The sequence below is a fragment of the Diadema antillarum genome, unplaced genomic scaffold (genome assembly GCF_040938485.1).
Source record: "Diadema antillarum isolate AM-2024a unplaced genomic scaffold, OU_Dant_1.0 seq00001423_RagTag, whole genome shotgun sequence".
Lineage (NCBI taxonomy): Eukaryota > Metazoa > Echinodermata > Echinoidea > Diadematoida > Diadematidae > Diadema > Diadema antillarum.
The window spans coordinates 20,714-92,802 of NW_027272175.1; the positions used below are offsets into that span (position 1 = coordinate 20,714).

Below are 72,089 nucleotides of genomic sequence, written 5' to 3' on the forward strand. Positions count from 1 at the left end.
TCATTTAAGAGCACATTATATATCTATTGTTGTGTGAAAATAATTTGCTTCATAACGGTCTCATATTCAAGTAATGTGCAGCTTAATGCCCCGTCACTGACCAGGCATGCTAACCTGGAAACATTAAACTGCACATTACTTGAATATGAGACCATTCTGAAGCAAATAATTTTCACACAACAATAGATATATAATGTACTCGAATGAATCCAATAAGGATTGGAACAATCATCTCCCAGCATTTCCATTGATTCCCACTGATCAGTTACTAGCCTTCCCCTTTAAAAATCACCTTTTTTATAACAAGAGACTTGTTACTGTATACAGGCAACTCCCATTATAACAAAGGCCTCGGGACTGGCAAATTTCTTTCATTATACTGAAATTTGCTGAACAAAAGAGGTATACAGAAATATGTAGATGATAATTTTGGGACCTGAATTTTTACTTTGTTGTAACGAAATTTCACTACAACCGTGTAAGTTAAAACAGGAGTGCACCGCAGCGGCATCCAACCTCTTCATATTGACGATCCATGCTATTTCACTCAGACACGCAAGATTTACTCGCATAACATTCGTCTTCATCTCATCTCGTCTTCCCTTTCACATTAATTTTACCTCTACGTCATGTGGGACAGAAACACATTTTCAAACAGTGACAAATTTTCATGTAATGCTTAAAAATATAGCACATTTAATAGTCATCTATATATACATGTATACAGGTTTCATAGGCAGGTATCCCGAGACAATAACATGCATTTCTTGACAAGTTTAAAAACAGAAAAGTCAGGATTTGCCCCCGTTTTTTTGTTAAATGTCAGTATATCACAAAATGACATGTACATAAAAAAAAAAAAGCGCATGTACACAACACACTGTACGGTGCACATAGTGTGTGTAAACTATATAATACCAGTGTACATGCTACAAATGTAGAAAAAAAAAAAAAGGAACAAAAGAAATTTGGCATAGGTTATCAACATAATAATACCTGCAGTAAATGAAATGAAAATGTACAAACTGGCAAATCTACATCACAGAGGTTTGGAGAAGAACGTCATAACTTACTGACAAAACGACAGCGTCATCGAAGCAAATTTGAACAGAGCAAAATAGACAGGAAGGTAGTAGTAGGAGGATTTTTTTAAAAAAAAAAGTCCCAGGGAGAGGTAGAGGCAGTATGATTTTGAAGAAAAAGAAAAAAGCGGGATGCCAAATGTAAATTCATGTTTGCATCTTAATGCACAGGCTCCTGGACACAAATACTTATCAGAAGTACCACACATTAACAGTACTGGTAGAAATCTGCAGGACATTTTACTTTTATCTGACACTTCAGCAATGCATGTTTAGTTTGTTCTTTTCTGGGGGGGGGGGGGGGGGGGGGGAGAGGGAGGGAGTGGTCGAGTTGAATGAAGATGTCAGAAAGGAAGGGGAGACATAAGCTTATCAAGATGTCATGCTTAGAATGTATATTCTGGCAAACATAACAATCGGGGAAAAAGACACAAAGACACAAAAAAAAGTCTGTAGTTCTCAAATGTTAATGACAAAATTCAAAGAGGACTTGTTTGTGTGCTGTTGGTTTTTTTTTTTTCCAAAATCCAGACAAGGGACAGAGAAAACTCTTTACAGCTTATTGACCATTTTGATATTTGCAGCACAAAAATACACAATTGGTTCTAAACATTATACTACATGTAGTCACTTGGATGAAGAAAAAAAAAAATTCCCTAAACAAAAACAAAAACAATTGCAAAAGAAAACAGCAATTCTTCACCAAAGTTCGTTTCAAAAAAATTGTTTGGCCTTCTGACATTTAACAAGCTTTCCCAGCTCAGATTGCTTTTTGTCATAGCTTATTCTGACATAATCTTCTCTCCCCCGCTTTGACTGATCAAACATAACATATATTGCATTGCTCAGGGATCCTGATCTTAAAAAGCGCTTTTTTTGTGTGTGTGTTTAATAAATACATGCACAAACAATCAAGCAGTTCTACCCGTCCTTGTTCTAGCTTTTAATCACATCTCTTGCATACTGACTTGTTTGTAAAACGTAGAAGAATGGCATTAAAAAAGATGTTAAAAATACTCTTTCTTTGCATGGAGCTTTGGGTCTCATTTTCCTTTTATCACATATTGTCCATAGGAGAGAGCCTTAAAATGCTAAATCACTTCATTAAAAAAAAAAGTATGTGGACAAAAATGCTTGGATAAGGGGGTTAAATTAACTTGGATATTGGACACCAATATATCATTTGCTAAAAATGCCCATTATTCCTAGATCTTAATAAACATATGGAATCTATGGAGATGCTATGTAGACTTTTGAGTGAAACAATGCTGATGCAGGATTAACATTTGGGCTATGGATACTGATCAAGTTTAGTGATGAGGAAAAATTTACGTAGAGTTTGCAGGGTTTGTGACTTTAACAAACAAAAAATAAGTGATGCAACTCCCAGACGCATTGCACCATGGCACACTGCTGAAGTTAGGATGTGCCTGCAACGATAACATCCAAGTGGAAAAGTGTCTCCCTCCATATACCTCACAATCATATCAAGGCAATTACCCCCCGAGGGCAATTACCCACTGGCTAAATTACTGGTTAGTGATAAGGTTAGAGTAAAGATTACGGTTAGGGTTAGGTTAAGGGTTCAGAATTTGGGTAAGGGTTAGGACTAGGTTCAGGATTAGGGTATGGGGAAGGGTTTAGGGTAATTGCCCAAGGGTAACTGCCCTAGACCCCCCTCACAATTACAAGCCTCAAGATAAAACTCTTTTCTTTGGCACAACATGGAAAAGTAGGTGTCTTCAATTACACACATACACACACCAATGTGCAGATGCACTTGATGTGTTTTGAATTCCATCTCTCATTGTGTTGGCAAATCAAATCAAAAAAACAAAAACAAGAACAAAAACATGCAAGGCTAGCTACGTTATGAAAACATCTAAACAGAGTTAGAGAATACAGGCTTAACAAATACACATCGGGGGAGAATTTGAAGACATTAGGGTAAACAAAATAGTCCTCTTCTAAGATTTTGAATACTAGGAGAAGGTGATTATGCGACAGCTGTCATGAGGCCAGTATCTGGACTTCCCCTCATAGATACAGGTATATAAAATACAGTTATATAAATAGGAAACCATTCTTAATTTACAAAGTGATGTCCTCTGTCTGAATACAAATTAGTAGAAAACAGAACTATTGTGTCTGATGTGTGCGAGTTCTCTGTCTTAACTACAACAGCATAAATAATGGACGCAGGTAGTGGCAACATTTCATAGAAATGAGCAGTAATGGAGGCAGGTTGTTGCTGTATTCCAATGTCACAGCAATGAAGAAAAGATGATGGAAAAAAAAAAGTGATGCATCTGATCATGTCCTTTAATGGTATACTCGTTTGTTAATACAGGAGAGGACTTAGTTACAATGCTTGCTCTGACTTGACTTTAAGAATAATGAGCCCACATAGGACGTAGCAAATTAGTTTCTGCCTGACAGAAAAATAAGGTTGGATCTAAGCTTGATCATTAAAGCACAAGCACATTCTTGCTGATTATGGACAATAGTGGAGTACTTTTTCACACAAAAAAAGTATAAAACAAAATGTTTTTCATGCTGACATATTCATGGTTTACTTAAAAAAAAACAAAACAAAACAAAACCCTAGGTTGTATCCAATATCAGGTGTGAAAACCAAAATGCCTTTGTAATTTTTGTTTGAAATAAGACCAAATTGAGCACAAATGGAAGCTCTAGGTAGAAGTTTGAAACCATTAATCAATGTTATTTCTTCCATAGAGCCTTCACGTTTGCTTATTTTGATTATGTCACGAACTACTAGAGTATCATTCTAGGGCAGAGCTTCCACATCTTTTTATCTTCAGCACTAATAACAAAAAATGCCCACTCGCATCACAGAGATTTAAAACAGATAGGATTAGGAAGGGGGTAACATGGTAAGTGGGTATGAATTTCGGTGTAAATGTACTTTCCCTACATGATTAATGACATAAAAACAGGCACAAATATTCTTTTTTTTTTCTAAAGAGCAGCATCCTAAATGTTCACTGGTGCATAACGTAACTTCTTTTGAGGACATATTTTCATTTCTTTTCTTTCTTTTTTTAAACAATGATAACAAAAGTTCTGAGGTAGGCTGTTCTGAGATGATTTTTCTTTTCCTTTTTTTTTTCCCCAAACAGGAATTCAGGTGGTCAGTCTTGATACAAGTATTAATACATACAACACATGATCGGTCAAAATACCACCAGTACAGTTTCATACACCCTATAGCCATAACTTAAATAACAGCTTTTACTGTCTTATTATAAGAGAGATAGATGAAAGAATACACGATCTTTACACTCTTTCTTAACTGTACCAGTCGGTGTTCTTCCCCAGACAAACGCAGAATTCTTACGTAACACTGTACTTTCCTGCGTCAAAATACTTTGTCATACATCTCTTCTTATTTGGCATTGCTATTCCACACTGTCATGAGAAGGAAGAATCTGTCATAAGAATACACATCAGTTCGATCAATGACAGTGGCACGCCTCCTCTTCAACTTTTCACCAGCAGCTGACATCCTGCATTAAACAGAGTTGGCTTCTATCGCAACCGGTGCGAGAATGGCTATACATACCCTGACACTAGCACGTTGCGGAAAAAACAAAAAACAGAATGGGGTGAGATTGAGCAGTGAATGATGAGAAGCGAAACACGTTTGAGAGGTTCTTAGCAAGCATTTAACGGCAAATGATATCCCAGCATGCTCTTGTGTGGGGGTTCAACCGCGTACACTCATTCAAAAACCATCAGTAAGTCAGTCGTCAGCATAAAAAGTGGCATCCCTTTATTTATTATTATTAGGCATTTGCTGGCTTCCCCATCCCCCCCCACCCCACATCCAATAAAATATGGCCATGTCCCCATCACTTTGAATGTAACTGGTGGAATTTTATCCTCTCCTACTTGGGCAATCTCTGCGCCATTGCCATGGTGATGCAAACTCCGCCTACAGAAGATGCTCCAGCGTTGGTACCTTTCTCCCATGGATTGGACGTTTGCATTTCGCCCTATCGAGTCTAGGGGAAAGCACGAGAGAGAGAGTGCTAGAGCGCCGTAAAGTCGGGATGATTCTGCCAGGAGCGCTACGCCCTTGTCTTATCTGGTGGTGTTTTCGGAAGGGGGGAGGGGTATCCATGGCAACAGGCATGATGGCGAGCAGCTTTCTCGGGGTGCCCATGTCTCCCTCTGAAAACCTGTCCCGGTGTGGTACGAGATGACATAACAATTTTGGCGATGTCCATCGGCGAACCCCAGCGCTCCCCGAGAGATGATGATGAGAGGAAGAGACGGGACAGGTCTGTCCCGTGGCTGGCTGCATGTCATGGCGATAGAGAGCTTCCCAGTGGCTAGCTAGTGGTCCTCAATGGACTCCACCTTACCAACTACCTTGCCTTGGTAGAGGGGGAGGACTGCGTCGTCATCGTTGATGATCTGGTGGACGACGCCTGACTCGAACTCGAGGCTTGGCATCTTGAATGTGTACCTGCAGAAGATACAAGAGACGGAGAAACCGTGATTAGGCATTATCCCAAACTGCTTTGTATGTTAACAAGATTGATGTCCATGCACATTACAAGAGGAAAACAAGAATGCTAATTTACATCTATACCACTGAAAAGGTATCTGCGAGCAATTGCAACACAACAACCAACAGTAAACGCATTACATTCTGCAAGCCATGAGACCTAACCCCCCCCCTCCCCACCCCCTTTTTTTTTGTTTCATAAGATAATTGACACAAACAGGACTGGGACGGAGTGAGGTGCCGATGTGTGGCCGTGACGTCAGGCACCAAAATCTAATAACACGGCGGATCAACCCCCTCCTGAGCCGACAATTTAAACGGGGCAATCTGGCCCCGCCAGAGTTGGCCAGAGGGTGGATCTCCGGTCGCCACCCACGGGGGAGAAGATGGGAGAACTCGTCAGAAATCTTGGTTGGAGATAGCAGAGGGAGCACCGCTGGAAATAGATGACAGGAAAGGTACAGAGCAAAACAAGAGAGAGGAAGAAGACATCGGAAGGAACAAAAACAGAAGATTCCTCTTTGAAGAGGAAGAGTGTAATGAAAGAGAGAGGGGAAGGAACATGGGACAGGGAAAGAAGTGGGGAAGAAAAAGGGAGTAAGAAATAGGATTGCAGATGGGAAAAGGGGGAAACAAAAGATTGGGATATGAACCGAAGAGCAGATGAGCTCAAAGATCACAAATACTGGCAGCAAAAGCACGCAAGTGCCTTCACTGTTCAGTACATTTTTGTGCAACTCCACCTTAACTTAGCTTGAAGGAAAATTGTCAAGACCTTAGAGTATATCGGCAATCTCTATGAGCCACGGCTGACAGGGTTGACAGCTGGTGTAGATCTTCTGACATTACTGAAAATAGAACCTCCTGTATGGACACAATGTAGGCCTCTAAATACTGAAAAGAAGTTATCCACACCAATCAAAAAATTGTTGTCATGATAGGATACGTCAAAAACTGAGACAGGTACGAAGCACAACTACTCTTGCTGATCTCATAGGGAAAACGAAAGTCATGTGGTTTGAAGATCCTACAGACACAGGGCAGGGGTGGGGTGGGGAAGGGGGGGGGGGGGGGGGGCACAAGAGGAGGAAGATAGAGCAAGAGGCACAGCCCAGGGGTAAGGCAGAACATCAAACGCTTGCCCGCCAGCACGTTGGCAGGTGCTAATACACCAGTGCACAACGGCAACTGTATCTCACCCATGGCGGGACAACGGCTCGGGTCAAGAGGGTTTTTGACTCAGAGGCAAAAAACAGAATGATGGAGAGACTCATGAGACTCCGAGGGCAAATGCTAATAAAACAAAAACAAAAAACTAAACATGAGGTTTCCACGGTAACAGCACATCCTTGGAATTGTAACTACTCTGTACAAGTAGTACAGCTATAGAGGGCATATTGAAAAGGAGTCTTCGTAACAACATGGCAGACGCGTTTCTAAGAAGTCAATAGTATGAAGAGACTGTGGGGTAATGAAATGACTTCATACATTCTGAAGTTGAAAGAAAGTATGGGACTATTGTAATATGAGGAATATGACAATGAGAGTACAACGTAGACATAGAAGAGGCTGGAAACTTATCTTGGGAAATACCACACACACACATAACATACACACACACACACACACACACACACACACAAAGAACAAAGTACTATCAGCGAACAGCAGGAAACATCGTGACTGCCATTTTCATTTGTCCCTTTGTTCCATATGGAGTGGCCCGCTGAGACGAAGCCACACAGTACAGTCTGCCATTGTCACCGGCCAATTAGGGTGTGGGTGTTGGGTTTCCAGAGGTGAAAATTAGCTACAATTTCCTGAAGCCAGAGTGGGCTTTGGCGGAGGGCTGGCGGCGGGGCATCAAAGGGACCCCTGGCGAGCCGAGTGAATTAGGGGGACATCATCGTCTGATTTACCAGGGAGAGCCGGTTGTCACAACAACTTACGACTCATTCCCCGCGACAGGTTGGTCAGATGGGAAAACCAGTTGCCCCCCTCTCACCAAAAACTCACTCACACACACACACACACACACACACACACACACACACACACACACAAAGTCTATACTAGTCCTCCTGGCCACTTTTCTGCTACCTCAAACTAGCCTTACCTTACAGTCTTCACATTGAAATTAATCACTTTAAATAGCAATAACTTCATGTCTGCCTACCTTACCAATAAACGTGCCACAATAAATCAGTGTGTTCATCAACACAATACTTGTTAGCTAAAGCTACCCAGACTATTGTCAAATATAGGAGTGCACAAAATGTGTAAATGGGGCTCAAAGGCAAATATTTTTGACCTCTTAAATCTGAAAAGACTGGAATAAATTTGGATCTTCTAACTGCAGTGGACTAATCATTGGGACAGTTTTTTTTTTTTTTTTTTTTTTGGAAGGATTTCAGATGGGGCAAGTCAAGCACAATGCTTGCAAGATGTCTCGCATGCCGGTAGACACTATCTCCTACGAGCGATGTTTGGCGGGTGTGAACACACACACACACAAATAAATAAAAATCTGCTCCCTCCAGATCCCTAGCGACTCGGTTGAGAGCACTTCCCCGCCTTTCATCGGAGGGATTTCCACTCCAGCCCCTTGTCATTCTCAAGCTGCAGTGTCTGAGGATATTGATCGCGTGCTGGAGGAGGAGGTCAATTTCCCCGGTTCTGGAGTGCAGCGGGGTGTCGGCCTAACTCCACACCCCCAGCGTGGGGAGGTGACCATCCGTGTGTGAGCAATGCAATCTCTGACCAGCCGTGCCAATGAAAGAGCAGTGACCCCTCTGGCAACTGTAGCCACCGTATCACTTCCAGGCTGCTTAAAGGACAACTGTGCAACATCACGTGCCAATTTCTATTATGGTCAAGGGCTTGATGAGATTATTCGACTTATTTTGTCATCTTGATAGTCGTGCATATCAATTCTTAAGAGGTGTTCAGTTTCACCATTCCTGCTACAGAATTATGTCGTTTTCTTTCTTTGCAAAATATATCAGACAACTTAAATTCTGCATATATACATCTCCACAAATCTATAAGATTTGTCCTTGGCATCAAAGGATTTACACTTTTACATAATCCATGAAGACAGCCCAGAAATAGAGAATAAGATAAAGAGATTTAGAGGGATGCATAGCTCCAAGCACAGATTAAGCGCAACTTCTCTAAAACACTTACAATATATACCCCCTTACACATGCACACATTCACACACATTGCTCTTAACCGCATATCAAACGTAACAAGGAGAGAGTACAAGAAATAAAGATGAGACGATAGAAGATGGCGTGTCAGATTAGAAGATGGACATATGCAAAAACGAGAATAATGGAATGCAAAAACGAGAAATCTTGGGGTAACGTTGGAGCAAAGACAGGGAGAAGAGAAGTTACGATGTTTAATTCCAGTGACAGCTGACTCGAGGGGATGAATCGGGAGATGGACCGTGGGTAGATGCTGGCCAAGTGATACAGGCAAGGAGGACAGAATCACCAAAGCGAAATGCATTAATCCTCTCTGCCTTATAGCTCCTCCTGGGATGAAGGAGCTTGCGAAAACAGCAAATCCTCAATCTCTCCTCCACGAGGAATGATGGGGGGGGGGGGGGGGGGGGGAGGGGGAGGAGTTTGTCACCGCTGAGCACCACTCGTGACACAAACTGTCATCATTTCACATCACCTACTGCATAAAACCAGGAAAATAACAGGGACGGAATTTTCGCCCCGATCTTGCCAGGGGGGCTTGCCCCAGCAGTTGCGTCGGTCTTGACCACCGGAGCGGAAACGGGCAGTGGATCCTGCAAACACGACACACTTCACGCAAATCCACACGGACTCCCTGAGGTTAAAGAGGAAATACAGGTGATTGGTGTAATAAGGGTTTTCGTGCCCCTCGTGGGGATGGTAACCCATGGATGAGAGGAGAGGAAATGATGAGACTATTGCACTTGGCTGAGCACAAGTGACATGTCCACATGAACCACCACTGCTTCATGCCTCTCTGGGAATCGCATGCACACTCCAGTGACAACAAAGATTGCACAGCCCGTGCTTGGAATTCATTTCGCATCACAGAGCTGGACACTTTCTTCTTTTTTTTTCGACAACATGCTATACATATATAGCAATAGGAGGCGCTGGAGTAAGAGTAATACGGTAATCCTGTGATACAGTAACACTACAAGGAGTAATTGCCAAGCGATCTAAAAAAATCCAACACATGGCGTCAACGCCACTCTTGCACATAGCAATGTCTCAATGGGGTTCCACGGCTGGCAACTACAGCTCCGGAAAAAAATTGCAGTTCAGGGTTTGGACATGGGAAATGCAAACTTTAAACATCTCCAACAGAATTCTGAATACCTCCAACAGAATTAAGATTGATTGATGCGGTAATGGACTTTTTCTACACAGAAGTTGAAACACCATAGCCACAAAATAGTTTTTGTAAAACAAATTATTCTAATACTAACTAATTCTCACACTTTCAAAGGGTAATAGCCTTGCACTGGAGTCTCAATGGTTCCAACACAAAAGCCAATTCAAACTGCATGATCAATTTAACAACACATCAGTTAATGGGTAGTTATTAATGGTGATATTTTCTCCCAAGCTTTATGGAACAGCATTAAGAATCTAGACTGTAGAAGCCTCTATCTATCTACAAGCCCTCCAATTATCAACCAAAAACTGATTGCACATGACATGATGCATCTGGTATACTATGGGTTAAATTTCTATTCATTAAAAAATCTGCCACATACAATTTGTAGCTGTCAAAATGGAAAAGAAAGAAAATAAAAACAACTTCTAATTATACCTCTTGTTTGAAGTTTCATGATCAACTCTCACAAGTTATCACTTGATTTTGTTCAATAAAATGAACCAAAAACACACAATCAAACTTTCTATCTGTAAAAAGTTCATGTGAACTTGTGTACATGTATATGATATATATGCACTGACAATAACACTTGGTGCTAGCAGAGTAGATTTTGACTTTTGAAGGCAGGTAAAATTGAGAAGAAAAGGACAAAAAAAAAATTGAAGTCAGAGCCACTTGTCGAATAGAAGTAAAATAATAAAAGGCCCCCGAGCTGCTCATTTTGACAAAACTAGGTTACATTCTGCTCTGAGTGCACGATCATGACAGACATTGGTTGTTGGAATGCTTGGCATACTATCAAGCAAAGGGGATAGGCGGACGACATTATAGGTCCTCTTGTAGGGCACACAGAATCAGAGTTGCATTCTCTCTCGCTCTCCTCTCCTCCCCCTCTCCCCCCCCCCACCCCTTTTTTCCTTCACAGTTTTTGTTTGCAGCTGAGCTTCCTCCCTCGCCCAGTGGTGCGTGGTAGAAGACCCAGTTCCTGGAGAGAAAAGCCAAGCCAGGGACGACGTGCCCCGGGGCATTGTTGACGTTGTATTTCTCGGGCTGACCTCAAAACAACACCTGAAAAGTGCGAGGATAAGTGGTTCGGAGGTGCAAATTGAGGCCCGGCCTGGGTCCTAGTCCCTCTGTATTGAATCGGGGAGTGGACCTACGCAGAACGATCGTCTCTGACCCCAGCCGGAGTCAAAGTGTTTGACAGCGAGAACGCGCGAGGACATGTACTAGTATTCAGGCCATATAAACATGGCGGAACATGTTGCCAATTGAAAGATCTGCTTTGCGATGGGATTTTAAGCCCGCCACAGTGCATGTGAAAATATTGAAAGAATAACAGAGGCTGAAGACAGCAGGGTGTCTGACTAATGGCATGCTGTTTAACCCCCCCCCCCCCCCCTTTCCTCTTGTCATGAGAACAAGAAAGGCAGGACAGAAATGCAGAAGTCACAGCTTAGTAGCATGGAGCAAAAACAAAATATGACATAAATGGTATCCCGGGGTACCAAATAAAAATCAGCCATTTTGTTGAATTATTTATTTTTTTAAAAAGGTTGTACACCGAGTTGCCAAAAAGTGGAAATTATTTTGGTGCTGGAGCTAGCGCGCGCTAGCCACTGCACTGCACTGCACTGCACTGAAGCACACGCTATTGCTAGCACAGCGTGCCATGCATGCATATGGCGTGGCATGGGAATGACTATGTACACGCACACACAGTGCATGCATTTCTCTGCGGCTGTCCTCGAGTGGACATGAGGTGGCGCTACACAACGTGGTACCCAGGGGTACTACGGTACCCCAGGGTAACGCGTGATGCATCATATACTTTTCTAAAGATCTGTGACCAGACAAGTCTTCAAACTGCATATTGTTTTATATTCAAACGTAGCATGTCTAAATCTAATGTCGTCCGGTGTACCTTTCTATACAATATTTTTCATACAATGGCATCCATACATTCTTTGGTGGGTTTGAAATATTTCCAATGTCAATGCGTGCGAAATTCATTCTTGACTATCTCAGAACACAACTTCCTATCACCACTGATGTTTATCATCCAATATCTATTCTGGGTCATATGGTAAAATAGGTTCCATGACATTTGCAGCTTGGACAATTGCTCCCATGAAATGTCTGCACACTAAACCAAACATAAATTCTACCCACAAGCACAACCCTAATCCTAATCCTGACATCAAACTAAATCTAAAACCCTATCACAACCCTACCCCTAAGTCCTTGGAAAAAATAAGACTGGAGGACTTGTCACAGGAGCAAATGTTGCATCACAGATATTAAGACAGCCACCATTTCAAGATTGCTCGAGACTCAATCCTCAAGCCCTTCCCTGTTTTAGAGTGGGAAAATAAACTGTGGTGGGGAAAAGAAGGAGCAGTTGTCCAAGCTTAAAGGGATGGTATAGTTTTGGTTGAGGTGGGGATTTCGGTTTCAACTTTTTACGAGATGATAAAAAAACAAACAACTTCTGAAATACGAAAGAACATTCAATTCTGAGAGGAATTCAAACTTTATTTGATGAAAATTGGCTTTGAAATGGCTGAGATATCCAAAAACACAGTAAAACAAAGTGGTCCTTATAAAAGGTGGGTCACACCTTTCATTAGGTTCCACTTTGTATTTGGATATCATTGCCATTACAAAACCAACTTTCATCAAATAAACTTTGAATTCTTAGAATTATATGGTCTTCAATATTTCAAAAGAAGTTTTTCATTATCTCACAAAAAAGTAAGAAACCTGTAGTTCCACCTAAACTAAAACTATATCATCCCTTTAAGCACTCCTGTCACAAGCTATAACAGTTCTTTTTTAATAGTTGTCGAGCTTTGAAATAATCACTATCAATGCATTGATTTCTTCAATATACTGGAAAAAAAAAATGGAAGTCCTGATGACATAATATGGTTGTTCACATACAACACCCGTAGGTGTGTTCTCAACTGCGGTATCTTACAAATAGGCCCTACTGTGATGAATGATCATATTTTGCACATACACACACACACACACACACAGAGCAAAACAACAACAGAGCATTCACAATCTGTATTGCCTTCCCCGAGTGGCCTCTCTTCTTCTTGCTATTTTTGGTAACCATTCACATCCCTTGGTCATTGATCCCTAATTTCAAGACTTCCACTTTTCCCCGAGCGTCCACTAACCTGTCCCGCCGCCAAGAAAGAAGAGAAGAGAAAAAAGCGGTGAATGAAATGTCCGATCCCTGACTTGTCACTACATATCATCTCTTCCATTTTTTTAATGCGTTCTCCATTTCCTGCATCTCTCCATCGTTGGGGGGGGGGGGGGGGGGGGGGGGGGGGGACAGGACAGGGAAAAGAGGTAAGAGAAAGGGACACCACGACGGAAATAAACGAAGACTCGGAGAAATCTTTCTTAGCACTTTTTTTTCCCCCACCTCTTTTCTTCAACACCGGCCTACTTCTGCCATCTCCACTTTTTTCTTCTTTTTCCGTTTTTTTTAGGGGAATCCGATGGATGAATTGAATGCACTCGGGCATGCTGGAGGTAACACAAAATTTGCATCCGGTCATCGGCGGTCAGTGACCATCTTCTTGCCCCAATTACCTCCGATTCATGAATAATTCATTCATAGAGAATAGTAGAATTCAAATGTGAGAAAGGATTGGGATGGGGGGGGGGGGGGGGAGTGGGGATGGGATGGGTGTGGCGAGAGGGATTAAGATTATTAAGATGCCAGTCTGCAACCCACCAAGGATAGCTTGATGTATTGCATTCCATTTCCATTTTGGCATTTTATTAATCTTTCAATTGTGCTGCTGTCAAGCAAACTAATGCCTTTCTTTTCTCTTTTTAAATGCATGTCCTTACTAACTTCAGTCCATAAAAGTAACAAATTGAGCAAGGAGACTTGATAATTAATGATTCCACCATGCCATTCGGAATTGGGTGTGAAGCTAAAATATTTTGAGAAATTTGTGATATTGAGAAGGATTTCTAAAAGTATTTCCAAGCATCTGGAGATGTATGGTCTATTCACATCTTTCATCTGATAAAGATACAAATCCAACATACAAAAATATGGAGGGTGGATAAAAAATTCTCCCAATATTTTTCTCTGTAATAAATGATGCACAAGTCAAATAGCAGTGGTGGTGGTAAGGGGGGGGGGGGGTGGTGTGGAATCCTTCATCCCAAACATTACTTCAGAAGGCAGAATTCTTTGAAACAGGATTAAGGCAGTGACTAAGACATGGGTTACGGCATAACTGGGTTGCATGTCGTGTATATAATACATTGATGGATTGTTCGCCACTTTGAGTTTTCCTTTTTGCTCCAGGCTTTTTACTAAGACTTCAAATACCACAAAAATATAAAAGGTGTTGGGGGGGGGGGGGAGGGTAAAACTGTCATAATGGATTTCCCAGCAAGCACAGGTAAAAGGAAAACAACCTCCCCACTCATTTCTCATTTGAGAGCTTACTGCCTCAGACAAATATGGGGGTGGGGTGCAGCTGTACTTTGATCATCTCTCAGATCCCCCTACCCCACCCCACCCTAACTTTTTCTCTTCTGGTCAATTACCACAGACTCGCTACTTTTCTTGCACAGTGGGTACACATTGTAACTCCTCGGGGCTACTTTCCCCGCTGCACCTTTACACAACCTGGTTCCACATGCCATTCTAACCAGACACGTAGGGGTAATGACCTCTCAGTCACTGACCTATCGATGGAAAAACGGAACAGCCCAGCTTCTTGGAGAACTCCCAAATGTGTGTGTGTGTGTGTATGTGTGTGTGTGTGCGTATGTGTGTGTGTGCCTGTGTGTGTGTGTGCGTACGTGAAGGGAAGCTGATATGTATGCCATTCAACCTGTTATCATAACATTGGACTATGCTTGCCAACACACGTACACACAAAATATCACTCCCCCCAGTCCCGTGGACATCCACTGTACATCCATTGTCGATCACCTCGCCCTCCGCAGAGGTAACGACGATACACAATTACAGGGCTGACTGTCTAACCACCTTCCGAGCGTTCTCAGGAATTTGCTCAGATTCAAAACTGATTCACTGTCTGACAAACCACACATACATGCACACACATACATGTCTATGGTGGAAACCCGGAAACTGAGGACCTGTTTTACCCACAAGAACTTTACCACATAACCGAGGACCTGTGTTTAAGTAGGACTCTTGTCAACCGAGGACTCATTCGTATATTACCATCCAACCAAGGACTTATTACAATAATGCTATCAAGGACCTACAGACATGTACCCCTACATGCAAAAGCAGACCGTTTGCAATGGTCTGCCAAGCGAGGACGTCATACCTGCCAACCCTGAGACTTAATAAATCTGAACAAACAAATAAAAATTATCTAAAAATCTGAACTTTTATAAATTTCACATACTTAACTATCAACAGATATTTTCAAGAAATCAGAACACACTGAATGCATTTTCTTTCAGTGAAAAATCTGAATATTGAGATTAAATCTGAACAGTTGGCAGGTATGGGACGTCCTCGGTTCTCTGTGTGTCCTCGGTTTAAATGTAAAGTTCGTGTGTGTGTCCTCATTTTCCATCATGGGTAAGTGCGCATGCACGCACAAGCACACACACACAGGTCAGACACACACATCAGCCTAGCAGAACTGAGTAATGATACGTTTACACCATGTTCCCGGCTGCCACTTGACCGAAATGCAGTTTGTCATGGGTAAGGAGGGATATTCCCTCCCCCCCCCCCCCCCATATTCTAGTCTTGTTCGCTCCAGTCCTTGCTCCACTGAACATGTACTGTAGCTATAAGACACCATTCTCACGGCACCTGATCAGGCTAGATTACACATATTTTTCGTCGCATCCTCTCACATGCTCCCATGTTCTGTGCATTCACCCCCTTTTATTACGGTGTACTAGGTTTCTCATCAGACTGCCGTGGCAAATGTTTTGACAGTTTAAAAAAAAAATCTGACACATAATCCACAGGAATCACGACCCGTCATGTCTGCCCATCCCGTTCCTCCGTGTTGTCTCAGGTCCATTCTATTTTGTCCACCGTGGCCTGAAACATGATTGCCCTAGCCGCCAGGAAAATGGTGCCAGTGTAGCATTAGCCTCATCACTGCACTTTCATCTATACACCTGCACCGAACAAGTGCTCAGTATATGAGCAGATATCTGTCTCTACACATGCATGCACAAATGTGCAAACTTGTCAAATGCTTATTTATTGGAATACATCAATATGAATAACCAAGGTCAGTTTTCTTTCGCAAGGCTCATTTATTCTTCCAATGCTCACCGGTAAAGCCCAGCCAAAAAGAACAGAGACCGGAGATAAGCTCCCCAATAGGGAAGGCATTAACACGGATAGCATTCCGATGGTGTTTTCATTCTGATCTTACAGGGAAAGGTCGCACATCCAGTCCCACCTCCGACACACTTTCACAAGGCCTCAACTTGTGCACTCATGGTGATCAGTTATTCATTGAGGTAAGCTCATCCTTCCTCTCAACCCCCCCCCCCCCCCCCGACCTGGGCACATCCAAGGTTAAACATCTCATCAGAACTTTAATCTCTTGCGTATTACGAAATGTCCCCTCCACAAGCAAATCAAGTACGAGAGACATTAAAAAGAGCTCAGTGGCAAAATTACGTAAATAAAATTGGGATTTTTTATCTCTCTTTTCCAATTGTAGCATATCATCATTCATTGCGTGTGTCATTAAAACTGATCTCTCGCTCATGCAAGAATTAGCTCCTCAAGTGACCAATAACTATTTCTATTCAATCACTGGTTTCCCAATTTTTCAGTGCTGGTTTCCCAATTTTCCAGCACTGAATATTTCAAAATATCTTGTTTTTGTCATCATCGATCTGCAAACTATAACTATTGGCAGACAGCAGCAGATCGCAGCCCCATCTAACAAATGCCTTCTACTGCACACCACGATACAAGAGCAACATGTCAGACTCCGCACACAGCTCAGTAAAAAAAGGGTATCCACGGGCAAACCAAACTGGCAAAACACACAAACATGCATAAACCAAGGATAAAACGTCATTGAAAACTAAGCTATCACAGTTCCTCTGTCAAATATTCATGCAAACATTCACGATCATCCTTGCTCATCAGGATTTTTTTCTCCAACAAAAAAGATGAGTTTTTTCTCACTAAAATAACAAACAAGACTAACCTGTATGTTCCTTTCTTTGATATGAGCGCCTTGAACTGCCGGAGGGTGATTTCAGAGCCGGGGAGAGTGGTCCTGTAGGGGATGGGGTCTCCACACAGGTAGTAGGCGATGGTCGTCGACGGCTGCGTCTTCTTTTCCGACGTCCCGCTGGAAGAGGTGGGCCGACTTTTGCTCGACGAGGAAGACGAACCTGGTCGCTTTCTGCGGGAGAGGAGCAGGCAGAGGCAGGAATATGGTTAAAGTGCAGGGCGACAGACGAAGACATTACACCAGAGAACTGCCCTTTGGATCGGTCAATTCATCATTCTCTCTGGCTACAACTCCAACTGGTCAACACAAAATGTATGACTATTCTTCAGCTTCCTATGTGTTGCATCAATTACAGCTTTATTCACATGCAAACCTAATACATTTCATGTCCACTGAGTAAGGATGATTTACTGTAATATTATACTATACGACATGGGTTTTATACATGCTAGAATGCTGCCATCAAGATGAAAGCTCATCATATGTACATGCTTCCCTATCACCCCTCATTCTTTAATTTCTGTATGACAGCTTTCCATTCAACAGATACGAAGCCACCACACGTTGACACAACAAAGACAGGGAGATTGTGGAACAGCCGCAAGGGAGATAATTGCGTGTGACATGGATCTTCACAGAGAATTCCCAAATCAGGAGGAAATTCTTATTCATCTGTCAAGACACGAGCTTTAATTTTTCAGAGAGCCTTGAGGAGAGTCTGGCAGACTTCACTCGTCTGTAAGATTGGATTTTTAATTCGACAGTGCACTCCCGTTATAACAAACAGTTATAACAAAACTCCAGTTACAATGAAGTAGAAATTAATTCCCCAGCATTATCCACTCAATAGTTTGTTTTTTTTTTGAATTGTTTATTTGTTCAGTTATAGCAAAATTTCGATATAACGAAAGATTAAACAACTGCCGGTCCCCGAGGACCTCGTTATAACAGGAGTCCACTGTAACGAACACGGCTATAACAAACTTCCATTACAACAAAGTGAAAATTCAATCCCCAACATTATCCACTCTATAGTTTTTCATTGTTTATTTGTTCAGTTATAATGAAATTTCAATATAACCAAAGAAAACTGCCGGTCAAAAGGATTTCATTTTAACGGAAGTCGACTGTACTACAATTTAGAGCATACACTTTTGGTAAAACTTCTGTCCACTCTCTGTATATCATTGATACATGAAGTAAATTCACAATTCACTTCACTCTTAATCTTGCAGGATTTTAGTGTATTAATAGCATCCTGGTATATTGGACTAGCACTTGGACTTGTGAGGAATCCATGAAAGGAACAATCAAGTGTTTCAGCAACGCAATTTAGATTCCTACTTGAAAGACATGGCTTTTGTCAACTACTGTAAATGTGTTGAAATACTTTTCCTTAAAATTTGCCATGGCACAGCTTTTCGTGCCCTGCCTTTTTGTGTGTGTGTGCCCTACTTTAGGACATGCCCCCTCGATAGGACACCTGTGTGATGACCTACCCTCCTGTGGCCGAAGGTCTGGACGGGCTCGGGTAGATCTGGTTGTCCGAGATGCTGGTGGGGATCTGCGGCCGCATCTGACCCGACGAGGTCATCCCGGGGACGCCCGGCCTCTTGTCCTTCCTGGGGTCAGAGGTTTTGCCACTGATGGGAAACGCAGGGGACAAGGAGAAGGAGAGGGGGTGGGGGAAAGAATTCAAGTCAGAAACATGTGGACAGAAGATCAGCTGAATAGCACTTGCAAGGACAGTCAGATCGGCGGCGCGACACCCCTTTCAGCGTACGACGTCTATTTTTTTTAAAAGTCCTTTAACTAAGGATGGAATCCCTCTGAGCCAACACAATGACTGCCTAACACTATCCGACAACGACTTACAGCGAGGGGCAGTGACAAAACCATTCACCGGAAACAGTCTCAAGGGCTAATCAATTTACAGCTTCCTCAAGTGTTAATGCCTGCCTTTTTTTTCTCTCTTTTTTCTTCATGAAGTTACTTCTTCACAACCGGAAGAGGGGCCACTTTGATTCGCTTTGATAACGAAAACATGGAAAGCATTCAGATTGCCTCCACCTTCATAGTCTCTCTGTCCTTAAAGGACAAGTTCACCTTCATAAACATAAGGATTGAGAAAATGCAACAATATTAGTAGAACACATCAGTGAAAGTTTGAGGAAAATTGGACAATCGATGCAAAAGTTATGAATTTTAAAAATTTTTGTGTTGGAACCGCTGGATGAGGAGACTACTACAGCTTGTGAGTCATATGCGTACAACAGTATAAAGAAAATGTAAAGAAAATTCAACATATTTTCACTTTTTTCGCATAATAAAAGAGCACTTGACTTGCCTCTTTCTAAAGGCAGGGGGAATAATATTACTCATAACATTTATCGGTAACTAGTCTGGGGAACGTGTACTTTTTTCAAAAGATGAAATTTTGTGAAATTCTCTTTATATTTTCCTTATATTGTTGTACGCATATGACATCTAAGTTATTCACACACTGCAATAGTCTTCTCATCCAGTGGTTACTGCACAAAAACTTCAAAAATTCATAACTTTTGAACGGATTGTCCGATTTTCCTCAAACATTCAATGATGTGTTCTACTAATATTGCTACATTCTCTCAATCCTTATGTTTATGAAGGAGAACTTGTCCTTTAAAGGGATGGAATAGTTTCATTTGTGACCTTGTTTCAGATTTCTAACTTTTATTGAGGAGATAATGAAAAACCTCTTATGGAATATGAAAGAACACATAATCCAAAGAGGAATTCCACATTTATCTGATGAAAATTGGTTTTGAAATGGCTGAGATATCCAAAAACAACCAAACTGAATAAAAGGTGGGACCCACCTTTTATTGGGATAGTTTTGCGTATAATATTTTGTTTTTGGATATCTACGCCATTTCAAAATCGATTTTCATCAAACAAACTTTGAATTCCTCTTAGAATGGTATGCTCTGTAACATTTTATAAGTGGTTTCTTAGTATCTCACAGAAAGTTAAAAGCTGAATCCTCATCTCCACCAATACTATACCATCCCTTTAAGAAGGGGAGACTTTCAAGAAAAAGCAAAGAAAGACAACACATGCAGAATCTTTGTATTTTGGATGTGAATTAAGAAAATTAAGACTCGATTTAACAGCACTCATGTGATAGCACATTTCACTTACAGTCAAATCACATTCACATTACGTCTCTACACCCCCCAAGTGAACCCAAGTAAGTCATGAAATACACAGAGAAATGAAAGCTGGATGGATAAGTCTCTCTTGAACAAAAACAGCTCTGCAATTCTACAAGATTTGACTTCCTGTAGTGTTCAATCAATAACGAACACTAGAACAGAAATTGCATTGGCACATGGTACCAAACCTTGCATGCAAAATGCACAGACTCCTGGGCCCCCGTTTCCTAAAATATTTTCGGATGGCCACTCTTGCTGAAATAGCAACTTCCCACAGCAACAACCAGTCAGCGAGCTGGATTCTTACCGTTACCATGACAGCTGCCATTCAGCAAGAGTTGCCATCATATCATATCAACTCTTTTATGAAAAGGGGCCCGGCAGTTTCCTAAGTCAGAAAAGTTATTAACCATCCTATTCCCCCCTCCAAAAACAAATACTAACGTAGAACACAACTTTCACCTAGCTTCATTATTGTATTTACAAACAAACATGATTGATTCCGTATCTGAGGTAATCTGTTTTTTTTCTATAATGGTGTGCAAAATTGATAGCTTTTATTCTAAGGAAGAAGAGTGGGTCCATTGTGGTACTCCATGGGGGTCTAAAAAAAAAAGAAAAATCTTGTTAACATGAGAAAACCTACCTTATCCTCTGCTGCCGACTTGAGACGTCTATCCTGCGCCTAGCCTCCTCGAGAACGGTGAGCGGCTCCGGGGGCTGCATGAGGGGCATGTTGGGGTCCTGGGCGAAAGGCTGCTTGGGAAGGTGGGGTGAGCTGTGCTGGGCCAGCGAGGTGGTGGGTGTATGTGTGCGCTCTCTCTCCATAGAGGTGGGCCTCGACGTGTTGTAGACAACAGGCTTTTTCGATGACATCCTGCTCAGACAGATACACAATAAAAATTACTTTTGTGGGCAACTGAAGAACTACTCTCCTTTGAATTGTCAGTTACTTCAGTGGAGGCCATGCCTCAGATATTTCATAACAGATTGATGGGAAAGCCTTCTTCCCCATTGTGGCCTGCATCAGACCACAAACCTTCCTTATTTATTCTTCACAATGAACAAGGTGACTAAATTACCAGTCTGGGGAGGGGATAAAACTTTGAAAGTGCTGAATCTATACGACATCTTTACTTTTTATATTATCAATAGCCCAAGGACTGCACCACTAACCTTGAAGCATGCAATATGTTGGAGCAAGAGAAGTCTCCAATTTTCACTGCTAAACACTTAACACACAAAACAGTCTTTACAAGGAGCTTGTTGAGACTCCACCAAACAACGAACTTACTGATGCATCGCCATGGGAACGTACTGGTCCGCGGGCATCTTGTGTGTCCTCCGGTGGTGCGGTGCCGACGTGTTCCGCGGCAGGCGCGGGCCTGGAGTGTCGTCTCCCTCTCGAATCCAATCCGCCACACGCTTCATGGAACTGTCGCAGAGTAAATGTGCAGGAAAATGAGATTTGCATTACGGTGGTGATTCGTAAAAGAGCATCACATTATCTTTGTAAATCATACGATATGGGGGTGCTTTGTAAAAGAGCAGCACATAGTCTTGTAAATTATACAACCACATCTTGAACAGGAGTATGTCTATTTCAAACGTATAACATATTGCATCTTACCTTGAAAAGCTACATGTAATTTGATTGATCTAAATATTCATGAAACAAGGACCAAAAACTGGTATCAAAGGTCGGCAAAACATTCATATTATGCCAACAAGCATCAGCTAAGATTATGATAACAAGGTGGTTACTTATATGTGGCTCCGAGCATGAGTGAAACAAAATAATCTACAAAGAAAGCAGCTCCATTTGCTACAAGGTGTTGCCAAACTCACTTCTCTGAATCGGACGGCAACGAAGGCGGCCCTTCAAAGATCCCGCTGTCCGTTGTCTTTGATATTGATGAGATGTCACTCTTCTTACTGCTGCGCTTTTTGTGACGCCCAGAATCCTCAATATATGGCACGTAAGTTGTTTCTGCATGTCCAACACTAGCCACGTTTGGTGGCAACATTCCAAGTTCTTTTGATTTTGCGGCATGATGCCGGTGATGCAACATAGGCTTTGTGAGAGCTGAAACCGGTGGCACGTTCGCCATCGAGGGCGGCAGTTTGTTTCTGTGGTGGTCGGGCGACCGTGACCGCGGCGAAAAGCCCCGCGGCGTGTGCCTATTGGAGTCTCTGAACACCCGCGACATGTGGTCTTCAAGAATACTGTTTGGGTCCTCCTCCACGAAATCATGAACAGGAAATATTTGCGTTCCGGGCTGCCTTGTGGCAGAATTCGGCACAATTTCACTTTCCTCTTCGACATCCTGATACAACATTGATGCGCAAAGAAGGAAAAGAAGAAAAAGCTTGGTGAGAATTAAAGTGCATTGCTTGGATTAGCTCAAACATCTAAAGATGGAATCAAACAAGAAAGTGTGAATGTTCAGTTGGTAAATTCAAACCTGTCTTTTACATACTTGAGTAAATATATACAACACATGCATTTGTAACCTTGGCACATTACTGTCTTATTTTACGACAAGCATAAAGAATGCACCTGTTTTAAAGTCTTCTCCTTTATTGTACTGATAAGAGACATGTGAGCCAAACTGGAACGTTGAAGAAGATGTCAGAAAACAATCATTCATATAAAATTATTCGGATTTCGTAGTCAGCATCGTGAATGAGTTTTGACTCGAAAAGTCACTAGTATCCATTTCAAAGTGATGATTAAACTGCAGAATTAAAAAAGAACGCTTTAAAAAAAATAGCTCATGTTAACATTCCCTTTAAACAGAAACTCACCTCAACCTTGCGTAGCTTGGCGGCGAGTCTCTCCTTTATTTCTCGCTCTGCCAGAACCTTCTCCAGCTTCTCCGTCAGGATCCGCGCAAACTCGACTGGGTCCGTCGGAGGGATCTCCCGCGGGTTGTTGGCACGCTGCAATGCAACGGGGACAAGAAGAAACAGTTGAGAACAAAGCTTGGATATGCTCATTCTCAATTTGTCCCCCCAAAAATAAGATGCCCCATTGGGTACTAAAGGGGGGCAGGGTACAGCATTACCCCCCCCCCCCAATATCAAATGGGGTAAGATCTGAAATTTTTTGTCAAAATGTACCAAATGCATTGTATGCACAGGGCATTATGTGTATACCGATTCACTGTGTATTCCTCATAAGAAATAAAGTGAAATATTTGCCTTTCTTTGTGAACTTGGGACTGCCATGACAGGGAATGAAAGGAAGTCAATTCCTGGACATTCACACAAACTCCACTCATTTGTCACCTTTAGAAATGATCCACATGAAAATTACAATTCTTGCAATTGTGGATGAAACTCTTGAAGTTAAAATACAGTAGCATGTTTGTTGCATCCTGTATATCCCTTCTGTCACATTATTAACATTCACGAGTATTTGAGCTTTTAAGCAATGGTCAAATTACAAACAAACCACATATGGCAATGAGCTCTGTTTTCTTTTTGCACAAAAACTGTGGCACAAAAATCCAATGCATAAACAGCCTCTCCACCCAAAATACCTCTTTTGATATTTTGTGATTATTCTGACTGCTTGCTCAATTCCATGATATACCTGACAGGACCAAATTCTCAAGAAAATGGTGTTTCTTGCATTTTTCTCTACTTCCTTCTTTTCTTTGTTCCCCAATACACAGAGGCACAAGTACGCAATTACCAGTTTCACACCCAGGCTGAGCTCAGAAGTTCAAAGGTCATGGTAGTGGAGCCTGCACTGGTGAAGAGGTCAAAAAATAGTCTTCGCTACCAAACCCTAAAGTATTTCTCTTCTACGATCTTGAATGTAGTATTCACATTGTACCTGCTGAACACTGCAAAATGACTTGTATTTCTGGGGTTACAGAAACATATTATAGTGCACTTGGTTTCAGTTACAATTGCATTGGTGGGTAATCTGAAGGTGGTATGCGGGGTCATATTTCACAAAGGTTTACAAGCAGAAACCCTGACGGAGGGTCTGGTTTTTCCAGAATAGGCCTTGAGGTTGGAGGCATATGAAGCACAGATGGGGCGCTCTACCGGAGCCCTGCCTTCACCCCATGCACAGGAATTCAACAAGTTCAATTGTAAATCCAGCTGACAGGGTGTGAAAAGATACAAGATGTACATGGGGCCCAGGGTACAGGAGTGCCACAGGGGATGGGATGCATACAGCAAAGTCAGGAGAACAGAAGGAACAAGGAGTGTAGGGGGGCGATAGGTGAGAAGGAAGGGGGTTAACGGGATTGGAGGGAGGGGGGTAGAAAATGAGTGGTCCTTTGGCTGGGGAGGGAATATATACATATGGAGAAAGGAATGACAACTTAAAAAGACAGAGGGGACAAGACTTCTTTGTATTTTAAACAGATCATTTTTTATGGATCTAATTCAATAATGACTAAAAATGCTTGTTTTATCTCCTGATATGGTAAAATTCCATAACTTTTATTGGATGACGCTGAACATAACCATGACAATACATTATTGCGCCTCTTCTCCCCCCCCCCCCCCCCCCCCCCCCCATTTTGCTTTCCTGAAACCATTCCCTGACTCAACTTTTTACCCAATCGAGCTGAGAGATTTTGCCATTCCTCCTGCATACTATCCCGGTAAAAATCAGGAGTCCTAATCTAAAAACACAGGTCCTTGCCTTCTTTTGGACTATTGAAACATCATAAATTGCATAGAGGTCCCGTGGTTGTGGTTGTGTGTGTGTGTGTGTGTGTGTGTGTGTGTGTGTGTGTGTGCGATTTGAATGGAGGCAAACAGTATGAACTTGGGATGTAGAGGGACAAGGGAGGGGGGGGGGGGGGATCAATCCCCATACTAAATTAATATACCTTATCCACCTTCAAAAGGTGCAAAAGATTTAAATACTCTCCCACAGCCAGATCCTAAACCACAAAATGCTTAACTTTCACAAGACTCTTGACAAAGAGAAAAGGAAAAAAAAAGAAGGAAAGTGGCTTTGCAAAATTTCCTGGAATTCTTGCCATATTCATTTTTTCAGCTGTATAGTTTCTTGACCTGTGAAGTATTTTGTGTGTGTGTCCTGTGTGTCTGTTATTGATTTTTTAAGATGTCACAATCCTTCTGCTGCAATGGAGGGGATGCTCTTTAGTCTCAACTCAAGACTTTCTTTATTTAAGAGATGAGAATGTTTTACAATATTTTGATATCAGCCAAAGATATAACACTGAAAAATGTATTTTAAAAAAAAGCCATCAAGAACCGCATTCCTTTCATCTTTGACAATAGTCCCTTTTCTTGCACATAACCTTCAAACTTGGATTATTACTGGAAAATATATTCCTTGCCCTTTTTAACCTGCAGAGTGCTGCTACCTGCGCAATAACTAAACATCGAGACAGGTTTATTTGTTTTGGTCTGTATCAACGCCCCCAAAATAAAAACACATTGGAAATTCTGCAACTGTGTTCTTTTGTATGTCCAAGTATACGATTCCATCCCATTAAAACATTGCTGAATTTACACACCTGCAGAGGGATGTTTTTCTTTGTTTGTTTACAGGGCAGCATTCTTTAAGCCCCTGTGGTGACATTCTCACACAATGCCAGTGCACAAGTGTGTTCCTTCTCCCCCCCCCCCCCCCCCTTTACCTATAGGTCATTAACATCAGAAGACGAAAGGTTCAAACTCCACAGCGGTGGTGTTCATCTTTCCCTTACCATCCACATGAATAGGAGGATGCCACTATGCCCAGAATGAGATTCATCCAGACAAAGGCGTCTTTTTATTGGGGGGGGGGGGGGGGGGGGGGAGGTGGGGGAGAATTATATTTTAAGTGTAGCGGAACTCAAGATAAAGATGAAATGGGGTGAATGAATAGTTCCTCGCAGCTCTTCTCGCAGCTTTGGGAAAAATAACAACAGACAATGACAATAATCAAGCATGGTGGGTGACTGGCCTTTAACACTTGTTTGCTGCAAGATTTCCAACCCCAACAAGACACCAAGCCCTTTCAGATGGCCACAAGAGACTCGTTTTTAAACGTGTTTAGAGACAAGTTTCATGCTTATTTTCACTTCTCTACAAACTGCGTGCTCTCTGTCATAATGTGTACAGTACGTACGCGCATACTTTTTACAAAGTTATTATAAAAGCTGTAATGTGTTTGATCAGCAGGGCAAAACGTTGTGACAAAGCTAGAGCACATCGTTGGAAGTCGGCCAAGAGCTCGCAATTGACAGAAACTGAACTCTGAAGAAAATTATAGATGTGTTTAACGAATATGATAACAAAACATTATTTTTTTCTTTTTTTGCCATCTGAATCTGTTTGATCCTCTAGCGCTCACATAGCAAACAACTTTATTCTGTGATTTCCTGACAATAGACATTTATCAGTGGTATGTATCTCGTCTATATATCTAGTTGTATGTCATATGATGGAGTGCGCTGGAAATCAGTGTGCAATCTGACTGTGACTGTACATTTACAATGTATATGCAAAGAATAATGAAACTATCCATATGTACATGTGGAAATATGGAATATATCAAATGACATTTACAATTCACCACATGCAGATATGAGGCTTAATGGATTTTCAGATCTATCTTTTTAAATCCCACACACAAGAATTTTGCAGCAGGAAGGATTAAAAGTGAACAGAAAAACATGAACAAAAACTAGACTGTCTTTTTTAAAGGCCACAGACAAAATGGTTGATATGGCTACACCTGTGCAAGGAGGGGTGAGCATGCTTGGGGGTCGTACAGCATGGGGCTATTAAAGTGAGGCCATGGCCAATGCAGCAGAGCCTTATGAAGGTGAGAGCTTGTAGAGCTGGGGCCACATAAGTTGGGTGCTGGGGCCAATTGAGCCAGGGTTTAGTAGAGCGAGGGCTAGTAAAACTTGGGCTAGTTTTAACGCATACTCACTGGGCAGGGCAAGTGGACCATGACCTTCCCATTCTGCCTGATGTTGTGCTTCATGTGTCGGTTGGCTCTCCTCTTCTGCTGCTGTCTTGACCGGATCGGAAACCCGTCGCTGAAAGTATACGAAAAAGAAAAAAAGAAATTGATAAAAACTGAACAAAAGTATTCATGACAGATTGGCACTGTCCTTTCAATATTCACATAAAACACTTATTTTAATGAAGTTGACAGAGTCAAGCACACTACTATTATAGGAAGTGGCTGGAGACTGATACATCCATGATTCTATCACCAACTGTTGCAGTGTAGGCCTATATATTTCATACTAGGGAAAGATGTAAGCAATAGGTACTCATAACAGCAATCATCAATCTCCAATTCATCCATCAATCATATTTCTTAGAATTTCTTTTGAAGACCCATCCCAAATGTTTATGTTCCTGTGCCCGTGGTTGTGGCAATCAAATGTTTTTCGTGCCACTTTCAGAAGAAGAAACCGTACACTTACAGAATAGAAAACCCTACTCACTAGTGCTGTGTGTCAGCTGGGGGAGGGGATGGGCAAGGGGGTGGGGGGAGAGAGGGAGAATTTGAACTCTGAACTTGTAATGTAAGTTGGTGCAGGTGTCTCACACTGCTGGCGGAGCCGAGACCGCCACGGGCCGCACCGAGCAGCCAGCTACAAATTGGGCAGATTGAAACATTCTGCGGGCATCTGCGAAGGGAGCTCCGGCTTATTACAATCTGAAACCAATACGGTGCTGTTCACATCGCGCACTCGATCCCAGCAAGCTCAATTCACACCACAAATATGCAACTGAGCAGTCCGATTTGATGCCCAGATTGACACAAGCATAACTTTGTACAGTAATCCAATCACATCTAGTGTGCACAGGAGGAAATAGAACCCTTATCCGATGCATCCACCATACATTATGCATTGAAAGCATTTCTCGGATTCTTTCCTTTTTTTTTTTGGTCAAATTCCTCTCCAATTCTTATCCCATTTTATGATCTTGTGTGATCACCATGGTAATGATAGTCACACATATCTTTTACACTATGAGTAATGCACTAGTTCTTATGGTTAAAACCAAGACATGCAATACACTGGATAGCTCTCAACCAGGCTGGTTTAAATCAACAGGTATAAGAGCAATAATCGGTATTAAAAAAAAAAATTATCTAAATTTATCTAAATTAATAAATGTGAAAAAATCAGAGCAAAACAAATTTGAGTAGGGCCTACATGTACAATGACTTCTCCCCCCCCCCCCCCCACCCACCCCCTTGATGGAGGTTTTAAGAAAGCTTCACTCATGCATTAGAGTCAAGTTTTCAATGGATATAGCATGGAGAGCAAAGAGGAACTACTAACTAGTGATATAACTCTACAGCTATTGCTAAAAATATTACATTTCCAATCTTTTCTCCAACTCTTGATTCAAAACATTAACAAAAATTCTCAGAATTTTCTCGCTGTAGGGGAAAGAGAGGGAGAAGAGGAAAGGGGAACAAATTATGAAGGAATACGTACCTACACTGTCAGAAACGGGAGAATTGTCATGACTAGCAGGGGTGCAAATAAAGTAATAAGATTTTGTGCCTTATTTCAGGATCCCTGGCTTAGCACCCACATTGAGCCCTGTGGGGGTAGGGGAACCACTCTGCCTAAAATGAAAATGAGATTTCATCTATCCGTCATCGCCACAGTACTGTTCGCAGCCAGACTTGGGGTACAGCTGTGCTCTGCTTAGTCTACTCATATCAGACCCCAGTGCTGTCGTGGAACGCGACTCGCACAGTACCCTCCTCCCCCCCCCCCCCCCCCACACACACACAAGCGTGAATTCTGCAGCACACCGACAGAAAATCCCAGCTAGCAAATGTTTCTATGCTTTCTTCCGGCATGGGGCGATCACCTAATTGGGACTGCTTGTTGTGGCAGCAATCTGCATCAATACACTCATACAGGAGCAAGAAAGTTGCTGCTTACAATATGTTACAAACGCTTGTCCTCTCGTGCTCACGGAGGATTCGGGTCCCCCTGAAACTTTGCAGGGATGATTGTCACGCCACCGACTGCTAGCAACAGGGTCTATCTCTTGCAGGCTAAACAACTCCGAGTCGCTATCACACCGGCAAGCACACACACATATTGAGGTCCCAGAAGAAGATACAATTTATTCTCCAGCAGGGCAGGAGAAACCCAAAGCAGTATATGAGCCTCCGTGACACCACTAAATCAAATTACCAGGACTGGATGGGGCAGACACGGAGAGGGAACGTATAGCGCTGACGGGAGAGGCATGGGGTAAAAATGGGGGAAAGGGAAAGAAAAGGGGAAAATGCAAGGGGGGGGGGGGATGCTTGCTATTCTGAGGGAAGGCGGCAGGCAGTGTCGGCACTGCATCAAAGCAATGAAAGGAGATCCGCAGCAGGGTAGGCAGAGAGAAAGAGAGAGAGATATGGAGAAGGAGAGAGGGAGAGGGGGTGATGGATAAAGGAGGAAGAGAAAACTGTTACAGTCTCACAGGCTACGGCACCCCGCTTCCATCGCTGAGATTTTCCATTTCGGGCCGTCTTTGTGTTAATAGGAATAGCCTTGGGTAGATTAGAAACACAGTGTGAAACAAACTTGCATTTCACCCCAACATAGAAACTAAATAACGAGCAGTTGCTACTTTGAAGCCAAGTGGTGCACCGCTCTCTGCCCCTCCCCCCCCCCCCCCCCAACTTCATCGTCACTGAAATGCAATGGCATTTGGCATTAACAGCAAACGCCCGTGTTGGTATTCTTGGGAAATACAGATTACAATGAAGGGCCCAACTTTATTGAAGTCCCAACTTCCATTCTGGGCAATGAGAACCGCCTACGGTAAACGCAGCAAGGTACGGGTGGCATATTGTTGGCCCAAAATGTGGCAAGATGTGCCTTGACTTGCTGTATACATAGCAAGGCATGGTGACTGGGTTGCAGTATGTGGTTATGAAAACATCAAACTTTCAAAATGTGAGCAAGGAAGTGAAAAAAAAAAACAGCACAAAGAAAAATGGAAGGAGGGAAAAGAAACACAGAAAGAGGATAAATCCAATGACAATATAAATAGTAAGTTCCAATAGCGAACAAGACGGGGAAAAAAAAAGACAACAGACAATACATGTGCAGATAGGATGTGAGTATATGTAATAACAAAGAGATTGTGAAAAGAGATAGTTAAGCCATGCTGGTAGACCAACACACAATGCAACCCAATTGAAAAGAGCGTTCGCATGAACAGCACACAAAACAGAATTCATACAACCAATATATGTGCCCAGCTTTGGGTGGTGTTCTTTTTTTTTTTCTTTTTTTTTTTATTAGGGTTCAGATTTTCCATGCATGGCCAAACAGCTATGGCAGACTACACACTTCAAAGTGCCGACCCGCCTGGATGAAAATTTGATTCGGGAGCTTAACAAGCTGCGCACAATGGCGTAAATGGGTGTAAAGCTGAGGCCGCGGCGAGCTCCCCACAAAACAGTTTACAAACATGTCGGCAAGGGAGGATAACATCCCCCTCCCTCCTGACTTCATCCTCTTCCTCCACAACCCTTTTACTCTTCTCTCTCTCTTCTTACTTAACCCCCCTCCTTCTGATTATGATAATCACATTGTCATAAATGACTGGGTACGGATAGAATTAGTGGGTTAGCTGGGAGGTGGACTGTGAAAGATTCGGCAAGCTCTGCATTTGTTGATATGATTATCCATAACAAGGTGTTTGTGCACTGCTTCCGCTCACGGGCGCAAGTGCGACCAGTAAAACCAGCGTTTGAGCACAATGGCTACCTCTTTTCATTCCTCCTGCTCCTCTTTCACCCCTTCCTTCCCCCTTCTCTGTATTCTCTCTTCCTCCCTATTCAACCCCTCCCACCCCCACCCCCCCACCCGCTTTTTCCTATCCCTTTCATCAATTTCTTGCCGCCACCAGGCTCGTTTGCATCCAAATACAGCCACAGCTCTTAAACTGCACAATTACCAACGCTGCTACACACAATGCAGCCACACACACACACACACACAGAGATCCGTGTTACATGTTGTACGTGGTTCATGGGTGTGTGCACGCACATTTGTGTGTGCGCGCACGCGTGAGTGTGTGTGTCGGCGCTCTGCATTATTTTGTTCCTCTCTTTCTGGTCCTGTTAGTAGCATCGTTTTTCCGAGTACTCCAAAATTGGATGTGGTTACCGCAGTCATTAGGATAGCTGACAGCGGCTTAGCTCATCAAGAGGCCGACCCAGGAAAAAAGAGAGAGAGATAGTGGGAGAGAGAGAGCGCGGCTTTCTATTCAGGATCAACTCATTTGGGTGCCCAATATGGCAACTCACTCTCATCAGAATCACACATGCATACAATTATCGGCACGGGGGTAAGGATGCTCCTAGCAGGGCTAGCACAGTGCTGAAGTAAAGGGGGTCTTACCTTGATATCCACACAGAACTAGCAGTATTGGCCTTGAAGAGACCGTCACACCTACCCTGTTGTTTGCAATTCATTCTTATTCTCATTCTCTTGATTGATGAAGAAAATTACACCTAACAAGAAGGGAATCATTTTTGTGAATTAGCCTCTTTCTGTAAATATTCCTTCTACATTTGTATGTCTCGTAGAAAAAAACCACTGACATGAATTGGATACTAAATTCAAAAAAACACAGTCACCAAGCCATCAAAGTTTAAATCATCAAACATTACTTCCCATTTGACAAGGTCTGCTTCTTGCACAAAACCTGTAAACTTTCCTTCTGGTTTCTTTCAATCCAAAGATTACCCTAAAAAAAAGAACCAAGAAAAAAAAAAGAGAAAAAAATTGGGTCCAAATGACCCTTTCTAGAAACACAAACTACTTACACGCTGGAGTCTGTGAGGGACATGGTGTCATCAGAGATGGCATCACTGCTGAGTGACTGCAGCTCGGAGTCGTTGTTTGAGGTAGCAGGGGCGATGGCGGCACACCCCGGATGGTAGGGGTTCTGCGCACCCATCAGGCCTGGGTACAACCTGGGCAGCCAAGGAGGGAAGGAAGAAATGATGGAAAAATGTCATAAGAGAAAAACGATTGAATACATCGCCATTTATTAAAGATGCAGTGAAATTTTACTACTGTGCATACATTCACCAGCTGCAAACACCATAAATAAAAAGGTATTAATACATCACCATTCAATATAAAGATGCAGTGAAACTTTACTACTGTGCATACATTCACCAGCTGAAAATGAAAATCCACCCTACTACTGTTATGTTAGTACGTATGTGCCAGAGGCTAATGAAGGAATTAAAAAAAAAAAGTGGTGTCATACACTACTACTTGTAAGCAATTTGATTTCATCAATTATGACTCTGTAAGATTTACTGAAGACGAGGAAATGAGCATTGCGTAGTGTAAAAGCTGCTATTTCAGCAAGGGTGAAATTTTCGCCAATTTCACAAATCACTGTTGGACCGTGAATTTGACATGGTGAAAATATCGCCACCTGATGCACTGGCGGAATGAACGAACAGGCATTAGTGCGCTATGATAGCCTGGATGTCAAGTCGTGCAAACATCTCACGAAAATATAATCTGTGACCTCCTCGCTTTTATGAAAGTGCACCATCCACAGTTCAACATTTCTTCTTCACCGGAAAGCTTAAATGGCCAGTCATTTCAAATAAGAATGTGATCATTCCTATTGCGGAGCCATATCAGAGGTATTAGCAAAGCTTGAGTACATTTATCATAAGCCACAAATGAGTTTTTAACAAGGTTAATGCTCATACATAGGAGTGCAAAGTTGGCAGGTATCACAGCCATAAAATTGTCGATGAGCACCAGAGGAGGCGAAGCAGCACTAGCCCATTGAATGATACAATTTGGCCCCGGGGGCAGAGTTTGCCCAATCCGATGCCCCAAATTTCATTTCCAACAATCCCAGGAATGCACAGCCCCCTCTCTGGCCCTATCTGACCAATCCATTTAGGACAAGCAAACACAACCTGACCACGGCCAGCCACACTACAACGAGGCTAGCCTTACCGAACGAACACCCCTCACACAGCTAGCTAGCTGGGAATCAAATACCATATTTACTTTATTTCCCTATACCCTCACTACTCCAATGGTCTCTGGACATGTAGTCCTAACTTTCAGACCCATTTCTGCACAAGGAGAGGATTACATACTGCAGGAGCAAAAGCTGAAATTCACTAAATCAATTTGTTCTTTAGCAGGTATTTAATTGTATAGAATGCAATACTGGAATTGTGCCTTTAACTCATTTGAGCTTTACAAGTTTCTTCATTGAGCACTGGGAGTAAAGTAAACATCATGGGTGAAACTGTCAAAGAGCCAGTTACAAAGTCTCAACTCTAGAATAAAATGGGATCTGATGCACTTGCATTCAAGCTGATTGCTATCAAACACAAGTAAAAAAGACAACAGCAAGAACAAGGCACAATACCCCCAAATAAGTTGCGTTGCTGTGGAGGGTCTGAACCCGAGACTAAAACACAAGCAACTGATACTGAGTTCTGCATATGTGCAAATGGCACTTTGTTTGGACATTCCAGTACCGTTGGTCAAAGGTCAAATGAACTATAATAAAAAGGGGAAAAATGAGGCTGGTGGAAGTCCTACAGCCCAACGCTATCCTCTCCTCGCATTCACAGGGAGGGGTCCTGGGGGAAGGCTCCCTGTCCACACCGCTCTGATTCCTTATTTTTCTTGAAACACGAGGCTCATCCCGGGTTCAGTGTACATGTGTAAGTGACTTTCTCACATCCGCATACAGAATTATGCAGAGCTGATGTTCTGAACTTGAGAGAGGAACACTCACTTTCACACACACACACACACACACACGTATCAGGTTGTCTAAGAGCATACATATTGTAGATATGGAACTATACTTCTATCAGGAAGAGTGGGCCTTCATGCACATATGGCATCATTCTTTTTGCTATGCGCACTAGGGTTACATCACGCAAGGTGTTCCACATCCTATAAAGAGCAAGAGAACAAATGGTTGCAATATCGTCTTCATCGCTGGAAAGGCATTCCTTCTGGTAAAGGCAAAAAAAGAAAAAAAAATTCTGATTTCAACAAATAAAATCATAAATCTATGCTTTCGTTAGCTTTCCCTAGTCCCACAAATACACATCAGTGTGAGTCAGGCAGTGAGCCTTCTCTACACACCATACATCAGAATGATCCTATGACACTCGAGATTTGAAGAGGCCTTCATTCAATGAATCGCAAACAATATCTTCTGCACTACGGAGTTATACTTTGGATTATCAAGACTCAAAATGAATAAACTCCTACACATGTTTAATAACCATGCACATTATTTGCTCATTCATTTTTCACAACTCAACATACAGTGCAGTTCAGCTCCTTTCGAACCTCACAGAGGGGAAGAGAAAAAAAAAATCTACCACGGCCAAGTGCGAATGATGGCACGCAGCAAAAAGGCGCGATGCGGGTGGGGGGGGGGGGGGGGGGGAGACACACACTCGCTCTCTCTCGGAGCTGTTACATAGCCTCAGGGTCACAGAAAATTAATTCTGGCCTCCTACAAGCAGGGAACCCCAAAAATGTTCGTCCTCTGCGCAAAGCAAGCCCCTTTTCTCGTTTGGTCGCTGTTTAGACAAAGTCCGACTGCCGTGTGATCTCGGGGGCCAGGACCACACAAATGCTCTGTGGGACACCATTTTCTCATTTTCTTCCGCCTAACTTCTTCTCTGGCAATTTCAAACTGTGCCCCATCCCCCCATCCCCACCCCTCTTTCCATCATAGCTCCACTTGACTTCCAGTTGCTATTCACTTTACACAGTTCGCATCTCAGTGCATCGAGACTGGAATTGCAGTGTTCACTTCTCTTGCTAAATATTTTAATACCTCAAAGGAGTGACTTTCTGTGTTTAGCTCCAAGTGCGCTCACAATAATCTTCATTTCACTGCAGGTTCACGTCAGGAATGACCGCCAAAATAAGTACCAAAATATTGATGAATTCAATCAGTTTCAATGTAAAAGATTTCTTGTAAATTCTTCCCATTTCCCACAAGCACACAGGTAAAATAAATTCATGCTAAACTGCAGATGACCAAATAACGTAAGATCCTTTATCTAGTATGCCTATGTTAATCAATATGTACCTACATATCACACTGTGATACTCATCATTACACATGCATGTAAACACCTAACGTGAATGGTCATCTGATTATTGAGACTGCCTTTAATACATGAAATCATTTCTAGAAAGACAAATGCATTTGGGTGGATTTGTACAAGGTAACTGTTAACTACCCTGCCTTTTTATCACTGTGGCCTTAAACATTTTCATTCATAAAGCATGAGCATTAATTTACACACACGAGATTGAGCACTTCACCATTTTGCATTGAAGGTTTCCAAAACACGGAAATTAATCTGCATGCAAATCACAGCAATCAAGACTCGAGTCTCCACTCAGCAGTGAAAACTGGCGCTGGCCAAAATTCAAGATGTCTGACCAATAACAAGACAGCAGCAGGTCCAAACGTCTTACATTTTTCACCCATTAAATACGGCTGCATTTTCTCCCATTCCTCACTGTCCTGCAAGACGCGCAATAATTCCCGAGGCAGAATTGCTCCACAGAAGTGAATCTAGTCACGAATGCCCCCTTTCATTACAGGGTCAGTGATGTACGCACAGGAAGACAGAAATGGCGCTAGACTCCAGTTACCAGACCCTTCAACGCTGAGAGTAAGGTGCACACAAACGCAGGGAAATTATAACCCCTCTCTCTCACAAAAATCCATTCATTAATTGCAACGTCAAATTAAGTAGATTGTACCATGCATACCTCGGCAGCATCTTATCAATTCTAATAATCCAAAACAAGACTGTTTATCAAATGTAAAATAAGTGTTCATAACAAAGGACTAATGATAATAATGGCAAGTAAATGCTTTGGAAGTATATCCACAGAGACTCCAACCTAAAGTACCTTCTGATCTGGAGATTCTCCCGCCCGAAACCCCTAGCAAACGGGAGACTCAAAGTTGATGTGTGCGAAGTGCGAAATTCCCAGGGTTTTAGATGCTCTCTCGTGCTATGTAAGGCTTATTTTTTCAACATACGATAGAAATATGTAAGAAATCCTTTCCAACGGGAGACAAAGAGCCAGGGCGGGAGAAATTAAATCTCAAACGGGAGAACGGGAGATTTTGCAAAAATGGGTTTTCGGCGGGAGATTTCCCGTCGAAAACGGGAGAGTTGGAGTCTCTGTATCCATAACAATCATCCATTATTAATAATGTAACTTATCGCAAAACCCTTTTAGGCATTCATTACATTTCATAGAGAATTACTCACTGCATAATGTGTTCACTTGTGTAGACCTAGAAGGCTGGTGCACAAGACTATAACAGAAGACCACCAATCCGGCCTCACTGGTATACCACTGATTGGTAAACTGGACGAAAGCCAATCAAAACTTGGGGCAGAAATACTATGGAATCTGCCTCGAAAAAGCATGGCGTCAGTCAACTGGGTATATCACTCGGGGGTCATTGTGTTCACTGGGGTAGTTTCAGACGAAGCATCGCTCAGGATGAAACTGAAGGATAAAATGCTTATATTTTCACCTGTTTATATACCCACATGCATAAAATTTATCTCTTCACGTTTAGTCTCTTGGAATCACTTTGCATACCCCATGGCATTACAGACAGAATGAGCACTCTGTTTTATCTTGACACGCTCTGATTTTTCATGACCAGTAATAAAAGCTAATGCTTGATATACCACATTCTTTTCCAAGAAATAATACTGCTCTGACATGACAGAGCAAAACAATACTAACTAAACCAAACTTTTGTCACCAAAGTGACTACTACAGAAAGGGTAATTTGTCATCTGTTCCTTTTTTTTTGTATCATACATTGTAGGTTGGTACACCTTGTTTCTGAACAGTCGCGACATTGTGCACAAGTGCTCATGGAAGTTCTTCTTTGTATTTTTTTTTTTTTTTTTCAAAGAATGAATCAAGTTCACATTATCTAAGCCCATGAAGTCTGTCTATAGTATAAACAATCATCAACGAAAGCAGAAAAAGCATGGTAAAGGTGACATTCAAGGCAGTAACTTCCCATTGTTTATTTTCAATGTACTACGTCAATATGTGCATGCACCCACATTCCACACCACTTGAGAGTGTGCACACTCGCTGCAAACTCGGCGTTCCATTTACTGGTGGTGGCTGCGATATATGTTTGATTTATCAGAATGCACCACTCCAGCTTGTTTGGGACGCACTCTCACCGACCCGTTCCAAGCGCCAGAGAACCGCACAGAACTGCACGTACCACACATAACATACAGCTCCATCATCTCAAACATTTTTTTTTTTGACTGAACAATCATTCTCACAACACAAGTATGATGACATGTGTATGTGTGTGACTTTTGAACAAAACAGAAAATGCATTCACAGCCTGTTTGTTGTAGGAGTATTTTGATAATGGACCTACGGGTCCATGACTTTGATAGAGAAATACGCCATTTGTAGATCATCAACTATGACACTCAACAGAAATCGCTCTTATCAACTCCCCTCTTACCCCCATCAAAATAGATCTATAAAGCACATTCTGATTTTGGCCATATACTGTAGACCCGTGGCCGTAAAAAGAAATTTGGTGAATCAATGGTATTACGCGCACAAAAAAAAAAGAAAGAAAAAGGGGAGAAAAAAAGGGTCACAGCAATCCTCTTCACAAATCTGCAACCCCTAAACTGAAGGTCCTAATAATTTGTTATCACTATTACATAACAGAACCCAAATGTAAACCCCTTGGAAGTGATGCAGTTCTAGAGCAAACAGTACCCCCTGAACAGCATGGCAGTAAACTACACAAAAGGTATCTCCTTAGTCTAATCATCAGACCCAAAGGGTCATATCTTGGCATCTTGGCCTCTGCCACAGACTTCTCTCCTTTTAACTAATAATATGTGAGCTCAGGGGGTTCCTCTACTTTTCTTTGGAAGACCTATATACCCCTTTCAGTAACCCTCTTGGCTTGGGCCAGGCTCGAGCTAAGTCATAAAATTTTGTGTTTATGAATGGGCCAGGCCGAAAGGGCCCGTGCCAGGCTCGGGCCTGGCACTGATCAAATAGTTTGTGAACGATAGTAACAGTAGAGATTTGAAATAAATAATCACATAGTATAGGAGCCTTGAACACATCATGACACTGAGATTTCCAGTACAGTCCTACATATCACTTTGTCCTTTAAATGAAAATGTAGTGCAGTCATTCTTCATTTAAAGGGATTGTATAGTTTTGGTGAGACTTAACTTCACATTTTTATCTTTTTTTTTCTCTTTTTTTTTGGGGGGGATAGTGAGAAATCTCCTCTGAAATATGAAAGAGCATGTAATTCCAAGAAGGATTGAATGTTTATTTGATGAAAATTGGGTTTGAAATGACCGAGATATCCAAAACAGAGCGATCCTAATAAAGTGTGAGACCCACACTTTATTACGATCGTTTTGTTTTACTTTATTTTTGGACGTTTCAGGTATTCCAAACCCGATTTTTATCAAATAAACTTTGAATTCCTTTCAAAATGGTATGCTCTGTACTATTTCTTAAGTGTTTTCTTGGTATCTCGCAAAAAAAAGTTAAAGCCCAATTTTCATCTCCACCAATACTGTACCATCCCTTTAACAGCTCTCCTAATCAAAATTGAAAAAAAAAAATACAGCATTAAAACTTTACTATAATTCTGTAGAAAACCTGGCAGTCCTGCTTTTATTTTCATCTTTTTTTTAATAGAAACTGCCACAAGGAAATAGTTTTCATTTAATCTTGCTTGAGCACTTCAAAAATTTTGAATTTGTAGCCATATTTTTTCTACACACCGAATCCCAAGGAAAGTGTGATGTTCTTTGAACTATGGGCAAATAATTTATGAAGGTGAATAGCGCAATGCCCGCACACAATGCTACATTATAGGCCTATACAACACTCCTTTCAACATTCTGCCAAAAAACAAACAAAACAAAACAAAACAAACAAACACTGGACTTCTTCCAGGAGGCCGCACAACAGTCAGAAATCAAGTGTCTTGTGGACAGCGCACTGATTATCAGACTAAACATATACCGGCAGAAAGGATGGAAGAGAAAAAAATGCCATCTCGGTAGTCACGGCAGAATAGCCTACACCAACATGATGTCCAGTGGTGTGTCCAGTGGTGTCCGCACCGGAAAGACTACCTTTGTAGACTGAACCATTCTATGTTTGCCTCCTCCACTTGATCTCAACAACCAAGAGTTAATGACAAACGATGCGTTACTGGAATCAACCTCAACGGATTAGGCCCCCTTCTCCTCACGGAGAGCGATCAACTACAATTTATTGGGGGCACGTTGCCGCCGCCTCTTGTTGGCTTGTTCCACTCCTCCCCATATAAATGTGTATTAATATGCATAACATAAACACAGTCTATATTTACACAATTTATGACAGGAAGAATAAACGGCATGGGAAGTGCATGTCAACAAAGAAAAAAAAAAAATGAAATTAAAAATAGAGTGCCCTGGCACACAGAGCCACACCTAGGCTTACATGTTGTAGGCACAGGGCATGGAAAGAATTCAATCCGAGGATGAATGTGTCATATGGTGAGCTCAATTCTTGACTATCTGTGCTCACCTCTATATCCAACATCAATTCATACACCATTGCATGTTTCTGGAACTGATGCATCTAGCTGTGAAGAACACTTACACAGGTACATGGTGTGTATGTGTCTTCCATGGCAGCTAATTGCAAAAAGCAATGTCACCACAATATATGACTGTGAAGGCGGAATTGGTAGTCAGCAGCATAGCATCCACAGTATTCAACCAAGGTAGGGCAGATGTTTCCCCACATATTCCATCTGCCACTGCCTGAAATGAGCAGTGACCATAAGACAAGGATGGTCAGACTCCGGACAATCGGCCGCCAAGGAGACAGAGCGTGAGAGAGAGAGAGTTTGAGAGAAAAAAAGGGGGGGGGGGTACCGAGCATTGAGAAGTACAGTGAGGGGTCGTAGGCAGTGCATGACCGTGTAGAATGCGGTTAAATTAGATTGGACGGAGAAGAGAAACAACCGGCAAGTTGGTCTCCCCATCAAGGGCGGTTGTTATCACAGTACATAAACAGTGTGGGTATATGCCACCAGTGGGAGATTCACAACCATTATTAGTTTTCTGGTGTCGTGAGGCAAGCAGAGCACGACAACTCAGTCGATGACGACGACAACTGCAAGCTTTCCCGCTGCCAGTTTTTTTACGAGCGATACAAATCTAGAACGCCTAATGCTGCCATTGAAGTGCATTTGGGTCGAAAGAAAAACCTCCATATTGCCTATGTAAGAAAAACCTCCATATTGCCTATGTGCATGTCAAAGCTACATGTATAGTGTACCTTTTTGAACAAAGCATAACTCCCCTCCCGCCCCCTCCCAAATAAAATTAATTGCAACCAACACAATCATTGCCACTCTTCATTTGGCAGATCTTTAATCAAATAAAATAATATAGAGAGATACAAGTCTTTATGCTAGCATACAAATGTATATTCACAAGAAGCTAACAGCGCTCCTTCTCAAAATTCAGATAAACACACACACAAATACACAATGTAGCACCAGCTTCTCCTGGTATGGACAACGGAAAGAAAGGAAATTACACAAGCCAACTCAAGTGCACTTGCCTGTAAGGCATACAGCACAATGCAAAGCCCCAATTCTTCTCACAAATTGAATCGAATCAAATAAAGAAATTCTCTTTCGGCCGAATCGCTGCAGCTATTGGAGTTTCTGCCCATTGTCTGAGGACTTTGCCTTTGCTTAACAGTTGGCGAACATCCATAATTGGGATTCTGTGGTTGCCTTGTAAAGAAATGTGGCAGCGTCCACCTGCATCATAACTGTAAGTCAATTTCTTTTATATGTGATTTCCATCAGATGCGAGTGATGAAACTTTCGTGTCTTTAATAGGTGACTTCATCGCAAACAATTGATGCCCAAGGACGGGGGAACCGATAGGAAAGGACAAGGGCCATCATTAGGCGAATACATGGGCAAATTCCACTGCAAGAAAGACTGTGTTACAACAACGTACACACTCTGACATCTCAAAAGACATCAGCATCGAAGCTAGAGAAAAGGTTATGCTCACGCCACAGACAGCCCAACATCTTCTTGCCAATGCAATGCTCTGAAGTTTTCTTTTGAGATGAGCTTCACGTCATCAGAGGGTGAAAGCACACCGTACGAATGACATTCAATATTGCCGTCAATTATAAAATCAAACCCACAGAATGGTGGAAATTTCATAAAAACTGAACATGAAGCATAAAAGTAACAGGAACTTCCATATGTACATGTGTAGTGTTTTTCAGTGCAGACTACTATTGATCCCAGTCACATTATGCAAGGATAGATACACTGTAGGCAATGTTGCTACCTCAAAATTTTCCCTCTTCTTTCAAAAATACAAAAATCATGTTTGCCACAAACATTGTAACATTATATCTTAAATGCAATTCAAATGTTTACTTTATGAGTTCAGTAAAAGAAAAAAGAAAAGACAGATCGTGTGCAGGTCAGTAGGAAAATAATTACTCAATTGCATCATCACTGTATGTTGCATGTTTGGTGGTGAGAAATTTGACTGTTTTTGTGATAACGCAAATTCCATGACTTTTTTCTTTACATCCAATTTTGACTTTTACCGTCAGTTAGATTTGACCCTTCCCTCTCAGTGGTATCTTGAACTAACATTCAAGCATTATTTTAATACAGTGCATCCTTTCCAACTGATTAGACCTAGACCCAACTCTACAAAACTCATATTCTAATGTGTTAGTTGTCCAGATTATTCACAGGCAATGCACCTGTATGTTCATTTTCTGAAGGTGCTGGGTACCAGAAATGTATTGATCTGCTGCAAAACTAAAGCAAAACAGGGTACAGTAACAATTACAGGTGTGTCTCAATGACACCTTGGAAGTCCACGAGGAATCTACTGGATCCCATTGCCACAATTTCCTTCACTTCTGATGTGAGATGTGAATCGTTACTCTCTATGTACCATAACTTCCTATGTGAAATACGAATTGGTATTCTCTATGTACCAACCTTTCTTGATATTTCTCTATATGCTGCCTGTGGTGCGATGTCCTGAACAGCATGTCAGCCGTCAGGGAGCCCGGCGCCGGGAGGTCTGAGAGTTCCGCGTCCTCGTGGAGCGTTGGAAGATACCCTGTGTGTGCGTGATGGCTGCTGCTGGCATTGCTTGAACAGCCTTCTGAACTCTTCGGGCTCACGCCACCATTGTTCACATATTGCACATAAACATCCGATTTAAGAAACATGGGGTAAGAAGTCTCTCGCATGTACTGCTCCACCTCCGCCTGGCTGGCATCAAAGAGGTTGCTGTTGACAGAGTTTGTCCTGATACAATCTGCGACATGGTTCCGGGTCGCAGTCTCTAGCCGGACGACTTGCTGGCCGTCCTTCTTAATAAATCTCCGATATATCAACTTCGCCAGGTCGGCCCGGACGGGGTCATTGTTCGGCTTCTTCTTGAATCCCTGAGTGGCAAGCCAGAACATGAGCGGGTTCTCCGCGTTCTCCTGGACAAGGTAGTGTTTGAAGAGCTGGATCCCGTCCTCGTCAGCGAGCAGGGCGTGCAGGGACTCGGTCCATCTCGTGTACGGCGGGGTGATGGAGGCTGACCCCTCCGGCTCGAACCCCAGCGGTGCCTCATCCTGCGTCCCTTCCTTGGTGTCCTTCACGAGGTTGGATCGCCGCGGGGTCCCGCCTGAGTGGTCGCTGGTCTTTCCGCTCTTGATGGAGGAGGACACACTCCCTCGGTCCTCCGTCTCCTCACCCGGGACGGGAGGGCGCTCGCTCAGTTGGCTTCCCCCACTGTCAGCCAAGTACCTAAACACAGACAAACTCATGTTGGTTGGCCACCATTCCTTTCGCGGTCGATGAAGTCCCTGCTATAGCAATGATCCTGGCTCCATCCTTGGCCGCCTGAAGGAGTGAATTCCACACTCTCCAGATGTGACCTGGGCCTCAAGTTGGTATCAGTGTTTTGCCGTTCAAGGAGCTACCTGCAAAAACACAAAGGAAAATGTAGTAGCATTGTATTATAAAAGAAACCATCGCCATACATATTCTTAGTAATATTAGCATGTCCTCCTTGAGTATTTGCGGTATGTGTTCAGTGTTCTACATAGCACATCACTTCATTCTTTTCATTCTAAATTCAAATACAACAGAATGGATTCGAATAACATGAAATAGCAAAATGAAATGCAATGGATTTCACACAAATGCTCTGCCCAATGTTCTTCAAATGTTAAAAAAAACAAAGCATAGGAATATCGAAGAAAATTCCAAATCAACACTCCATAAAACCTCACTGGTACATATCAAGAGAAACCTTCCTAGACAAAAAAATTTCACAATATTTATAACACACATACAAGAAAAGCGTGATTTTAACAGAGAAGTGGGTTCCTTTGCAGCATAAGTCCACAGTTCAAACTTTTTTTTTCTCTCCCCAAATCTTTAGACTGCCAAGTAAAGCCACTAAACCCAAGCAATCTACCCTCAACAAAACGCGCCATTTTGAGATTTGCCAGTCAAGGTGAAAGGTCAACTCTGGCATATGCCGAGTGCAGCCACCACTAGCATTCCAAATTTACCTGTAATTTGCCACATACTCCACCCCCCCCCCCCAAATCGAGAGTACTACAATGCTATAAAATCATACTGCACATAACTTCTCACCAAAAAAACACTCTCTTCTCCTGCAGAGCTGTAGATGCACAGGATTGTGCCAACTGCTGATTTCATTGCTTTCCAATTCCCTACATACATACAATAGTACAGCGTGCATTACTGTAACATCCAAAGCAATACACATAGAATGTGGATATGAAGATTTACACATTCAGCGCCACACAATACGGTATTAGAAATGCAATGGTTAACACTCTCAAAAGCACACTTCTCACAGACATGTCACAACACAGTCGGTCCTCACTGGTAGGCTAAAAACTTGCCATAAAATTTCATCTACACAATTATCTTGCCAGGAAGGCAAAAATCTACCTTTCTACGACTGAAAATACGGTTACACATGCCTCGCAAAAATTCTACTCCTTCGTATTTTCATTACTCAACGACCGGAAAAGCAGAGTGAATGCGAGCATCGGCCGCCGCCATTGCACATGCCAAGCAAGTGGGAGCGCGAATGGCGAGTACATATGTAGCTGGCGGTAGTTACTGTGTGGACATGTGCATTTGCTATGCACAGAATTGAAGCATACATAATAAATGTGGACTGAAAAGGCTGCCATCTTATTAACATACATTAAGGTCACATCCAATCTCCATACAACCTTTCTCGATGTAGCATCCCTTCACGAAGGGAGGAAGAAGGGGGAAAAAAAAACAGAAGGAAAGAAAGCACACAGCCTGTCTACTCAAATCTTAGCAGAAGAGAGGGAGAGAGAGAAAATTCCCTTCACTTTCTGGACGGCTTCCGAACCCTGCAGTATACAATAAAGAGTATCTGGCCTGCTCATGATAATTTAAGATCCCGTCCATTCACTGCTGGCTCTTTCTCCCTCAGTACCCCTGCCTCCCTTCACAAAAGCAATTCAATGTGTTGTGTTGTGCTATTGAGGCTCACTGGGCCTTTTTTCCCCCCTCATTTCTTTCTCCCTTCTCTTCACTCCTTCTTTTAATAGTAGACTTGCAGGCCAGTGCAGAGCTTTGAATAGCTACTGCCCCCTTTTGTTGCACAGAAATCCTCAGCCCTAGCTTCTGGCATGGCAGGCTAGCTGCAAGATTGTTCATGTTTTTGTCAAAGGTCGTGGGTTAGGCATAATATTATGAAAGGTGGTGGTGGGGGGGGGGGGGGGGGGGGGGAGGTTAATGGAGGTAAAATTTTTAACTCTAGTCTATACTTTCTATTAACAAAGCTGCAATTGCTGTCTTCCTCTGACTACATAACACAGGCTCACCGAAACATAAAAAAATGACATTTAAGGTGGTTTCAAAACACCTGCATTCTTATAAGGAACGAAGACATCATTGCTGAGTAAAGTTTCTTTGCATGTGTGTGTTTTCATATGTAATAAGTTTTTTTGATAATCTGTTTGTCCCAACATAAGACTGTCCCTTAATAAACTTATCTCTTAGCTTACACTGGTCAAATCACGAGCATTAAAAGGTGGCTATCTTGCCTCTATCAATAAAAAAAATAGGATGAGGATATTATCTAGAGACTGATGATAATGACAATTAGAATGTGGTACTTGTATATGACCTGAGGTATACAACACACAGTATGTTCCCAGTCGTTATCACCATTTTCTTTCATCACTTATTTTATTTTTGCAAATAGGCTGGGGATATAGAAGAGCACTTGTCTCTGCAGCCACAAAACAAAAATGAATACAGTTGAAATTTAAAAGAGATCACCAGCGAGTACAAACATGTATATACTGGCTGCACCTTTCAATTCAATGGCATCACAACATGACTTTCACACAAGTTACACAATGCAGGACAAGAACAGGTATATTATGCATAGTCCCACATGTGCACCTGTGTGTGTGTGTACACAATTCCTGTATGTGATTCTTGTCTCCATCAACACACTGATGCTAATTATGTCAATCTATTCATTCTGGTTCATGTTAAAAAGACCTGTAGTATGCTTTCTAACGGCAAGTCTTCAGAAAAGACAGGATAGAAAGTGGGACTAGCCTATTAAAAACACAGCCACTGACCAAAAAACAAAACAAAAACCAAACAGAAAATTATGCTCTGATTGAACACTGTAAAAATACACAAATCTGAATATGAAAGAAGCATTCAGCCAAAAAAAAAAAAAAAAAAAAAAAAAAACAGCGTTAAAGTTTCCTATAATACAATATAAAGCAGCTAGAGTAAAAACTAACCCATATGGAAGGTGCTTAAAATGTCAAAATATCACAAAATTCTCTGGTGTATCACCTCTAAAACTAATGATCAAACACTTGGTGTTTATGTTTATATGTTATTACGTACTTGTTGCTTTTGTCACTTGATGATACCAAATGCATAGTAAATACAGGATTCACAATTCAGAGAAATTTTGAATACCTTAGCCTATTCTGAGGAAACAGGAATATCTTACAAATGAAATTTGGCACAAGTATACCAAATGTATAGTGTAATCTCAAGCCACTTCTTCACTACTTGCCACACTTGCTTCATATCAACAGATACAATTTCTTATAGTGTAAATTTTTCAAAACAAATTGGGATAGCATACAGCCTGTAAACTGCATACAAACTGCTTCATTAAATCATTTGAAGGATAAGTCCACCTTCATTTACATGTGGATTGAGTGAATGCAACAATATTAGTAGAACACATCAGTGAGAGTTTGAGGAAAATCCAACAATCCGTTCAAAAGTTATGAATTTTTAAAGTATCTGTGCAATCACTACTGGAAGAGAAGACTACTACAGTGTATGATGTCACGTGCGTACAACAATATAAGGAAAATAAAAAGAGAATTTCACAAAACTTTACTTTTTGAATAAAGTGCACATTTCTTCGACATGTTACTGACGTATGTTAAGGGTAATATCATTGCCCTTGCTTTCTGAAAGAGAGAAGTTGAGTGTTCTCTTGTAATACGAGAAAAGGGAAAATATGTTGAATTTTCTTTATACAATGTACTTTCTTTATATCGTTGTACACATGTGGCATCACAGGCTATAGTAGTCTTCTCATCCAGCCGTGACTGAGCAGAAACTTCAAAAATTCATAACTTTTGAACGGATTGTCCGATTTTCCTCAAAAACTCACTGATGTGTTCTACTAATCAATACTGCTGCATTCACTCAACCCACATGTCTATGAAGGTGAACTTGTCCTTTAATAGACTGTACATGTAAGTGTTCCTCGTGGAAAAACATCATAACCAAGACTTGCAATTTTTGTATACATGTCCACATTCAAAACTACTAGTGCTGATATGACAGTTTTGGTCTCTTTCAAGAATCCTATGGCATTTTTTTCCCCCTACCATCGATCATGTTCAATTGTGGGATCATGTATACCAATGAGGTTCTGCAGAGTCTTGGGAGAAGAGTGTTGGATGATGCCTTGATATAAATCACATGTATGTGAAATATAAAATACTTTTGACTAATAACATGCTGTAGCCTGCACTGCTTTCCTTTCAATAAAACACTGTAATTACGAACAAGTTTTAAGATGTCAACTACAGTTACCAATAATGGATGGGACCAGGCAGCATTTGTCATAAGCATACAAAGTAGTACGACAGCTACAGTATGTACTTACATTATGTACATTGTAACAGTTGAGATTAGGCCTACATTGTATTTTGTGCAATCCACTTTTTTTCACACTGGATTCATTTCAATGCACATTTTTATACATGGCAGACAAAATTGTCATTGTATGTAGCTTTATACATAGACAAAATCCTGCTAAAAATAGCAATGTGTTATTATTTCAGTGCTAGTTCAATGGAGCGAAAATTTCCACACTACAACTAGCATAAAGAAAGTATTCCAAGATACAGTAGACTGGTTATACTTTTGAAAGAATATAACTTCATCAAGACGAACCAATCATTACTTCTCTGCACTGTTTTTTTTTTCTTAATATCTGAACATATCTGAACTTGCCAAAATTCAGCAGTCTGTGGAGCTCACACAATGCACAGACACGACTTCAAGACAAAAACATAATTGTATTGTGTTACGGACACTTATTTTTGTTGCTCTGAATTCCATCCTAAGAGGATGAAATTTCTAGCAAAAGTAACACTTAGATAGGCCTCTATTACAAAGTCCTGAAAATGATGAATTTCACAAAATTATGTGATTCATTCACTGCAATTTTAGGAAAATGTATTTCCAAGATATTCTTTCTGCAAAAAGCAGGAATGCACACTAACCCATTTTTTTCTACTGGTGCGACCTGTCCCTGTCAGACCAGTAGATACCCAGTTTTTCCATATATATTTTCTCCCGGCCAGTATATTCCTGAAAAAGTTACTGGTCTGATAGTGATTTTTACTGGTCAGGGACTGTCGGTCCAGTGCCAGTGGGCAGCGTTGCTTTAAGCATGGTGCAAAATCACATACAATATGCACATGTAATTCTAGACACAATTTTCATAATGGAATAATCGATGTCTTTAACATCCTCATCACTTCCATAGCCGTGTTTCACCTCATATTCATACCAAGCAGATAACAAAGTGCAAAACAGCAAATGAGGCTCAAATTATGTATTGTATGGTAAAAGGTCCAACATGAACATTTTAAACAATCTATGCAGTAAAATCTTGTGATAACTATCGACATTTTCTTCTAAATCCGAGGTGAACTGAATTTCTTAGCATTTCTACAATTTTGTGTCACATTTTGGTGATTTCCGGCCCATACATCACTCAGTAAGGCAGGTCTGCGAAGTCCCATGCGTATAGAATGTCATTATTAGAGATTTACGCGTCAGGAATTACAATGTTGTCAATGGTGTCCAGAATACCATGTCTGTTTTATCTGGGCTCAAGTTTGAAACTAGAGCTGTAACCATGCAAAGATGAGTCTACATCAAAATGCTAGAGTCGAGACATTATAAATTGAATTTATGTGCCGTATGCACTCAAGCCTTGGCACATTATATTGTGAACTGATATTTTTCTTGAGTGAATACTGTCTGAATTTTTTGTCTAAAGCATGAAAGGAATGATAATCTCTCCATTTTTACATGATTTGTGACAAATTACATTCTAATGTTACACATTGTCATTACTCAACAACAACAATAAATCCATGAACCATGGCAACACAAACTGGTGGTGGTATAGAACCTACCCACAAGTGTCAGTATCACAGAATACATATAGATTCTATGCGGCTATATTTCTACTCTCAAGAGAGCTTCAAATATTTAGACATGGGTTTGCAAATGACTCTGATAATGCTGATAAAGGAATAAACTGCGTTGCTGCACAATACAGTAAACTTCTTGTGCTTGTGGTAATAAATACTCAGTACACTGCACAGTCTCTACACTGTGTGCCTCCACTGCTCCAGAAATTACTGCTACTGCCACATGCACACACACATCAACACTCCACCACTGCACTGGCACTACGCTGTACAACGGTACACCACAACTAGCGTGCATTTTCCACAGCACTCGTGTAACATCTGCACGCGCGAGACTCGAACCTGCTCGTCTTCCAAGGCCGACATCCCACGCTGTGTGTACACGCCAAGTTTCGGTTATTTTCTTCTGCAGTCCATCAGTGACATCGGGGGTTATATAGTTATATCCAATGTGATAAATATCCAAGAGTAGCTTACCATCCAGTATGGGACTATCACTGATGATATTTCTTCTTTCACTCTCACCGCCTGTTCCTTTCCAAACGCGTCTGCACACAAATAATCGACCCAAGCACAACCTCAACCGACCGCGGTAAACGATGCGATGCGATGCTCTTTACAGGGCTAACCAATGGGAATCCAACGAAAAAGGCCCCGCGAAAGCTACGGGACGGCGATACCGAGCCATACGTGTGGGCTTGTGTGTGTGTGTGTGTACGAAGCACACTGCTGGCGCTAGGACGTAACTTTTGTATGCACAATGCACGCAGAGCACACGGAGGACTCGCGGGGTATATCTCGCTCCAAAATTAAACCCACCCCGGCCCCGTAAAGTAAAGATACATTTCCTAACGTACCACCAGACTAGCACCGATGATATTCTCAAGTACACCTCATCCTCCATAGAAGAATAAACACACAGCAAACGTACCTTACCTTCTCACCTTTCCACGGGAGTAACTATGATCAAAATTACGTCGATGTTCCCATATCCATTGCATTGTATGAAACTGGCAAGTCACTTTGCGGCTACAAGCCAGGGCAGTTTCTCAGTGTTGCAAAGTGCATGAAACATCAAAGCACATGCCCGCCGCCCGAAAAGCTCCCAAAGGGCAGTGACGTAAACACAAAGGAAAAGCCGCACCAATCAGCGAGCACTTCATTAACTCGTATGGACCTGGACTATTTTCAGGTACGGGGGTGTCCAAACCATCTTCACTGAAAATTCACAGACCGCTAAGACATGCGGGTCGTGAATAGCCACTTTACTGCTATTACCTGGTATTTGATATGCTCTCTTCATCATGATATATGCTGACGATACAAAATATACTAAAAAAATACATTAAAAGACTGAGAAAAACACCGTAGTTATTATTTGTCCCTCAGACGACCGTAACTAAATAGAACACGTTTCAGTGGCTGCAGTATACTGTATCATTGTACTGCGATACAAGAGAATTACCCCTTTTTCCCTTTTAAACGCAATGTCCTATATCGGAAACCACACCGCCGACCCCTATGGCATTCGACGCTGCCGCGGGGATGTTCTTTTATATTCTTCGAGAAATACTTGTTTCAAAAATATCCGAACATTTCTCCCTCAACTTTACACCCCCCCCACCCCCCCCCCCCCCCCTTCTTTTGCTAACCATGAATTTTACCCGGCGATTATCAAACAAAATGGTGCGAATGCTATTACCACTCTTCCATATGCTGAAGTTTTATCATAACTTCCTCCGATATTTAGCCATTTTAATTGCTGCCTTTTAAAAGTCTCTGGCTCCTCTATAAAGATGTTGTTTGGGCGGTTTTTCTCTATGCTGGCCAACATTCCATCAATGAGGAAGAAGTAGGGTCGTATAACTTTATTACACTGGTTGTAAACTTCGTCGGTAACGTTTTAGTTGTTAGCCGTACCCATCGCTATAGTCTATACTCTTCTCTTTCTTTCTTTTTTTTTGTCTCTTTTTCGTCTTCCCCCTTTTTTCTCCGATTACCACTTATCTTTATTTTGTATACCATTTCTTTCTCTCCCCTTTTCCTTACATGTTGCTCCCTCCTCTTCACTCTATCCGATACTGAATTATAAGCTCATTCTCCATTAGCTATAAACTTCTTTTTTCGTCCTTTCCTTCTCCCTTTCATTCTCTCCCTTATTAAACGACTATTCTTCTATCCACATAGCAAGATTTGCTGTCTTTTAATGTGATCTGGACACGCCTTTAGAGAGCCCCGCTCATCGCTAGTTTCGGTTACAGCTCGTTATTCCGAAGGTTCGTTATTCCGAAGGCTCTTTATTCCTAAGATTCGTTATTCTGAAGGTTCATTGTTCCGAATTTCATTTTCGGATTCACCAATCTTTTGAATAACGAACCTTCGGAATAACGCCACATGATTTTCGGATAAATGAACCCTTTTTCATTTTCGGATTAACGAACCTCTAGGTATAGGGAATTTGTTCGGAATAACGAACCTTCGGAATAGCGAACCTTCAGAATAACGACCAGCATTCGAAATTTCAATCCGTTTTCACGACGCGGCAAAGCCAAAACGCGCATTCCTGATTGAATCGTCATCGCAAAAGGCTCGGAGTGTTGATGTCAACTTCGGCTATAAGCTGCCCGGACAAAAGCAGGCACCACGAGTTTACCCGCAACACCTCGTGCCTCACTCGTGGTGCATATATCCGGAATGGGTCGGTATTTAAGTCGTAGATACTCGTAGTGTTTAAAGCATTTTTTTTTTTTTTAGTGGTCACGGCATGTTTCCATCATAACATGAATAAACGAATTGCATTATGCAAATGCAAAATATTTTTATGTAGAAATATTGGACTAGTGCACCTGAATTCTCAAAATATTGGGCCCGTACAAGTAGGCATAAGCTTAAGTATGAGCAGGTCTCAAAAATACAGTATAAATAGGCCTATCTTATTAGACCTATGCATAGATGCACCAACTTTTCTGGAATCGCGAGGAAAAGAAAAAGGACAAATACATGTCGACAGAAGTCATAGAGGTTTCATAGCCCACTGTCAACATATGCAATATGGTCGGGTATTTTCGGTCAGCGATTCCTGTTGGTGTGCGAAGATTCTGTGCATTATTATAAAGCAAGTACAACGACTTTGTGATGAGTCCTTCCCTCCTTTAATGATTGAGGGTTAAAAATATGACTATCGACACGAAGTTTCATATTGATTTCATTGCTGTGACTTATTCAGAAAATGCATATATAAATATATATGCATAATATGCCCATTTGTACATGGAATACTCATTTTTATGTCATTATGCATAATGTATGCCTATGAGTGCATCGTCATATCATTTAAAGGTCGACAGTATAGGCTTGGATAGTCATTTCCGTTTCCACAGTGCCATCTTTATAAGAGTCCACTGTTTTACAACTATCATTCACCTTATTATGATATGTATATTCATTCCATCAGGCCTGGTATAAACGCGCGAAACTTATGAAGTTGAAACCCTTATACGCAGGCGGCATAGCACATCGGATACTAGCTATAGGGGCCATATTTCAAACATTCCACAAATTACAACCTATGTGTTTTCATGCTGCTTAAAAACTAAATCTTTGACGAGCACCCGTGTTGACGTTCACTCATTACCGCGCATTCACGTAGGCCCTATCATATACAGAACAAACGACCCCCCCCCCCAAAAAAAAAAATAAATAAATAAAAATAAATACAAAAACACCAAAAATAATATCGCACTGGCTTTTTTGCGGATTGAAATTGAAACACTACATTTTTGGGTGAATAACCTTGGTAAATGTATTACATGCGTATGTTATAATCACGATTAAATTTCCTTTTTTATGTATTTACATCAATTTCATCTTTGTACACTTTTAAGAGTAAATTTTTGGGCATAACTTCATTAAATTTCTAACCTGTAATTACTAATACGCTGTAATTGTTTATCTCGGGTCATCCACCTCATTTATCATTCGGACCACTCTTACAAACAACAACAAATCAAAATATCCACGGGATGAAAAAAAACACGAAATTAATAATAATTACTGTAATAATGTGAATAATCATAAGCGCATATTTATTATACTAAATGACTTCGAAACTGGAGAAAAAACGCAACGCACTGCCAAGTTGAACCTAACGAAGTAACATCGAGTCGTATACATGCATCTGCCTCAACGAGAGCTAATAAGTGCCTCTGATTATAAGCTTCATATACTGGAAATAACGACGCCCTCACCTGGAATGGAAATAAATATGACCATGAGGAACAGTGCAAAGTAAAACTTAACGAAAAGACTTACTCTCTAAAGAAAATCGAGTGAAAATTTTCACTCTAAAAAGAGTGAATACAAAAAAGAGTGAATTTCGAGTGAGATTGGAGTGAATTTTTGAGTGAAAATGCTCATTTTCACTCATTTTGGAGTGACGTCAGGGATCACTCCAAAATCTTCGAGTGATCCCTGACGTCACTCCAAAATGAGCATTTTCACTCAAAATTCACTCCAATTTCACTCGAAATTCACTCTTTTTTGTATTCACTCTTTTTCGAGTGAAAATTTTCACTCGATTTTTTTTAGAGAGTAAGGACAATAAGACAATAATGCATAACAACAAAATGATACTAATGCCGGTAGTTTACCAATTTTAACGATCGAGTCACGGAATACGATTTTCTAATTCTGTGCGTCCCTGTAGAGATATACGGTCGAGACTTCTGAGCTCATGTTGAAAATCTGTTCACGGATCGAAGGCAGAATTGAAAAAATTGAGAGGGCAGGAAGAAAAAAAAAACGAAAAAAAAAAAACACACACACACATAAGCGTATCAATGCCTGTATGAGGCGGATAAGGGAGGCATGGGATTTTAGTAAGGCTGGATTGGGCGAGCACACCGCCGTGGTAGTATACCCTTTACGGGTGCTAATGATTTATCGCAAGCAATAAAAATAAGCCGACTCTCTGTGATGTATGCCGCCAGCGAAGCCCCACCAATAGAAAACAGGGCCTCCGCTATGGCCTATTCACCGCCAGTCCCCGACCATTGTTCGGCGGCTCTTGCCTGCGCCTCTGTCTATCTCCCAACCAATACAGCCTAACTGATCGTATACTGCGCAATCACCCTTGTGTTGTTCGCTCTATCCATCTCTCCCATTCTCTCCCTCTCTCTCGTCCCTTCCCTTCTTTCTCTATCTCATTCTTTCCGTCAAATCCCCTTTCTGTCCTTCTTTCGCAGCGAATCGCGCGACGTGTTCAGCAGCCTAATGGTGGACAGTAAGTGTTCCTAGCTTATAGAGTGACGCAGTGGAACGTAAAAACACTTTGAACACGCAGTGTAAACGCTTTCCAGGGATTTTTAACGTCGAACAGAGGGCAAAAAGGTATGCGTTTACATGCTCTTTCTTTTGCACTGGTAGAATACATATATTTCAAACAATGAAGATACATTTTTTTTCAAACTATCGTCAAAATGATAAGTGAACATTATCCGAGGCGCATCCGGGACATCTATAAAATGTAAGTTTAATTGTTTATTGAAATATGGTGTTACAACAAAATAAGACAACAATCTCAATGCGCTGTAATAATTTTTTTTTCTTCTAAATATTCTTAAACTGGAAAAGAAGGAGGTTCTGATCGGGTTAATCATGAGGTTATTGTATAGGCCTAAAGACTTTTAGAATGGGATGTAAACAACGTTCACGAGAAGTAGAACATCTTTGAGCTGAACGAGATCATTCATAGATATTTACAAAAGTAACGGAGCATTCTCAATTTGCAAAAGATGAGAGAATCAATGTCAGGAAAATGTTCTTATCTCTTTTCACGTTGATGTGCTACACAGCTCATATAGTGCCGTATATACGGCATTGGCATTAGTGGTCGTCAAGAGAAAACCGGACTGGTCACATGACTGTGACGTCACGATTATTAATGTGCGCCTATAGAGTCATCACATTTTATTTTCTTTATAATTTCTTCGAGCAAAAAAAAAATGACATTCTTTACCCCCCCCCCCCCCCCCCTCCAATCACTTGCGATAAATCGGTTTGCTTTTGTGTCCTAGGTATTGTGTTATAGGGCATAGAATTACTATCAGAGATAAATTCCTACAGGAAGTGAGTTTTGTCTTACAGAGTGAAGGACACGATTTTTTTTTTTGTCTTTTTCTAACATGAAACAAACGTAACTGAACTTTAGCTACCCGTCGAATTCGCAGTCACGTATAAACTAACACGAGTTAACAAATACTATACTTTGAATTAGGATTACAGAGGACGAAACTTCAAAAATTGTGAAGTTGTGCTTATATTTACCAAAAAACTGCGTTCACCGGATTACAGTTTGTAGAGATTTCATTTCATAATCACACACCGCTATCAAGCTTTGAAGTATATAGTGATCTGTGTAGCCTGGTTATCATAATAAGAAAAAAAAAGGAAAAAGAAAGAAAAAACAGATAAAAAGAAATGTGTTAGAAGGATGAATTTTAAATAAATTGTTACCTTTTTGAATGGACCATGATTCTAATTCATACAAAATAGATATCCAGTGGGTTTAATAGAATTTGAAAATATAAAAAATCAGCAAATTCTATACCTCTTGGTCGAAATCCACTTCATCCAAACTTGAAAATAAAATAACAATAACAGCCTTTCGCTGCATCGATATTCATTTTCTTCTCTCTTGTTTTCAGGTTTTTGTTATCACTTTTTTGATATGGCCCGAGTTATGTTTCACCCATTCGCTGAACTGTCTTTAATTATTTTTTGTTTGTTTTTTGTTTGTTTTTTGTTCTCTTCATCATTATAGGACAAGAAAATTGTTTTAGAGCTTTTTGGGTTTCTTTTTTCACCGTTTACAGGTATGGAAGCACAGAAACCGTACACACCTAATACTCTCAATGGTTTAACACACACATAGGTCCTACATATATACACACACATATACACACACATACAGGCCTACATGCATAATTATATACGCACAGATATTTATTTATTCATGCCTATTTGAAGAGCTTGCTTCCAAAAGGCGCTAAATCCATTAAAAATGATGGATTTAGCGCCTTTTCGAAGCAAGCTCTTCATTATTTTATACATTTATTTATTCATTCATTCGTTCGTTTATGTTGTGTGTGTGTGCGTGTGTGTGATTGTGATTTTGTGCATGATTATAAACAGTGGATGATGGGGCCATCTATGGAGCTAGTGTTGTAGCTCCAAGGTGTGGACTCATTGGTAAGGTGTTAACCCGTGCCCTCACTAACCCTTGTCCAAAAGCATCTTACGTTCTGTCCTATATAAGCTTGCGTGGTACTACAGCAAGCTCCACTTTGCACGTGGAATCAGTGTTGGAGAAGTACAGCTCGCGCGGCGTGTTCTGAAGTCAACCACATTATCCCCCCCCCCCCCTTTCCCCCACTCATTTCTCTCCCTTCAATGAATAACATAGAGGGATCTTTACCTTTTATTTCCCTTTGCGCGGATTCTTTTCACGCCCCGCTCGCTGGCATTCCGGTATTGTGATTTTGCAAGAAGGACGGGGCTTTGAAATGCTCTTTTTCTTCTATTTTGCGGGAAAAAAGAAAAGAAAAAAGGGAACAGATAGAGAGAGAGAGGAAGAGAGGGGAAGAGGGAGAGATCAAAAGAGTTGAGAGGGGTGGAGGGACACGTTTTGGGTTAAATCTCTCCTCAAAGGAGCGGCGTATTGGTGATATCTCAATTATTTGCGCCCCCTTTCATCCTACAGTCGAGTTAGCGAAGGCGGTTTGAAGAGAGCCCCAAATCGCTCTTTTGATAGGATCAACCCCTATTGTTTCCCTGTATCGCTTCTGCCTTTTTTTTTTCGAATGCGCGGAACTCCTCTTCATCTAAAATAACAAATACATAGCAAGTCTTGTCGGCTCTGTTTTTCTATTCATTGCTAGGTTGTTGTTTTTTTGCTCCCTCTCTCGCATGCCCAATACATTTTTTTTTTTCCTCACAACCCCCCCCCCCCCCCCCACACCTCTTTTTGGACAATAAAGCCGCAGGTAATTATGACAAAGTTATCCCCAGAAGTTTGCCGGCTCGTGACTGTCTCTGCACACCTCTGTTGGATTAGCCAGGTATCATAAAGGATATAGACAACTATAATGCAGGTGTGCAGTGCGTCATGTGAGGCGTATCGAACTATGAAAGCCATGACCCGTATAAACAGCTAGGCTATAGATAGATAGGTAGATATAGATAGATAGATAGAGAAAGATAGAAGATGGATCGATGAATATAAAGAAGACAGACAGGTATAGACTGCCGGATACAATAGCGTGAATTACTGTAATTACAGCATAATAGTGTAGATGAATAAAAGCATAACTTCATTATTTTTTTAAATCCACAGGGCAATATTGCAATTATTATTCTGGACCAATTAAAAGTTAGTCTGAAAGAAAGAGGTGCATTATTATGCACAACGGTGATAATGTATTCAAAATTGAATGAAAATAAGGCAAGCTATGAAATTGTTAAGTTTTGATAATTCTTGTTGAATAGCTGTCGAACAGTAAAAAGTAGATGTTGATATGCAAATCTCTCTTTCTTTCCAAGGTAATTTTTACACGGTCTGGAATTATTTCCCTTTAATCTTTTATTTAGGGCTCTTGCGCTCTTTTCGTCTTTATCCCCCGTCTATATTAAAGGAATTTTTTGTCTCTTTTTCTGTCAACAAAAATATTTCATATATCCATTTGAAATACTCTGCGTGTTTTTAGCAAACAATCAAGCAAACAATGGGCAAAGCTGAGCAGTTGCCAACGGCAACGTCCAACTGTTTCTCTTCCGTATTTTTGTTGTGGTCTTGCAATTTGTCAAGCCAGTGAATCGGTGGAGCAATTCTGCGATAGAGGGCGTCTGTCAGAAATTGGTTCAACTGTCGCAAGGGTTCGTTCGCCTTGTATACACTTTCGCTGCTTCAAAAATGCAGCTACCACAATGGATCGAGTGCGATCGTAAAAAAGAAAGAAGAAGATAAAAGTGCGGTTGTCGTAAATGGTAGTATACGAGAAGTGGCTGTGATAGAACTATAAAAATAAAGATATATATATTACCATAACTTTTTTATCGCTATCATCATCGTTATCATCATCATCTGATTGAGAGCAGAAATAAATCAAATCAAAATCAAATCATGAAGTATAGTAGCAGCAATAGTAGTAATAGTAGTGTCACAGCTATTACATTGTCGTCATTATACATTAAAATACAACCAAATGTGACACAGTATATGATTTGTGATCTTTAAGCTTTTTGTGAATTCCTTTCCGTACTACAAAATCAATACCACAATTCGATATACACGCTACCTGCATCCCCCCAAGAAAACACCAACAACAAACGAACATTAAATGAATTAAAGACACTATAAAAAATGTTCGTGAAGGAAGTTGCATGATATTTGAATATGTCGGTAAAACAATTCACTGCTAGATGAATAGCTCATTACCAGGTTCTGAGGGGATACAGTTTTACTTATTGATAGATTGGCCTCGGCAATAAAAGGAGAAATCAAAGGCATATAATTTACCATTTGCAGATAAAACAAAAACCCAGCATTAGTGCTTCAAAATAGTTCTAAAATGTGAGTTAGGGATAGAAACAACCAATGTAAAAATTTGAACCAGTATAATCGATGTTAGGTATTTAAAATATACAAAATGTGAACAATAGTTATAAAAATGTTTCCAGACTAAACCGTCTACAGTTATGGTTAAATGAAAAAAATAGTAATATCTCCTTATATTTTAGGCTTTATTGCAAAAATTTTATGTGGTAGGATGTTTTGTGATACAACTGACCTTATATACACATATGCATCAAAACTGATATCCTGAATATCTTTTAAATCACTGCTCCCAAAGGTAAACAGGACCTCCAAGTTTTAATGATATATGACTTGTGTTGTGACCGCGTTCTTTCCAACCATACCTCGAGACTACGAATGTTCTCTAGACACTGCCTGTGAATGTGCTTCGAAAGAGAACCTGCGTGCACATTCTATACATATGTTAACCGTCGTTGCAGACATTATTATTCGAACTAATAATTGAAGTATTCGAAGCGTATATTCCAAGATACACTTGTCTCGAACAGATCAGTATAACTGGTATCACTAATATTATATACCATAAGATAATGATACCCAAAAATTATGTGAATTGAGTGAATGTAGCAATTTTGCAGCACACATCAGTGAAGTTCGAGTAAAATCGGGCAATCAGTTCAAAACTTATGGCGTCACTTCAAGCTAACGATATCAAGAAAATATAAAGAGCAGAACTCCACAAAGTTTCATGTTTTATGAAAAGTTCAAATTTCCTCGACTCGCTACTGACATAATGTTCATGGTATTAGCAGCCCTCCTGGCTTGTGCCGAAAGGGTGGGTTGGGTGGTGGCGCGTCGCGTTAATGGGAACACCACCCTTCGTCCAAAGCCCCCCCCCCCCCCCGGTTTTGCCGAAAGGGTGCGTTGGGAGCGTTGGGTCGCGTCGCGTTGACTGGAACCCCACCCTTCGTCCAAAGCCCCCCCCCCCCCCCCGGTTTTGCCGAAAGGGTGCGTTGGTACCTTTTCTCATGTAATATTAAAAGACGAGTTTTGAATTTATATTTAACCTTCAAACAACCATTTCAAAGAGGCTATCGTCCGGATCGGTTTACACTCTACTACCACTTGGTCTACAGCCAGTTGGTCTAATAGGGGTAAAGATTAGGGTAAAGTTTAGGGTCCCTCGCCCCTCCCCCATGGTGCCAGGCCAGCACCCCCAGCAGCTGGACTAAGCCACTGATTATCCACATGATCCATGCCCTGTAACGTAAAACAGAAACGGACATTAGACCAAATGGATATTGGACCAAATGAACATTGGACGAACTAAATATTAGATCCGGACGATAGCCTCTTTGAAATGGTTGTTTGAAGGTTAAATATAAATTCAAAACTTGTCTTTTAATAGTACATGAGAAAAAGTACCAACGCACCCTTTCGGCAAAACCGGGGTGGCTTTGGACGAAGGGTGGGGTTCCAGTCAACGCGACGCGACCCAACGCTCCCAACGCACCCTTTCGGCAAAACCGGGGGGGGGGGGGGGGGGGGCTTTGGACGAAGGGTGGTGTTCCCATTAACGCGACGCGCCACCACCCAACCCACCCTTTCGGCACAAGCCTTCCCCCTTATACTTTCTGAAAGAGGTAAGCCAAGTGCTGCTTATTTTGCTAGAAAATGATAATATGCTAAATTCTTTTTATATTATTTTCTATATATCGTTTATGACGTCACGCACTGTTGTATAGTTACCCTCATCCATTGACGGCAGCAACGAAATATAACTTTTGAACGGATTCACTGTTTTTCCTCAGATTTTACTGTGTTCTTACTATTATTGCTGGATTTACCGAATCCGCAAACATATTTTGGTTGCCAGTATAAATGATGTCTTACCTTGACCATAGAGATGTAACTCGTATCCAAGCCTGGACCTATCATTTTCTAACCGCTTCCTTAATGGTGGAAACCCGAAGGATAATTCAACTTGGGGATAAATGCGAGGGATCACCGAAGTGATGCAGCTTTTTGAGTATGTAACAAACGCAAACAGAAGAAAACTGACCAGAAATGAATATAATTTATTAGTGGGAGCAAAGAAAATGGGATTCCTTTATGCTAAACACACCATGTTATCACTTGGAAACCAAATTGAATGCATCAGTTGCTGCCATTGTGGTTGAGCCTCGAGAAACCTTTTTGATTGTCCAAGACAATCTTTTCCCCCCTATATTAGACAAGCGAAAATTTTAATAATGTTCATTAAAGACCGGTCGACTGTGCGGTTGTGAGCTGTTAATAGCATATTAACAGCTATAGGTATTCAATTTCTGTAAAATATCTAAAATGTTTCTGTTGCAAATGGATAAAAATAAATGAATAATAGCATGCGTTTCATTTTGTTTTAATTGATATAAACTGCCATAAATGATTACTTTTTTTAATGAATGAAACATTGCCAGGCAATTTCTTTTTGCCGTTGAAAAGGGACACGGGTGAATGCTCTTAAAAATTTGAAGTACGTAAATTCTATATCTAATGGAATTCTGCAGAAGCTTGATCCATTTCTTATTTCTATTTCAATATAGCTGTTTTACTGTTGTTGCTGCTACTCTAGAGAAATTGCTGCTCTATAGATCGATCAGTGTGATGCACATGTGTGTGTGTGTGCGTGTGTGTGTTTGTGTGTGTGTTTGTTTTCATTTGTTGTTCTTGTTGTTGTTGAATGCAAATGTAAAAAAAAGAGGAAAATATTCTAATGCACTGAATTACGAAATGAGATGATTGAGCACGTAGTGACATAACCATCGAAACCATTGACAGAATCATTATATCGACACTTTAAAAAAATTCTTCAAGAGATTTTTAACGTGGGAGTAGCTATCTACATCATGCTAAGATGTCGGTGTCATTGACCGACCGTGCAAACGAAAATTGAGCACAGGCTTTTAGGATATGATATTTACCGGCGGTCTTAATGAACATAAATCACTTTTCGGCAAACTCTTGTAGTTGTTGTTTTTTCAGAATGCTTCCATCAAACGTCTTAAATGGCGTTTGCATTTGCCTGGTGTTAATATCAAGCGGATATTGGAATATGTGGGGAAGTAGCTCGGTATATCAATTTGGGGATAAAAGCACGTGCATTGGCTGTCAAACATTAGCGATTTTAATTTCCTTGCCGCGCTCTCTTATCCCGCGCTAATAATCGCACGAAGAAACTCCAGATATGAATGATGAAAACTGTCATCATTTTTCTTCCTTTCGTCCATCCAAGAAAGAAAGAGAGGAAGAGAGAAGCGGTATTTTCCTGTCTATTATGAATATTCATTCATGCCCTTTATCCCTCACAATGTTTGACCGTGAGTAACCTCACCGACGAGACACACACACACACACACACACACACACTCGCAAGTACGCACACAAATTAAACACATATACGCGCACGCACACACACACACACACACACACACACACACGAGGCAAACAGTGTTGTTTCCTTTTCAGTGTGAAACAACACAAGATACGAGAGAATAAAGAGTCTGTCAGGGACAGGCAGGGAGGAATGAACAACATGGCGGAAAAGTAATGTTTCTGCTGCGAGGGAGTTCGAGATATTTTCAGAACAGTTCGGATTGAATTGATAAAACTGCGAGACACATTCCAACCTTATCCTCCATGATGGTTATTGTGAAACTTAATAGACAGCCATCAGGCCCTATATTAATGTGAGATTCGTTTCGAACACTGTCAAGGGGGTGGGGGGGGGGTTACGATCTCTCTGTTATCTTCGTGTTATCTTCAGGGCAAGAAATTACCTAATTCTACGATGATTCAAATAAATGTAGCAACAAAGGGACACATTTATACCAAGCATATTATTGAACAAGAACGAGCTAAAAACAAACAAACACTATACGCCAGGTATAATGTTGTGAATGTGGCATCTAAGCCATTACATGGCCTCACGATAGGATACATCTTACTGTTGTCAAGAGTCACGTGACATCGACGTCATTTAACTGTGATTATTCATGCATTTTGTTCAGTCAAACACCCGAGGTCTTCCCACGAGCTATAGACCCCCAAGAGTCATATACGCCCCACGGGCTAGACATTTAATGTCCATGAGTCTTACACCCACGAGTCATAGACCAGCCTACGAGCACGACATCCACGAGTCATACGACCCACGAGTAGACATTGAAAAAATGCCCATACCAGTCACACAGTCTAGAGGTAGACATCAAGTAAAATGCCCATGACACTAAGAGGCAATATTGCCAAGTGTCAAGCTCGAGGGCCATAAACAGTTTGTGGACCATATTTTCCTTTAAATCGAGCTCGTGGGCCATTATGTTCACTTAGTATATGGCTCGTGGGTGTCCGGCTAGTGTTGTGCACCCAAACACACACATCATTGTAATAAGTTACAGTATATCACATCTGAGGCATTATGAACGTCAGTTGTATCATAAAAAATCCTACCACATAAAAAATTGCAATAAAGCCTACTGCCCTTTTTGGAGGAAATATATCACTATATTTTCCCCAATAAACCATATTACTGCAGACGGTTTATTCTAGAAACAATTATCATGACTATATTGTCCACACGTTTTTGATAAACAATACTTAACATTGATTATACTGATTAGCATTTTTACATTGGTTGTTTCTATCCCTAACTCATCTTTTAGAATTATTTTGAAGCACTAAAGCCGGATTTTTATTTCATCTGCAAATGGTAAATGATGCCTTTGATTCTGCGACAGAAATGAGTTTATAAACGCACCCTATACTGTACTAGTGTATAGTAAATGCCAATCTGGCCCGCATGACAAGTCAGGTATAGGACACTGCTGATGTAAATAAAAGTGACTTCAACACCATTTTTCGTATTACCGTTATCACCCGATCACAGTGAAGTATAATGACCACAATGACTCTCACTTCGTTGGGACTGGAAATAGAATAAGAAGGTTGTGCAATTTTAGAAAAAAACGTATTCACCGAAAGTGATAACAGCCTAAAACAATACACAACATCAACAAAAAATAAATAAATAAATGAATAAATGAATAAACGAATAAATGAATAAATGAATAAATGAATAAATGAATAAATGAATAAATAAATAATGATAATAATAATGATAATGATGATAATAATGATAATATTAATGATAATAATAAATATTGTGCAAATCAGGTACGTGACAATTTCATGAACTCATGGGTCTCCTATTGGTTTATGCACAAAAATATCGTTGATCAATAATAACTACGCAACTTCCGGTGCACGTAACGAGACCGACACCCATGAATCATACACCCCACGAGTCATACATCCCATGAGTCATTCAGCCCACGAGTTACACAGCCCACGAGTCATACAGCCAATGAGTTCGACACTAAGCAAACAAGGTCCACGAGACCCGTGTTGTAATGTCGAACTCTTTACCTGTAGTGTCGAACTCATGGGCCTTATTTGCCTATAGTGTCAAACTCATGGGCTGTATGACTCGTGAGCTGTAATAATGACTCATGGACTTTTTTTTTAATGTCAAACACAAGGGCTGTATGACTCGTGGGCGACGATCTCGTGGGGTGACCCCGCAACTACAACCCTCCCCCCCCAAAAAAAAAAAAAACAACAAAAAAAAACAACAAAACAAAACACAACAACACACACATTTACTATCAGGTTTTCTGTAATACGGCAAAGATTTATGCGAATGACAGGTGTTTTTGTTTTTACGTTTTATGTCAAAAGAGGACAATTAGTGATACTATAAAAAATGTAGGATAATGGGAGACTCATGGCATCGCCACTTTATTTAATCTGCATGTTAATTTGCTTCGCTACAATGATAATCATGGAGCTATAATAGCACTGCTTCGGGAAAATGTGTAAATATTTCTAATAACATAACTCTTTTTCGGTATGATCTTGTAGATTCCTCCACCATACTCGAATTTACTCTTCTCCAAAGGCATCTGAAGGATGGTGTAGAATTAAACTGACAGGCTCATATCATGTTACACAATGACAGGTTGATGATATTTGGAGGTTTTTTTTCTCTGCCCCCCCCCCCCCCCCTCCTCTGTTTTCATCTTCTTCTTTCTTCCCCAAATATTCCTACCCAGAGACTTCTTTTTCCCTGCGTTGATGTACAAAGCATTGTCGTTGTACAGAGCATTGATGATGCGTTGATACACAAAGCATCGCAAAATGTCCACAGCAAACATTATCTGACACTGTGATAGCGGGCGTATTGAACTATAGTCTGATCAGCAAATTTGAGAAAATCGTCCAAGAGATAACCGACAACGCCGAATCCAGAAGCGTAATCTGGTTCAACGTCTTAACTTTATACTGAATACCTCGCTCCCCGTCTATAATCTCCGTCTCTGGCAGTGCCCCGCCAACACCTTTTCGTTTTTATTTCTTTCTTTCTGCCCTGAAAGGTGTTGAAAATGTCATGTCCATTTATCTCTTAGCGAGATGATAAGGGCGAACACCTGGTAATCGTTTGGGCTTTTTTATTCTTGCCCTCCTTTAAGAAGTAAGGCTTAACAGATATTTTGATTACTGCTATTCTTTTGAGATGCTGGAAGTCGCACCAAACTTTGAACGCGCGCTCACGGCAAAACGCTATATAATAATACAACTATAGAGTACAATGTATACGTGTTCTCGATTGGCACAGGGAGGTGAGACCAGTCTCGCCGTCCTCCCTGATTGGAAAAGGCCGGATATTTTCTCCTGCCGTTTTAGTTGCGAGCTATCCCATTCACCTGTTACTAAAATAAAATTTCACTGCTTGAAGTCCAGTTTGCATAAGAAAACAGTAAGAAAATGAAAAAGTGAGGTCACAGTCACGAAGATAGACATGCAACTTAAAACACTTTTGAACAACTTTACTCTCCATAATGTAGACGTAGGCCTATAGAGCTATGTATGCTCTTCGGAGACATGCAGGATCCTCCTCCCTCCTCCCCCATCCCCAACTCCTCACAGTGTACCTGCAACAATATCCCTTTCTTTTTGTCAAAGTTCTCCATTTTCTCAATAAAATATTGTTTAACTGGGACCTATCAACACCGCCCTGATTCGACACCTTAAATTACAGTACACTGTAAAAACATCGGTGTTAGATTTAACACCACGGGTGTTAAATCTAACACCGATCAAACTTCAATAGAGGAACACACCCACAGGTGTTAAAAATGCACTGTGATGGTGTTGAAAAGTGTTCACCTGACACTTCGTGGTGTTAATTTGACACTGTACCTGGTGTTATTTTGACACTGCACTGGTGTTAATTCAAAAATGACACCACATGGTGTTGATTTGATATTTGTTGGTGTTAATATCAATGGTTTAACACCCGTCCAGCTTCAATAAGAGACCACACCAGCTGGTGTTACTTTGGTGTAAATTTATTTTCACACTTTTTCAAAAATCTAGTATTTTAATGTAAAATTCTTGATCGTCTTGTTTAAATTAAAAATCAACAAGAAGTGCAGTTACTAAGAAACTCTTCAAAAAAACGGTTTAAAATTTGGAAATGACACCCGGAGGTGTTAATTTAACACCATAAATGAGCACCGAAAATTTAACACCAGCTCGGTGTTCACTATTTAACACCGGACTTTTTGCAGTGTAAATGAGCGACACACGTCACCACGCCCATGTAAGTTTGTCTTTAAATTCTAGAGTAAATTGGACTATATTACTTGAGGTGTCAAACATTGTACACCTTAGGGAGCTTTGAGTGAGCTAAATTATCGTCTCCATAAAAAAGGGGTTGGGTTTTGCGAAAGAGACCCACACCTTCATCAGCACCCTATAAAGAAGTCCTTCTATACGGATACCGTCACGTCGCGATGTGACTTGTGGTATTGATAAAAGAATAGTCATTCAATTGTGTGTGAGGAACTCAGTTGTTTCAAGGTTTTAACTTTAATCTAGCACCTATAGCATAGATTTTACTCCCACATATAATTATACAAAATCAATTTTCCCCGATGAATTTACTGTAGCCATATTTAGTACTTGTTCTAAGTCTGTTTGTTCGGTCTCTTTAAATTTGTGCTGTCTCTAACTTTCAGCATGACATGACCCATCTAAGTCACATCGGGAAAAAAAAGGTCTGCTCCTGTACGAATAAAAAAGAAACATGCTTGTATGTGTTAACAAGACATAATGTAAATAAAACAAAATTGTGGTTTCGTGTTAACTGTTAGTCAGTAGGACATGTATAGACATGGTACACTCAAAGTGACAATGAATAAACATTAATGATACAATGCCCCAATCAAATGTAGATAAAAACTCTCCAAAATAGCGAAGATATTGAAATAGATTAAAGATACGGCACATCGTGTTGCTTGTGTCATCTTTAACATTAAAAAAGAAGAACGAGCTGAACCGAGTGTTGAAATGCATGGTACCTCAAAAGTGTGTGTGTCTACGTGTTGGGGTGTATTTCATCACAATCTGTCTGTCTGTTGTTTTCTTGTCTCTAAAAGGTGCACCTTATAGAATACAATGTCTAATCATTACCTTCTTTCCAACTCTGACAGGCTGGGATAATTCTGTTAGACAATGAGATAAAATACTCCTATCCTCAATTATTCAAAACTATGAATCGGTACACATATTGAAAACTCTCTGTTCCACCGCAGCAGAAACGATAGTAATCTGTTCTGTCACCTCTGTACGAAATATTTGATTACTTCAGACAATGAATTAGCACTTCAAAGGCGCGCGCTTTCGCTCTGTCTCTGTGGCACATTTCCTATTCATCGTGCGTTAATCGCGTCTCGCTATAAAAACGTGTCAATAAAAATTTTGAATATTATACGTGGACAGTTTGGCAATTTGGGAAGCAGCAAACCTCAAAGCGACGCCGCCGCATCAAACAAGGCGAATACAATTTCATCATCACGGCGACACTTAAAATAGACAGGACAGCTTGTTTTTTTGTTTGGTTTTTTTTTAATTTTGTTTATGTTTTTTGTGCGCATATCCGTTGACTGGTATGGTGCAGTACTCATGGCGTGTACTGTTATTCCAATGAACAACAAAATATACCACTGGTATTGTTATCAATTTATGATATTTGTTCTTGAGTGTGCTTTTGCATCATACCATCACGTAGACATCAAAGACGGCACATTGTTTCGACAAACGGGTAACATTTATATACTCAGTACTTATCTCTACCAATGACGGTGATAACGATTCCCAAGATCGCGTCGATCGATATCACTCGGTGTCTACCTCTGACTAATACAAGTTATCTGCATGTTATCCTACTTGTGTTTCTCGGTCGTATTTCCTGTGGGTTTGTTTGTCTGTTTGTCCTGCGGGCATTACATTTGGCGCTTATCGACTTTCCATTTCTATTTCCATTATTTCATTTCCAACAAGTATAATCATAACATGATTATTATGAATACGTATAATGACACAACAATGCGACAAACAAACTGTGAACTGAGATAAAATGTTGTAAATTTCATGACAATTACTAAAGGACAGTAGTTGAAAATGGAGGGGACTGCTAAAAAGCATGGCTTGTAGTTTACAGTTCCCCCATTAACCCCCCCCCCCCAAAAAAAAAAAAAAAAAACTAATAAGAATCTAATTACAAAACATGTAACTATAGGCATATTCCTTGAGGGTAAAAATAAAAATAAAAAATGATCCGGATCTGGCCCACGGTGCATACTAAATTTATTCCTGGAAAGACATTAAATATGGCACAAAATGTGTACTTGACAGTGCTGGGGTAATTATCTAAAGTCAGAGGGCCCTCCCTCAGAACAGTGAGTGAGCATGATCGCCTCATAATTCTATAACATAATCAAATGTGAATAGTGCATGATCTCGAGTGCACTACTGTATAGTGAACTGTAAGGCCTGGAGCATCCGGTCTCTGTGGAACAGAAGAAAAGAGTACGAGAGCAAACTAGGCGCGTGCATGTAGCATAACTAAATGCTGTGAATGGCAAGGGATGTGCTCTTTCTGGAGGGCATTTCATGAAGCGTTTTGGTCGGATATTTTTCTGACAAACTGTTACAATCTACAGAAATCCGTGCATCTGATTGGCTGAGAGCAAAATTGTCCGACAACTTTGTCGGACAAAATGCTTCATGAAATGCCCCCCCCCCCCCCCCCTGGTGTTATTGATCCCCGTGCAAGAAATCAACATTGTTATATTGCACGGCAGTGTGCACTGTTGATTATCGTAGAAATGAATGTCAAGTGATTCCACTCCCAAAATTCAACTGATTATCTACTTTCTTTTACTTTTTTCATTGCATTGACCAAACTCTAGAAGTCGTCACATCACAGCATAGCTTTGACGGACTGCCGAATGAGAAGATTTTGTAGAATTCATGAACATGAGGTAACGTGTAAAACCCCTTATCCATTCAATCTCTATAATTATACGATGAGATTGAATGGATAAGGGTTATCTTAAATGCACTTTACAGAAAAATAAATATTAAAGCACCACTGCATAAATAAAGCTGCTTAATGTCAAATCGATGTTAAAGGATAACATACATACTGGCTAAGGAGTAATTTACAACTTTGGCCCGAATTCACGAAGGTGGTACAAATGAAACCATGGTTTAAATCATGGACAAAAACCATGGAGCGCCAAGTGTCGCACGGAATATTTCGTTACGAAATTGGTCATTTGTTTTGGTCGACAAAATGACCGTTTCGTTAACGAAATTATCATTACGTGGACGAAGTGTTCATTTAGTTACAAAATGTTGTCATTTCGTTACAAAATAATTATTTCATCGACGAAAAGACTGATTTCGTAACGAAATAATCCATGTGACACTTGGCGCTCCATGGTTTTTGTTCATGGTTTAAACCATGGTTTCATTTGTACCACCTTCGTGAATTCGGTCGGGCCAATTGAGTGCATGTATAGCCCACAGGGCATGACATGCACCAACTTGTCATCCCACGAGACCAACACCTACTCAGTATGCACGAGTCATACAACCCATGAGTTCGACATTGAAAAAAGGTCCATTCAAGTCATATACAGCCCACGAGTTCGACACTAGGGAAATAAGATCCACGAATTTAACACTATAGGTAAAAAACAGCCCATAAGTTCGACATTACAACACAGTCGGTCTTGTTGGCCTTGTCTGCTTAGTGTCGAACTTATGGGCTGTATGATTCGTGGGCTGTATGAGTCTTGGGTAGTTTTGACTCGTGGCATAATCGTGGGCTGATGTTTAATTCGTAGGTGTCAAACTCGTGACGTGCACCAGAATAATATGCATTACTATTACTTATGCATCATGGATGAAGCCGCAGATTGTTTCATGAACGTGGGTTTTAAGAAAGAAGAAAATGGAATGACGCTGTACGTCACAGCACGACCAATTCCAAAACAGGCACACGTACACTATAGATGTATTTACAGAAAACCATACATCGGTCTCTCGAGATATGTCGGGGCTTAATAAAAGTCACTCACTCTAAAAACAATTGAAATACAAATACGGGGGCGGGGGGCGTTAGTTACGTACAAAGGAGTTTTTACTGCGGAGATGCCGATATCGCTTTTACTGCTCTCGGGGATTTTCGGGAAAAATATGATCGAAACGGCCGTGACGGCGAAACGTAAATTTGAAATTTGGTAATAAAAGCAATGACTGGACAGGGTAATAACATGAATTAACTGTGCAACAAGTGATCCACTAGTTTTCAAACTGTTATTACTACTTGTGTATGATAATACTTCTTCCATCTATTAATTAATCCAAAGTATTTGTTTCATCTATATACTCGTAATCAAACATGTTTATTATACGATTCAACCCCTCCTACGCCGACGCCTACAACGGACATTCGTCGAGCTAGGAGAATGCACCTATGAAGACTGTGTAATCAAATTCAATGAACTGATGAATGCCATGTCAATGACACCGGACTCTGCGCCAGATTTCGGTCACGGCAATTCCACACCTATCGATGATTGTCAAAGGCTCCCCGCCCGGACTCCCCGCACCAGAGGGTGGGCGTTTAATTACCCGCACACCGTCGGGCAACGACCCCAGCAGAAGTGTATAATGGGCAACAGTGGAGTTTGCTCTTCGGAACAAGCTGCGAAACACACGATCCCTTTTGATATGATGAAAACAAACAAACAAACAAACAAACCACACACACACACTCATGAACATGACCGGAAAGGACTAAAGAATACTTGCCAACAGCCTCATGAATGGCGGGGCGGATGCAAACCAACATGCTCCCATTAATGAGCTCGGCCAACAACACTTGATGCTCTTACGAGTCTCACACACAACAATGTTTGCACACAGTGTGCGTCCGCTTGATCGGGTTTGAAATCACCGTGGGATTTTGGTCATGGAAGACAAAACGAACTTGAATTTGCTGATCATGAGCCCAAACTAAGGGTGATTAAAAGCTCGAACGCGAGCAAACTGTAACTGACTGAACTTGGATGACTTCACGTGTGCCGAGTGTTTGCCTTCGCTTTTTCTTATCGCAGGGAGCTCAACATGACTTGAATATGAATGAGATGGCATGGATTGGGAAGGTAGATAAGAGATTTAACTCTGTTTAGCATGCAATCGAAAAGTCTGCCCTTTAATCGCGTCTTTCGCCCAGTCGTGTCATCATGCCGCTTTTGTCGTATTCTCTCTCCCTCTTTTTTCTGCTTTCGAGTGTAAACGCCAAACATTCATATTCGTGAAATCAGAAATCATGCGAATATATAAAAAAATAACGTACTTTTTGTCATTATCTTTTCCGCGGCCCTTCTCCCCCCCCCCCTCCCCCCCCCCCCGTCTTGGTTCCTATGGTTCTTCAGTCATTTTGCATTATGGGCTGTGTGATCACAAAACAATATGAGCCATATCAGTTTTATGGTTGAGCGGATACATATTATGCATATATTATATATATATATATATATATATATATATATATTAATATTCATCGTTCATATGTGACAACATTTCAACTATGTAGCCTAAATGATTGTGCAACAACCACCTATATTAATTTTGCAAT

General features: G+C 41.0%; 1 protein-coding gene across 1 annotated transcript; it reads right to left on the reverse strand.

The window, feature by feature from the left end:
- Positions 1–5,170: 5,170 nt before the first annotated feature.
- LOC139709267 (axin-1-like) lies at positions 5,171–50,307 on the reverse strand. The gene is made up of 11 exons (XM_071621215.1): positions 49,882–50,307; positions 42,593–43,575; positions 32,274–32,423; positions 27,381–27,489; positions 23,264–23,398; positions 22,304–22,782; positions 21,750–21,890; positions 21,102–21,332; positions 18,761–18,904; positions 17,232–17,432; positions 5,171–5,577 (listed from the first exon to the last, which is right to left on the reverse strand). Exons 2-11 carry the CDS (start codon positions 43,417–43,419, stop codon positions 5,445–5,447), a joined length of 2,550 nt encoding a protein of 849 aa, XP_071477316.1. The 5' UTR covers positions 43,420–43,575; positions 49,882–50,307; the 3' UTR covers positions 5,171–5,444.
- Between the last annotated feature and the right edge of the window lie 21,782 nt (positions 50,308–72,089).

What these genes read in the sequence shown, in the direction of transcription:
- LOC139709267 (XM_071621215.1), bottom strand. Translation starts at nt 43,419, where the DNA reads ATGAGTTTGTCTGTGTTTAGGTACTTGGCTGACAGTGGGGGAAGCCAA. An exon ending in ATAGAGAAATATCAAGAAAG is followed by an intron (nt 32,424 to 42,592) that starts GTTGGTACATAG and finishes TTGGCTGCCCAG; the next exon opens with GTTGTACCCAGGCCTGATGG. An exon ending in CCAAGCTACGCAAGGTTGAG is followed by an intron (nt 22,783 to 23,263) that starts GTGAGTTTCTGT and finishes ATGTTGTATCAG; the next exon opens with GATGTCGAAGAGGAAAGTGA.